Source organism: Zalophus californianus, chromosome 17 (assembly GCF_009762305.2).
Source record: "Zalophus californianus isolate mZalCal1 chromosome 17, mZalCal1.pri.v2, whole genome shotgun sequence".
NCBI classification, from domain to species: domain Eukaryota; kingdom Metazoa; phylum Chordata; class Mammalia; order Carnivora; family Otariidae; genus Zalophus; species Zalophus californianus.
In genome coordinates, this window is record NC_045611.1 from 28,363,377 (window position 1) to 28,423,828 (window position 60,452).

Below are 60,452 nucleotides of genomic sequence, written 5' to 3' on the forward strand. Positions count from 1 at the left end.
TCAGATGATATACAAATAAACTTTAAAGCATTATATAATGGTTATGTATTTATTTTGCTGTGTGTTAGAAAAAAATCCCTAGTATCAAATTGATGATTTAATGGATATTATTATCTCTGGCAGGAATTGCCATTAAAATCTGTCCAATCTCCTTTGGCACACAACCAGACCAGATCTCCTGGCCTTCCTTACAATTAGATTGGCCATGCAGCTATGTTCTTTCCAATGGAATGTGAGTGGAAGTGAGGAGGGCCACATCCAGGCCTGGCCCAACCCCCTTGTTCACTCCTCTGTGCTTCTTCTAATTCTAGCTGACTAGAATTGGCACCCAGGAAAACATGAGAAACTATGAGTTAAAGATGGTAAAGCTGCCATGTTCTAGATCAGGAGTCAGAAACTGGCCCATGGGCCAAATCTAGCCTGCCATCTGTTTTTCAGATAAAGTTTTACTGAAACACAGCCGTGTCCATTTGCCTAGGTGTTATCTATGGCTGCTTTTGCTAAAAGAGCAGATTGAGCAGTTGCCACAGAGACCGTATGACCCACAAAGCCTAAAGTATTTACTACCTGGCCCTTTACGGAAAAACTTTGCTGACCCCTTGTTTAGATCACTGGAGGAACAGCACCACATTTCTTTACATAAGCAGAAATAAACCACTGACATTCTGGGATTATTTGCTACCATAGTTTACCCTACTCTCACCATATATTCTTACTCAGCAGAAGCTAAACTAGGCAGTCCCATGTGATTGCCTGATGGAGATGGCATGGGTTTGCCAGTTGGAGGTGAAACATCTCCAGTTGTCTGTGCCTTGTGGAATGACCCCTTATGCCCATGGCGAGTGAAGCACTCCCCTCTCGAAGCCGCCCCCAGGTCAAACTTTCCCACGGGTGCTCTGCCTCAGTCAATCCTAGGACATGGGCTCATATTTCTCTGAGAGCTTGTTCTAGTAGGTGCTCCCCATGTGTCTGTTGAGGAATTTGTTGGAGAGGTTTAGGGGGATAACTTGGAGGCCTCAGAGGTGTCTTCTCCCCTAAGATCTGTCTAAACACTTGAGAGTTAAGGCCAGTTTCTAGGATTTTACTCTTCAGACCATCTAGCTCCATGCAAGAAACCTTAGGGAGTTTCCCAGGGGAAAAGCATTCAGCCCAGTCAACCGCCACTGAAGCACGAAGATCTGTATTATTTACAGAGCTAATGGGATGCTAGGAGGCCATACACATTAAGCAAAACTGAGGTGTGGCATGAGGTTTTGTAAGCTCCAGCCTCATGCATTACTCTGCAGAATCACCATAAGCCAGGAATGGGCTTCCAGGCTACAGCCAGACATGACAAGTTCTGGGAGTAGCTGCCTGTTTGTGGAATTGGCTAATGTCACAAGCAGGCATGTGATTAAATAGTGAGATTGAGGGAATAATCCCTCCCTCCCTTTTATATTTTGCTAAGACAGCATTCTAAAATTTTTTTAGGCTGAGGACCAGGGCTTTTTCCTAGGCTGCAAAGATGGCCTGGTCAGGGCAAAAGGTATAATGGTTATATGCCTTAACGTGTGTGTGTGTGTGCGTGTGTGTGTGTGTGTGTGTGTGTGTGTGTGTGTGGTGTGTGCTAAAGTGGTTAGAAACAGTCTTGTTGTCCTCTTAGGAAGACAAGCCAGATGGTCCCCTGTGGATAGAGATGGGGGTCTTCTTTCTTAGGGTGGTCTTTATAACTCCTGTTTCTTTCCTGGAGGAAAGGGAGGAGCCTCAGCCCAGGTCAATCATCATGGAAGCGATCACCTCTGGGGGCTGACTCCAGCGCTGTCACAAAGCCCTTGGCCCTACCCCAGTGCTCCCCTCACTGGCCCTCCACAGTGGCTAGAATGAGTGCAAATCACCATGCTTTTTTGAATTGGAGTCTCCAGATGCTTCATTTCAGCTCTAACCTATGGCCTTGGCCAAGAACCCATGAGCTTTTCTGAGTGTCATGTGCTTTGTGGCTGCTGGTTGCCCAGTTCTCTCAGATGTCAATATTGTCCTGACCTGGACAAGAGCAGGCTTGCCAAAGGACACCAGAAAAATAGTCCAAGCATAGAGAAGGCACAGCTGCCCCTTGACCGCGCCAGCCTGGAGACAACCCTGCTCCGCATCTGCTTCCTCTCCACTGACAAGAACACATCTCATGTCTCCAGTTAAAGGCAGGGGGCTTGGGGTGTGTGACTCCTGGCTGGACGGTGACTTCTCCACCGCAAGTCCGTCTCCACTGGGAGAGGAGCACCATGAAGACTGAGCAAGCAGCAAGCACCTCTGCCGCCCGGTCACTACCTGTTCCAAGACCCCAGCACTCCTGTTACCACCCATCCTCTCAGACAGCCTGAGAGTCTGGGAGGAGTCAGCAGAGGGGCGTGGGCGCTTTGAAGGGTGGAGATGGAGAAGCTCCCAGGAGAGAGAAACCATAGTAGCTCACCCAAAGGCAAGTCAAGCATGTGCTTAGGGAACTAACAAAGTCAGTTTGTCAACAAGGTTTGGATGGCATAACAGATTGGTTAAGACTATGGTCTGGAACATTATGCAACTCTTGTTCGATCCCTAGCTCTTCCTATACTTGATGTTCCTTGCCCATGCTGAGTCCCAGGAGATAGGAGTATCAATTCACAGGGTTCCTTTGAGAACCGAGTGAGGTACTGCATACAAAGCACTCAGCCCCTTGTTTGCCACACAGGGAGCCCTCAATAAATATTTGTCACACGAAAGCCTGAATGAATAGAAGTGGAAAATATAAATAAGTAAAAACACAATACGACAGCCAGAAAATGGCTGTTGTAATACAAATTAGATGTATAACCTTCCAGGATTTTTTTCTATGCAAAGATATGATGGGATATTATACATAACTGGATTTTTAAGTATTTATTTTATTGAAAGATAATTTGTGTGGCTCACTCAGTTAATCGTCCAACTCTCAGTTTTGGCTCAGGTCCTGAATTCAGGGTCTTGGGAGTGAGGCCCCCATCAGGCTCCACGCTCAGGGCAGAGTCGGCTTGTCCCTGTCCCTCCCCCTCTCCTCCTGCCCCCACTAAATAAATAAATAAATAAATAAATAAATAAATAAATAAAATCTTTAAAAAAGAAAGATAATGCACATACCATAAATTCACTTTTTTAAGTGTACAATTCAGTGTTTTTTTGGTAGGATATTCACATAGTTGTATAACCATCAGTGCAATCTAAACCCAGAACATCTCATCACTTCACAAAGAAGCCTCCTACCCATTATCTGTCATTCCTCATGCCCCTCTCCTCTGCCCCGAGCAACCTCTAATCTTTTTGTCTCCATGCATTTGCTTATTCTGGACTTTTCATATAAATAGAATCGTGTAACATGTGGCCTTCTGTGTCTGGTTTCTCTCATTAGTGTACGGTTTTCCAGGTTCATCCATGTTGTAGCAAGTATCCATACTTTGTTTCTTTTCATGGCTGAATAATATTCTATTGTATGGCTAGATCACACTTCATTTATCCATTCATCAATTGATGGTCATTTGGGTTGTTCCTACTTTGGGGTATTAGGAATAATGCTGTTATTTGTGTCTTGTTTTTGTATGGATATGTTCTCAGTTATCTTGGGTATATACCTAGGAGTGGAATTGCTGGGAATATAGTAACTCCATGTTTAACTTTTGAGGAACCACTAAACTGTATCCTATAAAGCAACCACATGTATTTTATAACCTCTTTTTCCCCCTTCACAGGAGATCATGACTGTCTGTCTTTGTCAGTTAATGGGGTGTGCATCACTAGTCTGAGTGAATGCAGAGTATTTCCTTAGCCAGCTGTGCCAGACTATGTTTAAGGAATTCCCTTCTGTTGGACATTCAGTGATTCCATGAAACAGGCTTTGAGCATCTTCATCTTCCTTGTGTCCCCAAGCAGACACATGAGACTCTCCCAGGTATACCCAGAGCACTTTGTATCCCTCTGTTTTGGGGCTTTCACATTGTGCAGTGGTCCACCAAACACACACACCAGGCATCTTATCCACCACATGGTGAGCTCCTTGAGAAGAAGGAATATCCCTTGAATTCGTCTCTGTACCAGCATCATGTCTGGCATTTGGTAAATGGAGAATGAATGAGTAAATGGAATATTGAATAAATGGAATGATGGTTGGATGATTAGAGCCAGGGACTGTGGAGACCTAGAGTTCATTCACTGTAAAAGTATTCTGCCCAAAGATCCCTGCCTGGAGAAGGAATGCATTCCCTGACCCTGGAGTTATGTGACAAGAGGCTGAGTGACTTGACAGGAATATTGTAAAGTTAATTTAGATGTCAAAAGGGAACCGGATCGGGGGGCAGAGCAAGATGGCGGAGGAATAGGAGACCTGAATTTCGTCTGGTCTCAGGTATTCAGCTGAATAGGGATCAAACCATTCTGAACACCTATGAACTCAATAGGAGATTGAAGAAAAGAATAGCAACAATTCCCTGAACAGAAAAGCGACCACTTTCTGGAAGGTAGGACGTGCAGAGAAGTGAATCTGAGGTGATATTTGGGAGGATAGATGGTGGGGGAGGGGGCCTCCATCAGCCACTTCTGGCAAGTGCTAGAGCCGCGGAGCACAAAATCGGAACTTTTAGGAGTCGGCTCCACTGAGGGACGTCGCTCCAGTGGCTAAGCGGGGGGTGGAACCCTCACGGGACAGTGTGGTCTCAGGACCCTCGGGGTCACAGAAAGACCGGGGGAGCCTGAGTGCGGCAGAGCTCCCGGGTATCGGAGCGGGGAAGCCGGCTGCAGAGACGGAGCCGAGGCGCAGGCTCTCAGCTCGGGGTTGCCATAAACTGTGATCCGCGGCCCAGTCGGGCCACTGCTCCTCCAGCAGGGACCCCAACAAGCGGCAGATCCGGGGGGACTCCCCTCCCTCCCCTGGGAGGAGCGACGCGGGACCGCACCGCAGGGATCTGCTGGGTTTGGAGATTCCACACCGAGTCAGGTGCCAGAGATAGAAACACTCGGTCACAGGCCAGGTGAGCACAGAGTCTGGCCGGAGACCGGGGACACGGGAGTGACTGCTTTTCTCTGGGGGCGCACTGAGGAGCGGGGCCCTGAGTTCTCGGCTCCTCCGGGGTGGAGATTGGGAGGCCACCATTTTCACTGTTGTCCTCCAGAGCTGTACCGAGAGCTTGCAGGAAACAAAAGCTCCCGAGAGCAAACCCGAACAGATTGCTTAGCCTGGACTGACAAGGGCGGGGCAATTCTGCCTCCGGCAAAGACATTTGGGAACCACGGCAACAGGCCCCTCCCCCAGAAGATCAGCACAAACAGCCAGCAAGCCAAGACCAAGTTTACCGATCTATGAGGACAGCAGAACTCCAGCGCTAGGGGAATAGTGCACATAGAATTCATGGCTTTTTTACCATGATTCTTTAGTCTTTCAAAGTTAATTTGTTTAAGTGTGGGTTTTTTTTTTTGAATTTTTCTTTTTCCCTTTTTCAACCAACATCTTATCAATACCTTTTTTAAAAAAACATTTTTAGGGCTCCTGGGTGGCTCAGTTGGTTAAGCAACCGCCTTCGGCTCAGGTCATGGTCCTGGAGTCCCGGGCTGGAGTCCCGCATTGGGCTTCCTGCTCAGTGAGGAGCCTGCTTCTCCCTCTGACCCTCCCCCCTCTTATGTACTCTCTCTCTCTCTCATTCTCACTCTCTCAAAATAAATAAATCTTTAAAAAAAATAAAAAATAAAATATTTTTATTTTTCATTTTTAGAGTCATAGTCTATCCCTTCATAGTAGTTACCCTCATTTTTGGCATATATATATAAGTTGTTCTCTCTTTAAAATTTTGAGTTACAGTTTCTTCTAACAGATCAAAATATACCCTAAATCTCTAGTGTGTGGCTTTGTTCTAGTCCCCTGCCTGATCACATTCTCTCCCCCTTTTTTTCTTTCTCTTTTTTTTAAATCCTCTTCTTTCTTTTTTCAAACAACTTCTTATCAACTCCTTTTATAAGATTTTTTATAATTTTCATCTTTACAGTCATATTCCATCCCTTCATCATATCAACCCTTATTTTGTACATATATAAGTCTTTCTTTCTTTAAAATTTTGGGAGGCACTTTCTTCTAAAAGCCAAAATCTAGTGTGTGGCTCTGATCTATACACCAACCTGATCATATTTGATCATATTCTGTTTTTATGTTTTGTTTTGTTCTGTTTTTGTTTGTTTTTATCTTTTTCTTTTTCTTTGTTTCCCTCTTTCTTTTTTCTTTCTTTCCCTTACTATTCCCCTGGTTTCAGGTCTTTTCTGACTTGTTTAGAGTATATTTTCTGGGGACGTTGTTACCCTGTTAGCATTTTGTTCTCTCATTCATCTATTCTCCTCTGGACAAAATGACAAGACGAAAAAAATCACCTCAAAAAAAAGAACAAGAGGTAGTACCGTCTGTCAGGGACCTACTCAATACGGACATTAGTACGATGTCAGACCTAGAGTTCAGAATCATGATTTTAAAGATACTAGATGGGCTTGGAAAAAAGCGTGGAAGTTATTAGAGAAACCCTTTCTGGAGAAATAAAAGAACTAAATCTAACCAAGTGGAAATCAAAAAGGCTATTAATGAGGTGCAATCAAAAATGGGGGCACTAACTGCTAGGATAACTGAGGCAGAAGAGAGAATCAGCGATATAGAAGACCAAATGATGGAAAATAAAGAAGCTGAGAAAAAGAGAGATAAACAACTACTGGATCACGAGGGCAGAATTCGAGAGATAAGCGATACGATAAGATGAAACAACATTAGAATAATTGGGATCCCAGAAGAAGAAGAAAGAGAGAGAGGGACAGAAGGCATATTGGAGCAAATAATAGCAGAGAACTTCCCTAATGTGGGGAAGGAAACAGGCATCAAAATCCAGGAGGCACAGAGAACCCCTCTCAAAATCCATAAAAGTAGGTCAACACCCCGACATCTAATAGTAAAACTTACGAGTCTCAGAGACAAAGAGAAAATCCTGAAAGCAGCTCGGGAGAAGAGATATGTAACCTACAATGGTAGAAACATTAGATTGGCAACACACCTATCCACAGAGACCTGGCAGGCCAGAAAGGACTGGCATGATATCTTCAGAGCACTAAACCAGAAAAATATGCAGCCAAGAATACTATATCCAGCTAGGCTGTCATTGAAAATAGAAGGAGAGATAAAAAGCTTCCAGGACAAACAAAAACTAAAGGAATTTGCAAACACGAAACCAGTCCTACAAGAAATATTGAAGGAGGTCCTCTAAGCAAAGAGAGAGCCTAAAAGGAGCATAGATCAGAAAGGAACACAGACAATATACAGTAACAGTCACCTTACAGGCAATACAATGGCACTAAATTCTTTCAATAGTTACCTGAATGCAAATGGGCTAAATGCCCCAATCAAAAGACACAGGCTATCAGATTGGATTAAAAAATAAGACCCATTGATATGCTGTCTGCAAGAGACTCATTTTAGACCCAAAGACACCCCCAGATTGAAAGTGAGGGGGTGGAAAACCATTTAACATGCTAATGAACACCAAAAGAAAGCTGGGGTGGCAATCGTTATATCAGACAAATTAGATTTTAAACCAAAGACTGTAATAAGAGATGAAGAAGGACACTATATCCTACTTAAAGGGTCTACCCAACAAGAAGATCTTAACAATTGTAAGTATCTATGCCCCAACGTGGGAGAAGCCAATTATATAAGGCAATTAATAACAAAACTAAAGAAACACATTGACAACAATACAATAATACTGGGGGTCTTTAACACCCCCCTGACTGAAATGGACAGATCATCTGAGCAAAAGATCAACAAGGAAATAAAGACTTTAAATGACACACTGGACCAAATGGACTTTACAGACATATTCAGAACATTCCATCCCAAAGCAACGGAATACACATTCTTCTCTAGTGCCCATGGAACATTCTCCAGAACTGATCACATCCTAGGTCACAAATCAGGTCTCAACTGGTACCAAAAGACTGGATTATTCCCTGCATATTTTCAGGCCACAATGCTTTGAAACTAGACTCAATCACAAGAGGAAAATCAGAAAGAACTCAAATACATGGAGGCTAAAGAGCATCCTACTAAAGAATGAATGGGTCAACCAGGACATTAAAGAAGAATTTAAAAAATTCATGGAAACAAATGAAAATGAAAACACAACTGTTCAAAATCTTTGGGATGCAGCAAAGGCAGTCCTGAGAGGAAAGTATATAGCAATACAAGCCTTTCTCAAGAAACAAGAAAGGTCTCTAATACACAACCTAACCCTACACCTAAAGGAGCTGGAGAAAGAACAGCAAATAAAGCCTAAACCCAGCAGGAGAAGAGAAATAATAAAGATCAGAGTAGAAATCAATGAAATAGAAACCAAAAGAACAGAACAGATCAACGAAACTAGGAGCTGGTTCTTTGAAAGAATTAACAAGACTGATAAACCCCTGGCCAGACTTATCAAAAAGAAAAGAGAAAGGACCCAAAACAACAAAATCATGAATGAAAGAGGAGAGATCACAACCAACACCAAAGAAATACAAGCAATTATAAGAACATATTATGAGCAACTCTATGCCAGCAAATTAGATAACCTGGAAGAAATGGGTGCATTCCTAGAGATGTATCAACTACCAAAACTGAACCAGGAAGAAATAGAAAGCCTCAACAGACCTATAACCACTATGGAAATTGAAGCAGTCATCAAAAATCTCCCAAAACCAAAAGCCCAGGGCCAGATGGTTTCCCAGGGGAATTCTACCAAACATTTAAAGAAGAATTAATACCTATTCTTGTGAAACTGTTCCCAAAAATAGAAATGGAAGGCAAACTTCCAAACTCGTTTTATAAGGGCACCATTACCTTGATCCCCAAACCAGACAGAGACCCCATCAAAAAGGAGAATTACAGACCAATATCCTTGATGAACATGGATGCAAAAATTCTCACCAAAATACTAGCCAATAGGATCCAACAGTACATTAAAAGGATTATTCACCACGACCAGTGGGATTTATCCCTGGGTGCGAGGTTGGTTCAACATCCGCAAATCAATCAACGTGATACAATACATTAACAAAAGAAAGAACAAGAACCATATGATCCTCTCAATAGATGTAGAAAGAGCATTTGACAAAGTACAGCATCCTTTCTTGATCAAAACTCTTCAGAGTATAGGGATAGAGGGCACATACCTCAATATCATAAAAGCCATCTAGGAAAAACCTACAGCGAATATCATTCTCAATGGGCAAAAACTGAGAGCTTTCCCCCTGAGGTCAGGAACGCGGCAGGGATGTCCACTATCACCACTGCTATTCAACATAGTATTAGAAGTCCTAGCCACAGCAATCAGACAACAAAAGAAAGCAAAGGCATCCAAATCGGCAAAGAGGAAGTCAAACTCTCACTCTTTGCAGATGATATGATACTGTATGTGGAAAACCCAAAAGACTCCACCCCAAAACTGCTGGAACTCATACAGGAATTCAGTAAAGTAGCAGGATATAAAATCAATGCACAGAAATCAGTGGCATTCCTATACACCAACAACAAGACAGAAGAGAGACAAATCAAGGAGTCGATCCCATTTACAATTGCACCCAAAACCATAAGATACCTAGGAATAAATTTAACTAAAGAGGCAAAGGATCTGTACTCAGAAAACTATAAAACACTCATGAAAGAAATTGAAGAAGACACAAAGAAATGGAAAAACGTTCCATGCTCATGGATTGGAAGAACAAACATTGTGAAGATGTCCATGCTACCTAGAGCAATCTACACATTCAATGCAATCCCCATCAAAATACCATCCACTTTTTTCAAAGAAATGGAACAAATAATCCTAAAATTTGTATGGAACTAGAAGAGACCCCGAATAGCCAGAGGAATGTTGAAAAAGAAAAGCAAAGCTGGCGGCATCACAATTCCGGACTTCCAGCTCTATTACAAAGCTGTCATCATTAAGACACCATAAGTATGGTGCTGGCACAAAAACAGACACATAGATCAATGGAATAGAATAGAGAGCCCAGAAATGGACCCTCAACTCTACGGTCAACTCATCTTGGACAAAGCAGGAAAGAATGTCCAATGGAAAAAAGACAGTCTCTTCAACAAATGGTGTTGGGAAAACTGGACAGCCACATGCAAAAGAATAAAACTGGACCATTTCCTTATACCACACACAAAAATAGAATCTAAATGGTTGAAAGACCTAAACGTGAGACAGGAATCCATCAAAATCCTAAAGGAGAACACAGGTAGCAACCTCTTTGACCTCAGCCGCAGCAACTTCTTTCTAGAAACATCGCCAAAGGCACGGGAAGCCAAAGGCAAAAATGAACTATTGGGATTTCATCAAGATAAAAAGCTTTTGCACAGCAAAAGAAACAGTCCACAAAACCAAAAGACAACCGACAGAATGGGAGAAAATATTTGCAAATGACATATCAGATAAAGGGCTAGTATCCAAAATCTATAAAGAACTTCTCAAACTCAACACCCAAAGAACAACTAATCCAATCAAGAAATGGGCAGAAGACATGAACAGACATTTTTCCAAAGAAGACATCCAAATGGCCAACAGACACATGAAAAAGTGCTCAACATCGCTCGGCATCAGGGAAATCCAAATCGAAACCTCAGTGAGATACCACCTCACACCCGTCAGAATGGCTAAAATTAACAAGTCAGGAAACGACAGATGTTGGCGGGGATGTGGAGGAAGGGGAACCGTCCTACACTGTTGGTGGGAATGCAAGCTGGTGCAACCACTCTGGAAAACAGTATGGAGGTTCTTCAAAAAGTTGAAAATAGAGCTACCATGCGATCCAGCAATTGCACTACTGGGTATTTACCCCAAAGATACAAATGTAGGGATCCGAAGGGGTACGTGCACCCCGATGTTTATAGCAGCAATGTCCACAATAGCCAAACTGTGGAAAGAGTTGAGATGTCCATCGATAGATGAATGGATAAAGAAGAGGTGGTATATATACATACACACACACACACACACACACACACACACACACACACACAATGGAATATTATGCAGCCATCAAAAGGAATGAGATCTTGCCATTTGCAACGACATGGATAGAACTGGAGGGTATTATGCTGAGCAAAATAAGTCAACCAGAGAAAGACATGTATCATATGACCTCACTGATATGAGGAATTCTTAATGTCAGGAAACAAACTGAGGGTGGCTGGAGTGGTGGGGGGTGGGAGGGAGCGGGTGGCTGGGTGATAGACATTGGGGAGGGTATGTGCTATGGTGAGCGCTGTGATTGTGCAGAACTGTTGAATCACAGATCTGTACTTCTGAAACAAATAATGCAACATATGTTAAGAAAAAAAAAGAAGAAGATAGCAGGAGGGGAAGAATGAAGGGGATTAAATCGGAGGGGGAGACGAACCATGAGAGACGATGGACTCTGAAAAACAAACTGAGGGTTCTAGAGGGGAGGATGGTGGGGGGATGGGTTAGCCTGGTGATGGGTATTAAGGAGGGCACATTCTGCATGGAGCACTGGGTGTTATGCACAAACAATGAATCATGGAACACTACATCAAAAGCTAATGATGTATGTTGATTAACATAACAAAAATATAAAATAAAAAAGCCATCTGTCTGTTCCTGCCTGCCTTGGGAAATTCACAGTGCTCCTAAGTTTCGAGTTCTGCAAGGGCGAAGGCCTTACGTAACAGGCTGCTGGTTGAGTCTGTGGCTGTCTGTAATCGGAGATTCAGTCCAGTTTGTTTGCATGAAAGAGGGTGAACTCTGGGTGGGCGTGGCCTAGAGGCCTGCAGAGGTCCAGAGCCATAGGGCTGTGGTGTGGGAGTGGAGCAATGGGGTGGGACCTGAACAGACTCTTTAAGTGGTGTAGACAGCTTGAGGCCCTGGAGCTGCAATCCCCCTACGATGTGGCTCTTTGCTCTGGTCCTGACCTCCCTCGCCACTTCCATGACTTGGGGTGAGTCCTTCTGAAATAAAATAGCGGGGTGCGTTTGGAAATCCTTGCCCGGGCGCGAGGTGGGGGAGAACGTGGTGGGGGAGATGCATGGAGGGGGAGGGTATGGCAGGTCCAGTTCTGCAGCAGCCAGCGCCCTCTGGACTTCACCTGCTTGGTGCCCAGACAGTACCTGCCAACCTGAGACACAGGGGAGCATGAACACTCCCACACTGCAGCTGTGTGTGCCCTGTGCAGGAGGGCAAAGAGCTAACCTCATGCTTCCCCGGTTGGGGATTCCAGAGAGCGTTTATTTTCTGCTTGATTATTCGTCTGTGTATGGCCAAATCATGGAGAGGGGCTTAGCAGAATATTAATAGGAGTATCCCAGGCTTTCTGCAATTTGCATCAGGCCTCTTCACCTTTAGGGAAATCCGACATTACTACAGTAATGGAAAAACGAAAATCCTCCTTGGATTTCTTTGGGCTACCATAACAGGGACTAATGGAGGTCTTTCCTAAAAGCAAAGTGGCTTAATGCAACCTGCAGAAAGTCCAGGATACTCTTTGCTTTGTGCCATTTCTGCTTAGGAAAAGTTTCATAGGAACACTCTACCTTCGGATGGCAGGCTAGGGACCTGTATGCACTGTGGATCCAGAGTGTGTAGGTTTGAATCCCAGCTCAGCACTTACCAGCTGGCTGTCCTTAGGCATCGTGCTTTAGTTTTCTTTGCCTTGGTTTCCCCCACTCTAGCATGAGAACGACGACAGTAGCTATGTCATTGGGCTGTTGTGAGGATAAAACAGGTTGTTTCTAAGGAGTGCCTGGTATGGAGAGTGCAAACAAAGGATTTATAAATAAAGGAGTTGTTTTAAGATGTAGTGTAGTAATAGAAAACTTGATGTATGGTGAGGCCAACAGATCAGGAGCCAATGGCCATAACTTGCCACTCCCAGTTCCCAGGAGGAGGAGGCATGCACCCCACCGTCTTGCACCCTGAGGTGATGCTCACGGTGGGTTAGAGGAAGAGGAAGGAGGGAGGAATTTCGGGCAAGAGCCCTTATCGTGGTTGTCAGGGGAAGAAAGAGGTGAGACAGGATAAGCAGGTTTTGGATTGGTATACTAACCAATTTCAGCAAGTTCTGTGGCACAAAGACTTCCCACAGTTGTTTTTTTTTTTTAAAGACAAGTCACTCTTTTTTTTTTTTTAAAGATTTTATTTATTTATTTGAGAGAGAGAATGAGAGACAGAGAGCATGAGAGGGAAGAGGGTCAGCGGGAGAAGCAGACCCCCTGCCGAGCAGGGAGCCTGATTTGGGCCTCGATCCCGGGACTCCAGGATCATGACCTGAGCCAAAGGCAATCGCCCAACCAGCTGAGCCACCCAGGTGCCCGACTTCCCACAGTTTTTAGGTACCTGGCCCTGGAGTGATTAGGGCAGCATGGTAATGGCTTGGCCTGGGATGGCCTGATAAAGAAGGTGATTGGGGTACAGGCTCTGCATGCTGGAAGGGAAGTTGATTTCTATCGCTAGAACTGGCTAACTCTGAGAGGGGCAGTCCCTCCAGGGTCAGCAAGGCCCCAGAGGTCAAGCATCAGCGTACACAAAATAAAGCACATGATTACTACAAGAGTTTAGCACGGGGCCCCAGAATGCATCTGTGCTAGTTTATAGGCAGGCAAACGGACTCAGAGAGTGCTGAAATGACAGGGAAATGGACTTGCCCAAGGTCCACTGGAAAATTATGCTCTGGAATCTGTCTAATGGCTCCTGAATGGAGAGCCAGGGCTGAGACCCTCAGAACCGTGAGGGCCCAGGCCCCATCTGCATTTCACCTTCGTTCTGATAGTGACACTGTCGGAAACCTGGGACTGAACGTGAGGGCAGAGTAAGAACTGAAGGAGGAGGGGATTATTCCCTTACTGCCGGTTACCCCATGGCAAGGCCATCCCATTTCCCACTTTAGAAAGTCCATGCTGGCTGCCTCCATTTCCTCAGCTTCCTCATCTGTAAAATGGGCATCTAGTGAAGATGAATTTAAGTGAACCAGAATGTGCATCTGGCACATACTAAGTACTCAGCATGTAAAACTTACATGTGTACTTATGTAATACAGAATAAACATTACGTGGGTACTTAGGTAATATGACATGTGCTGACTGCTCCTGTTACCATAACTGTTATGCTTCTCACCCCATCCACACCCTTGCTCACCCTTGGCCATTGGGCTTCTGTCCACTTCATCTCTGTTGCGGGTTAGCATTGGATATTCTCCTCTAAGACTAAATCTGGATTGCCCTTTCTTGTTCTGGCCACACACTTGGAGGGAGAAGTTGACCTTTTGTCTATGTCTACAAGGGAGCAAGTGGAAGGATGCCAGGCGAGAAAGCATTTCAGATAAGAAAACATAGACACAGAGGCCTCTGAGGCAGGACGAGGCAAGACTTTGAGGAGGGCCATGGTCGAGAGTTCTGAGTGCCCCCCTGCACGCGCAAGCTCAGGCAGGTCCACAGTAGGTGGAACCAGGACTGGGGTGGAAGGGGCAAGGAGACAGGGGCAGCTCGGTGGGGAGGAACTGCCTGCCCCACAAGGACAGAACAGGTAGGAATTGGACCCCCGCTCTCTCTCCCCCTCTGGACAGCCTTGCTCAGAGCCACCAGAAGAATCCCCTGCGAGATGATGCGTGTCGCTCTTGCATACTCCACGACTGTTCACTGCTGCTCATGTACCCACTAAATAAAGCCCCAAACCTTAGCCTGGCACTGAGGCCCCCCAGGCCTGAACCTCCCTCACAATACAGGCTGCTGTCTGCTCCCCATTGACTCCCTCCGGCTCACATGGACCCTTCCTTCTTCCTCAGGCCAGCCTTTGCATTTTGCTCTCAGAGCCTAGCCTCTGCTCTGCCTTACACCTGTATCCCCCCCCCTCATCTATCTCCTGCTGTTCACTCCCCCCTCCCTCCCTGCCTCTTCCAGCCCCTGTGGGGATTTCACTGGTATCTCTCTCAGGACACCGGCCCCTTTCTTCCCACCGAGTAGGGTCAAGTGTGTTGGTGGCTCATGCCCCCTCCACTGTTCAGGGATTCCCAGAGGAGGGATGGCCTCTCTTGTTCATGCTGCGTGCCAGGATGCAGCTCAGCGCCTAGGGCCTAATGGCTAATTGTTGCCGGAGGCTCCTAAGAGTGGCAACCAAATGGCTGTTCCCCTCAGCAACTCTCATTCTTGCATTTCTTTTTTACTTGATGCTATTATACCTCCAGTTCCAATTTGCTCCTCTAGATGGCCCCGTGTAAGAAATGACAGTTAACCTTCTCTCTTTACATAGAAGAAACCCAGGCCTTGAGGGTTTAGGTGACTCATTCAAGGTCACCTGCTCAAGGTGGAAGACCCACCATGAGTCCAGGTCAGACCTCTTGCCGCTGATGTGTCCTCTTTCCTCTGGATGTCCAGGAGGGCACCCGTCTTCACCACCTGTGGTGGACACCGTGCAAGGCAAAGTCCTGGGCAAGTACGTCAGCTTAGAAGGATCTGCACAGCCTGTGGCCATCTTTCTGGGAGTCCCTTTTGCCAGGCCTCCTCTTGGATCCCTGAGGTTTGCTCCGCCACAGCCTGCAGAGCCATGGAACTTCGTGAAGAATACCACCTCTTACCCTCCCATGTAAGTTGGCATCTCTCAGTGGGCATGTTGGCCTCAAAGTGATGCAGGAAGGAGCCAAGGCAACGTGCTGAGTGGCTTTGTACCGAAATCTCCAAGCCGTTGTAAATCTTTAAAACACCTTCCAGAGCTCACATCTCTTTATTCAACAAACATTTATTGAGCACGTTCTAGGGTTCCTAGGATCCGTGAATGTACAGAAAAGTATCCCTACCTTCATGGAGCTTACATTTGAGCAGGGAGAGATGGATGATGAACAAAAAATAGCAAATCAATGAATAAATTATGCAATACGTTAGACTATGGTAAATGCCTGGGGAGAAGATTAGAAGTTGAGCAAGTGAGGGAGATCAAAAGTAACGATAAGCAGGGTAGACCAGGAGATGTGTAGGTGGGGAGTGCTTTGGGGAGTTGACCTGGAAAGTTCTCAGCACCTAGGTGTGTCTAAGTACCTATTCATGAGCAGAACCATGACTGGTGTGTCCCTATCACCCTGACCAAGCTGGGCAAAGAAGCCAACAGCTGCCTCCCCCAGGCACCTCAGATGCTTACATGTATCCATTATGACATTATTCACCTCAGCAAGGCATTCTGGAAATTTCCAGGGTCCTGCCCCTTGCTGCTTTCCCTTCTTCTCTTCTTCCTCCTCCCTCCCTCCCTCCCTTTTGTTTTAAAAAATAATATTTGCTCTTTTTACTCCTGATTGCCAGTGTAATACATACTTATTACAGAAAAGGGAGGAAGTACAGGTAAGTAAAGGTAAGAAAATGAAAATCACATACAATTCTTCCACTGAGAGAGAGAACAGCTATTCATATTTTAGATTGTTTTTGTAATCTTTTATCTGTTGCATATTTTCTCCCTTAAAAATAGAATCCATAAGACTCTGCAGTTTCAATGTGTGGGTCCTCCCCCTCACACACACACCAAGAAACTAATCTCCGACAGCAGCTGCATGTCCTACAATTCAACTAATTCTTACACTGCTCTGCCTGGAGTTAATGTCAGATCCCACAGGTTAAGGACTTGGCCCCACAAGACTGCTCTCTGCTTCCAATGCCAATTACAAGTCCAAGTTGCTACCCATGCTTGTGACCTCGGCTATAAATCAAAAGTTCCTCCAACTCCCTCCTTGGGTTCCATTAATTTGATCGAGTGGTCATAGAACTCAGGAAACTGGTTTATTCACTACATTACCAGTTCATTGCGAAGGTTATTAGGGGATATGAATCAATAGCCAAATGAAGAGATCCATGGGGAGAGGTCCTGAATAAAGGAGCTTCTGTCCTTCTGGAGTTGGGGGTCCAGCACAGTGGCCATGAAAGCTTTCTGGTTCGCCAACTTGGAAACTCCCTGAATCCTGTCCTGTGGTTTTTTAAGGAGGATTTGTTATGTAGTCATGACTGATGAAACCAGTGGCAATGGCCACCATTCAAGCCCCAGCCCCATCCTGCTCCCCAGAGGTCAGGGAGGCAGAACTGCAAGTTCACTGGGTGGTTCATTTGGCAACCAGCCCCTAGCCTTAAGTAAGATTAAAAGTCATCTTATTTACATAATAATGATATCTTTATTGTTTCTTTCACAGAGGAGATTCAAAGGATTTTAGGGCGCCCGTGGCTGAAATGGGATGGAGGCCGATATATATTTATTATAAATCACAATATCACATCACACGATAAAGATAGTTTGGATGCCTGCTTTGCTCATTTATAAATATACCGGGGTGGGGGGGGGCGCCTGGGTGGCTCAGTCGTTGAGCGTCTGCCTTCGGCTCAGGTCATGATCCCAGGGTCCTGGGATCGAGCCCCACATCGGGCTCCCTGCTCCGCGGGAAGCCTGCTTCTCCCTCTCCCACTCCCCCTGCTTGCGTTCCCTCTCTCGCTGTCTCTCTCTATCAAATAAATAAATAAAATCTTTAAAAATATATATACCAGGAACATTTTTCTATGTCATTAAATATCACGACTGGACTTGTGATAGCTGTATTACATTGAGTCTTGGGTCATAATTTTTTTACCCCGTCTCTTGTTTGGGGTCATTAAGTTCTTGATGTTTTTGATAGTACAAATAGCATTCTGATGAATATCCTGCGGCTAAATCTTTATGCATACCCATGACTATTTTTGGGTAAGTTTGAAGAAATGTCATGAGTGTGCACCTTCTGTTTACATTTCCCTCCAGAAATATTCCAGCAACATTCCTTCCATTGATAATATGAAACCCTCCACTCACCAGATCTTTGGCAATGCTTGGGGTTATTAAAAAAAAAATGCTTTCTGGCTATTGGATAGGCAAAACAAAAATAATTATTATTATCATTGTAATTATATGTAATTTTGCTATTTATTCCACATTTATTTGAACACTAGTGACCTTGAACTCTTTTGCCCTTTTTTTAAAATTTTTATTGCTCTGTTAATCACCATACATTACATCATTAGTTTTTGATGTAGTGTTCCATGATTCATTGCCTGTGCACAACACCCAGTGCTCCACGCAGAATGTGCCCTCTTTAATACCCATCACCAGGCTAACCCATCCCCCCACCCTCCTCCCCTCTAGAACCCTCAGTTTGTTTTTCAGAGTCCATCATCTCTCTTAGTTCGTCTCCCCCTCCGACTTACTCCCCTTCATTCTTCCCCTCATGCTATCTTCTTCTTTTTCTTTTTTCTTAACATATGTTGCATTATTTGTTTCAGAAGTACAGATCTGTGATTCAACAGTTTTGCACAATTCACAGCGCTCACCATAGCACATACCCTCCCCAATGTCTATCACCCAGCCACCCGATCCCTCCCACCCCCCACCACTCCAGCAACCCTCAGTTTGTTTCCTGAGATTAAGAATTCCTCATATCAGTGAGGTCATAGGATACATGTCTTTCTCTGATTGACTTATTTTGCTCAGCATAACACCCTCCAGTTCCATCCACATTGTTGCAAATGGCAAGATCTCATTCCTTTTGATGGCTGCATAATATTACACTGTGTATATATACCACCTCTTCTTTATCCATTCATCTGTCGATGGACATCTCGACTCTTTCCACAGTTTGGCTATTGTGGACATTGCTGCTATAAACATCGGGGTGCACGTACCCCTTTGGATCCCTACATTTGTATCTTTGGGGTAAATACCCAGTAGTGCAATTGATGGATCGCATGGTAGCTCTATTTTCAACTTTTTGAGGAACCTCCATACTGTTTTCCAGAGTGGTTGCACCAGCTTGCATTCCCACCAACAGTGTAGGACGGTTCCCCTTTCTCCGCATCCCCGCCAACATCTGTCGTTTCCTGATTTGTTAATTTTAGCCATTCTGATGGGTGTGAGGTGTATCTCATTGAGGTTTTGATTTGGATTTCCCTGATGCCAAGCGATGTTGAGCACTTTTTCATGTGTCTGTTGGCCATTTGGATGTCTTCTTTGGAAAAATGTCTGTTCATGTCTTCTGCCCATTTCTTGATTGGATTATTTGCTCTTTGGGTGTTGAGTTTGAGAAGTTCTTTATAGATTTTGGATACGAGCCCTTTATCTGATATGTCATTTGCAAATATTTTCTCCCATTCTGTCGGTTGTCTTTTGGTTTTGTGGACTGTTTCTTTTGCTGTGCAAAAGCTTTTTATCTTGATGAAATCCCAATAGTTCATTTTTGCCCTTGGCTTCCCGTGCCTTTGGCGATGTTTCTAGGAAGAAGTTGCTGCGGCTGAGGTCGAAGAGGTTGCTGCCTGTGTTCTCCTTTAGGATTTTGATGGACTCCTGTCTCACATCTAGGTCTTTCAACCATTTGGAGTCTATTTTTGTGTGTGGTGTAAGGAAATGGTCCAGTTTCATTCTTTTGCATGTGGCTGTCCAATTTTCCCAACACCATTTGTTGAAGAGACTGTCTTTTTTCCATTGGACATTCTTTCCTGCTTTGTCAAAGATGAGTTGACCCTAGAGTTGAGGGTCCATTTCTGGGCTCTCTATTCTATTCCATTGATCTATGTGTCTGTTTTTGTGCCAGCACCATACTGTCTTGATGATGACAGCTTTGTAATAGAGCTGGAAGTCTGGAATTGTGATGTCGCCAGCTTTGCTTTTCTTTTTCAACATTCCTCTGGCTATTCGGGGTCTTTTCTGGTTCCGTACAAATTTTAGGATTGTTTGTTCCATTTCTTTGAAAAAAGTGGATGGTATTTTGATGGGGGTTGCATTGAATGTGTAGATTGCTCTAGGTAGCATGGACATCTTCACAATGTTTGTTCTTCCAATCCATGAGCATGGAACGTTTTTCCATTTCTTTGTGTCTTCCTCAATTTCTTTCATGAGTATTTTATAGTTTTCTGAGTACAGATCCTTTGCCTCTTTGGTTAGATTTATTCCTAGGTATCTTATGGTTTTGGTGCAATTGTAAATGGGATCGACTCCTTAATTTCTCTCTCTTCTGTCTTGTTGGTGTATAGGAATGCCACTGATTTCTGTGCATTGATCTTATATCCTGCCACTTTACTGATTTCCTGTATGAGTTCCAGCAGTTTTGGGGTGGAGTCTTTTGGATTTTCCACATAAAGTATCATATCATCTGCAAAGAGTGAGAGTTTGACTTCCTCCTTGCCAAATTGGATGGATTTGATTTCTTTTTGTTGTCTGATTGCTGTGGCTAGGACTTCTAATACTATGTTGAATAGCAGTGGTGATAGTGGACATCCCTGCCGCGTTCCTGACCTCAGGGGGAAAGCTCTCAGTTTTTGCCCATTGAGAATGATATTCGCTGTAGGTTTTTCATGGATGGCTTTTATGATATTGAGGTATGTACCCTCTATCCCTATACTCTGAAGAGTTTTGATCAAGAAAGGATGCTGTACTTTATCAAATGCTTTCTCTGCATCTCTTGAGAGGATCATATGATTCTTTTTCTTTCTTTTGTTAATGTATTCTATCACGTTGATTGATTTGGATGTTGAACCAGCCTTGCAGCCCAGGGATAAATCCCACTTCGTCATGGTGAATGATCCTTTTAATGTACTGTTGGATCCTATTGGCTAGTATTTTGGTGAGAATTTTTGCATCCATGTTCATCAAGGATATTGGTCTGTAATTCTCCTTTTCGATGGGGTCTTTGTCTGGTTTTGGGATCAAGGTAATGGTGGCCTCATAAAATGAGTTTGGAAGTTTTCCTTCCATTTCTATTTTTTGGAACAGTTTCAGAAGAATAGATATTAATTCTTCTTGAAATGTTTGGTAGAATTCCCCTGGGAAGCCATCTGGCCCTGGGCTTTTGGTTTTGGGAGATTTTTGATGACTACTTCAATTTCCTTAGTGGTTATAGGTCTGTTCAGGTTTTCTATTTCTTCCTGGTTCAATTTTGATAGTTGATACATCTCTAGGAATGCACCCATTTCTTCCAGGTTATCTAATTTGCTGGCATAGAGTTGCTCATAATATGTTCTTGTTGGTTGTGATCTCTCCTCTTTCATTCATGATTTTGTTGATTTGGGTCATTTCTCTTTCTTTTTGATAAGTCTAGCCAGGGGTTTATCAATCTTGTTAATTCTTTCAAAGAACCAGCTCCTAGTTTCGTTGATCTGTTCTACTGTTCTTTTGGTTTCTATTTCATTGATTTCTGCTCTGATCTTTATTATTTCTCTTCTCCTGCTGGGTTTAGGCTTTATTTGCTGTTTTTTCTCTAGCTCCTTTAGGTGTAGGGTTAGGTTGTGTATTTGAGACCTTTCTTGTTTCTTGAGAAAGGCTTGTATTGTTATATACTTTCCTCTCAGGACTGCCCTTGCTGCATCCCAAAGATTTTAAACAGTTGTGTTTTCATTTTCATTGGTTTCCATGAAGTTTTTAAATTCTTCTTTAATTTTCTGGTTGACCCATTCATTCTTTAGTAGGATGCTCTTTAGCCTCCATGTATTTGAGTTATTTCCGACTTTCCTCTTGTGATTGAGTTCTAGCTTCAAAGCATTGTGGTTTGAAAATATGCAGGGAATAATCCCCGTCTCTTAGTACCGGTTGAGACCTGATTTGTGACCCAGGATGTGATCAATTCTGGAGACTGTTCCATGGGCACTAGAGAAGAATGTGTATTCCATTGCTTTGGGATGGAATGTTCTGAATATGTCTGTGAAGCCCATTTGGTCCAGTGTGTCATTTAAAGTCTTTATTTCCAGGCGCCTGGGTGGCTCAGTTGGTTAAGTGACTGCCTTCGCCTCAGGTCATGATCCTGGAGTCTCAGGATCGAGTCCTGCATCGGGCTCCTTGCTCAGCAGTGAGTCTGCTTCTCCCTCAGACCCTTCCCCCTCTCATGCTCTCTCTCTTTCTCTCATTCTCTCTCTCAAATAAATAAAATCTTTAAAAAAAAATAAAGTCTTTATTTCCTTGTTGATCTTTTGCTTAGATGATCTGTCCATTTCAGTCAGGTTGTTGTTAAAGTCCCCCAGTATTATTGTATTGTTGTCAATGTGTTTCTTTGCTTTTGTTATTAATTGCCTTATATAATTGGCTGCTCCCATGTTAGGGGCATAGATATTTATAATTGTTAAATCTTCTTGTTGGATAGACCCTTTAAGTAGGATATGGTGTCCTTCCTCATCTCTTATTACAGTCTTTGGTTTAAAATCTAATATGTCTGATATAAGGATTGCCACCCCAGCTTTCTTTTGGTGTCCATTAGCATGGTAAATTGTTTTCCACCCCTTCACTTTCAATGTGGGGGTGTCTTTGGGTCTAAAATGAGTTTCTTGCAGACAGCATATCGATGGGTCTTGTTTTTTAATCCAGTCTGATAGCCTGTGTCTTTTGATTGGGGCATTTAGCCCATTTACATTCAGGGTAACTATTGAAAGATATGAATTTAGTGCCATTGTATTGCTTGTAAAGTGACTGTTACTGTATATTGTCTGTATTCCTTTCTGGTCCATGCTGCTTTTAGGCTCTCTCTTTGCTTAGAGGACCCCTTTCAATATTTTTTGTAGGACTGGTTTTGTGTTTGCAAATTCCTTTAGTTTTTGTTTGTCCTGGAAGCTTTTTATCTCTCCTTCTATTTTCAATGACAGCCTAGCTGGATATAGTATTCTTGGCTGCATATTTTTCTCATTTAGTGCACTGAAGATATCATGCCAGTCCTTTCTGGCCTGCCAGGTCTCTGTGGATAGGTGTGTTGCCAATCTAATGTTTCTACCCTTATAGGTTACATAGCTCTTCTCCCCAGCTGCTTTCAGGATTTTCTCTTTGTCTCTGAGACTTGTAAGTTTTACCATTAGATGTCGGGGTGTTGACCTACTTTTATGGATTTTGAGAGGGGTTCTCTGTGCCTCCTGGATTTTGATGCCTGTTTCCTTCCCCACATTAGGGAAGTTCTCTGCTGTTATTTGCTCCAATATACCTTCTGCCCCTCTCTCTCTTTCTTCCTCTTCTGGGATCCCAATTATTCTAATGTTGTTTCATCTTATCATGTCGCTTATCTCTCGAATTCTGCCCTCGTGATCCAGTAGTTGTTTATGTCTCTTTTTCTCAGCTTCTTTATCTTCCATCATTTGGTCTTCTATATTGCTGATTCTCTCTTCTGCCTCAGTTATTCTAGCAGTTAGTGCCCCCATTTTTGATTGCACCTCATTGATAGCCTTTTTGATTTCGACTTGGTTACATTTTAGTTCTTTTATTTCTCCAGAAAGGGTTTCTCTAATAACTTCCATGCTTTTTTCAAGGCCAGCTAGTATCTTTAAAGTCATGATTCTGAACTCTAGGTCTGACATCGCATTAATATCCGTATTGAGTAGGTCGCTGGCAGACCGTACTACTTCTTGTTCTTTTTGTTGAGGTGATTTTTTCCATCTTGTCATTTTGTCCAGAGGAGAATAGATGAATGAGAGAACAAAATGCTAACAGGGTAACAACGTCCCCAGAAAATATATTCTAATCAAATCAGAAAAGACCTGAAACCAGGGGAAAAGTAAGGGAAAGAAAGAAAAAAGAAAGAGAGAAAAAAAGAAAAAGATAAAAACAAACAAAAACAGAACGAAACAAAAAAAAACACAGTATGATCAAATATGATCAGGCTGGTGCATAGATCAGTGCCACACACTAGATTTTGGGTGTATTTTAGTCTGTTAGAAATGTGCCTCCTAAAATTTTAAAGAAAGACTTATATATGTACAAAATAAGGGTTGATATGATGAAGGGATGGAATATGAATGCAAAGATGAAAATTATAAAAAATTTTAAAAAAGGAATTGATAAGAAGATTTTTGAAAAAAGAAAGAAGAGGATTAAAAAGAAGGAAAGAAAGAAAGAGAAAAAAAGAGGGGGAGAGAATGTGATCAGGAGGAGACTAGAACAAAGCCATACACTAGAGATTTGGGGTATATTTTCATATGTTAAAAGAAACTGTATCTCAAAATTTTAAAGAGAACAACTTATATATATATCTGCCAAAAATAAGGGTAACTAATGAAGGGATAGAACATGACTCTAAAAATGAAAAATAAAAATGTTTTTTTTAAAAAGGGATTGATAAGATGTTGGTTGAAAAAGGGAAAAAGAAAAATTCAAAGAAAAAACACAGTTAAAAAAATTAACTTTGAAAGACTAATGAATCATGGTAAAAAAGCTATGAATTCTATGGGCAGTATTTCGCTAGCGGTGGAGTTCTGCCGTTCTCCTTGATCGGTAAACTTGGTCTTGGCTGGCTGTTCTTGCTGATCTTCTGGGGGAGGGGCCTGTTGCCATGGTTCCCAAATGTCTTTGCCGGAGGCGGAATTGCCCCGCCCTTGCCGGTCGGGGCTAAGCAATCTGCTTGGGTTTGCTCTCGGGAGTTTTTGCTCCCTGCAAGCTTTCTGTACAGCTTTGGAGGACGACAGTGAAAATGGCGGCCTCCCAATCTCCGCCCGGAGGAGCCGAGAACTCGGGGCCCCGCTCCTCAGTGCGCCCCCAGAGAAAAGCAGTCAGTCACTCCGGTCTCCCTGGTCTCTGGCTGCACTCCGTGCTCACCTGGCCTGTGACTGAGCGTTATCTCTGGCACCCGACCCCGTGTGGAGTCTCCAAACCCAGCAGATCCCTGCGGTGCGCACCCGCGCCGCTCCTCCTGGAGGAGGAAGGGGAGTCTCCCCCGCTCTGCTGCTTGTTGGGTCCCTGCTGGAGGAGCAGTGGCCCGACTGGGCCGCGGATCACAGTTTATGGCAACCCCGAGCTGAGAGCCCGCGCCTCGGTTCCGTCTCTGCAGCCGGCTTCCCCGCTCCGATACCTGGGGGCTCTGCTGCACTCAGGCACCCCCGGTCTTTCTGTGAGCCCGAGGGTCCTGAGACCACACTGTCCCGCGAGGGTTCCACCCCCAGCTTAGCCACTGGAGCGACGTCCCTCAGCGGAGCTGACTTCTAAAAGTTCCGATTTTGTGCTCCGCGGCTCTAGCACTTGCCAGAAGCGGCAGAGGCCCCTTCCCCCGCTGTCTATCCTCCCGAATATTGCCTCAGATTCACTTCTCCGTACCTCCTACCTTCCAGTAAGTGGTCGCTTTTCTGTTCAGAGAATTGTTGCTATTCTTTCCTTCGATCTCCTGTTGAGTTTGTAGGTGTTCAGAATGGTTTGATCCCTATTCAGCTGAATTCCTGAGACCAGATGAAATCCAGGTCTCCTACTCCTCCACCATCTTGCTCCGCCCCCTGCCACAGAATTTTTTTCCCTTTTTTGACATTTGATTTTCTTCTTTTATGATTGTTAGGCTCCTTGCTCTGGTGATCAGGGGAAAGTTCCCTTAGGATGGAAATGAAGAAGTCATTACTGCGGGTTCTGATTGTGCTAGTTGACAGCAGAGTGACTCGGTGACCTCATTTACAAACTGGGAGCAGTGATATCTGCATCCTGGTACCTTGAGATCCAGAAATGTTCCTTATAATGTCCTTACAAATATCATGCACTATATAGTATAGATCTTTCTGGCTGTGTGACCTTGGGTAGGTTCTCTAACCTCTCGGTGCCTCAGTGTTCTCAACTGTAAAATGGGGATAATTATAGACTCTATGTTAGGGGGCTTGCCATGGGAGGATTAAGTGAGCTAGTGTATAAGGAGTACTTAATGCCTGGCATGCTGGGAGGTCCATAAATCTTACCAGTTTTAGTCTGTGTTGGGTCTTTAAGATCTGCTATTAGGGAAACCAATAGTGCTTGCCTGGGATGGGTAAATTCTTAGCATGTCAGGGCTGCAAGACCCTTATAAAAATCACTTCCCTCACATAGACCTGGCAGATTTAAGCCAAAGCAGGCAAGGAATTCACCCCAGGTCACCCAGAAAATTAGCGAGTGTGGCGGGACTAGAACACAGTTCTCCTGATACTGCCCCACAAATATTTCATCCCTGACCTGTTGTAAGGCCTAAATGTCTGCCATTTGAGTGACTTCTCAGGGATTATGGAAGTCTGCCATGGACTAGAACATGCTTACCTAGTGGAGGACATGTTTACCTGGAACAGAGAGCTGGGATGCATCCAGGGCATGCAGGAAATGGTCCTCTCCTGGGCGGTCAGCATACGGGCAGCCTCCTCTCCTTGACCCAGGGCATCTCAAAGGCTCTGGGAAGGGGACAGGTACCAAGCCTTCTTACTATCTAGACACGGTCGTGGGAGACCTTAGCCTCAGGGTCCCCCCTCAAACCCCAGCCACACACCCAAAGAGCCTCCTAACCATCCCAATGTCTCCAGCCTGGTAAACAACTCTATTTACCAGCCTCAGCCTGCCAGTCCAAGGCCCGGCTGACCGCAGGAGACATCTTGCTCAGCTCTGAGCAAAGCTCAGAACTTCTTCTTCCTTGTCCCCCCGCCCCCACCCAGGTGCTCCCAGGACGTGATGGCGGGGCAGGTGCTCTCAGAGCTCTTTACCAACAGAAAGGAGAACATTGCTTTCAAGTTTTCTGAGGACTGCCTTTACCTAAATATTTACACTCCCGCTGACTTGACAAAGAAAAGCAGGCTGCCGGTAAGTAGAAGTTTCCCGCGCTGCAGGTCTTCTGGTGTAGACTAGAAGAGGGTGAAGGCAGCTTGGGTGGGGGTTGTTTCAGAGACCTCAGGGCTTCCTTTTCCTACCACAGCCAGACCTCATGACCACAAGGAACGCAAACTTTCCCTACCTCAGTTTCCCCTAGTGACAGACCTCTGGGGGAATTTGCTGTACTTCTGTCATGCACATTGTAATTTTTCCAGATTGTTTCTTGATAATAAAAGGACCAGAATGATTACTCTTAGAGATAAGCCAGTCCTTCCTTTACAGGTAGAAAGACTGGGGCCCAGAAAGGGGGCGGGGAGATCACACGCTGGGATTGGCAGGACCAGAGCAGAGGCCTTCAGAATTTCGGACCAAAGCTCTTTGACACAGACTAGGAAGCGAGCCTGTGGGAGGCCTTTCCTCAGCATAGTAAGATGCTCCTCTAAAAACTTCCAGGGTCTCCTGAGAGGTGTTAGGGGCAGAGCCTGGGGCAATCCAGGAAGTGCATTCTTTTGCCTTTGGCCTAATATCTGGGATTTTATTGTAGCTTATTTCCTTCCTTAATTGTCTTTGGCATGGCTGATGACCCGATGAGTCAGCATTTCTAGAATAAAGGAGGCCCCAGAGATGGAGCAATTTCCAGACTCAGGCTGGGGCTTGGAGGAGATCTCCTGGAAAAGAAGGTGATCCCCGGGGTGGAGAGGTATGGGGATGTTCGTACCCAGCCATCTCCTGGCAGGATGCCCAGGAGTGGGGGAGGGCGTCTGTGAACTTGTGAGCAGAAGCTAGCACTGCCCATGCTTGACTCAGCGAGAAGGGACCAAGTTTCACTCAGTCCTCCATTCACACATTCTTCTGTTATGTACTCAGTGCTCCCACATGCATAGCTGCAATTGGGGGTTACAACAAAGGAGGGACCAAAAAAAAAAAAAAACCCATCACCAGACAACCATTGCTTTGGAGGGTCTTACCTTCTGGGATGCTTCTTCAGCGAATCCCTGCTGACCAGCCCTTGGCTCAGCCTTCCCTCAGATGACTGCTAACTCAGTCCCTCCACCCAGACGTAGGCAAGGATCAGAGGTGGAGGAGGAACAAGGGGAGAACCTCTATTTATGGACACAGGCTCTGGAACTACAGTCAGGGCTTACATCCTGGTTCTGCCTTTTACTAGCAGAGAGACCTGGCTCTGTTTCCTTAGAACAGGGCTAATCACGCGTGAGTATCCAGTGGTGCATATCAGGCTTTGTCTAAGTGGCTGGCGAGTGCACAAGGCAAGTCCTCCTGAAGCATTAGAGTCCAAGGGAAGATCTTACTCCTCTCCTAACAGCAGGCCCACTGCACCCTGGCCAGTGGCTGCAGTGGGCTGGGTGGCTCAACAGGTGGTCTCCAGAGCTGGACCGTGTGGGTTCAAGTCCTGCTTCTGCAGCTTAATGGCTGTGCGAGCTCAGGCAGTTTTCTTGTCTGATAATGGGACAGTATTAGTCCCTATGGCATGGAATGGTACTTGGCACACAATTTGTGTTACAAATTCTTTTTTTTTATGAATAAAATGATTACAACATAATTATTTTAGCCACTCTTACTTCCTGGCTACGTGAGCTCTTACAATGCCAGAGCCAAGCGTGATGAATTCCTATATCCACCCTCATCCTCAATTCTTACCGCCGTCCCCGGCACAGAGTAGGTCCTCAGATCCCTATTAGTGAGATCATTGAAGACTTACTTGAGGAGGTGGCTTTTAGGCCAGGCTTTGGAGGATGTGGGACTTGGGGATGCGGCAGAGGCAGAAAGGACGGGATATTCAGAAGAGACCCCACCGGCGGCACGTGTGCTTCTCTGGACGGTAACTCGGGCATGGGCGCAATTTAAGTCACAGCACAAGATGTATCTAAGATGAAGCCGAAGCACAGGGCTGTAGGTGGGCAGAGTTTGCCAGGCTGCAGGAGGGGCCCTGGCACGAGGGCAATGGGAGGAGTGTTGGGGAGATGACACTCTTAGCCGTGACTGTTCCCGTGACGAAGTTGTGAAGTTCATCGGCACTGGGGCCGGGGACACAGGCAGGGCAGCCAGGGTGTACTGGCTGGGGTGGTGGCCTGGGCCCCAGTTGGGAGGAGCAGGGAGAAGAGCAGCTGCCTGCTCCAGCTTTGCTGGTGGACTTCTGGTAATGGCCTCCTCAAGTCATGGCCAAGGGGTTGGTGACGAAACCAGACAACCTCTTGAGGTCCTGCCCAGCGCAGCTTCCTCTAACCAGTACAGTTGCTTCCTTCCTGTCCAGGTGATGGTGTGGATCCACGGAGGAGGTCTGGTGGTGGGCGGGGCGTCAACCTATGATGGGCTGGCCCTCTCTGCCCATGAAAACGTGGTGGTGGTGGCCATTCAGTACCGCCTAGGCATCTGGGGATTCTTCAGGTAAGATTCTGCACAGTCCTCACTGCACATTGGCCCACCCCACCACTCCCAAAGTGAGGGTGCTAGGTATCCAGCTCTGGCCAGGTCAGCCCTCAAAGGGATCTTTGCCAGGTTCCCTAGGAAAGCACCCAAGTCCCTTCATCACAGAGCTCTACTTACCTTCTCCATCCCCAGCCACACTGGGCCACTTGCTTCTGAGCTTTTGTAGGTGCTCTTCCCTCTACCTGGAATGCCTGTTCTACCTGACGAACTTCTATTCATTCTGCAAGGCCCAACCCAAATGTCATCTCCTCTGAAATGCCCCTCTCTTTTTCACTTGTAAAAGCACTTTGTACACCTCTGTCAAGACAGCATACAGCACAGCACTTAGAGGCTTACGCATCTGACCTGGCAGGAAAGGAAGGAAGGAGCTTACTCATGGCAGGAGCTCAGTACATTCTTGTGGGTGAAGGAACGGGGTGTCTGGAGCTGAAGACTGTCAGAGCATCCGACCCCAGCCGACAGTCCTCCTGGGAGGCATGTCAGACCCACTCATCCCATTTCCTCTGGGGAATTTGGCACACACATGGAGTGAAGGCAAAGCATCTTCTGCAGTGCATGTCCACAGGGCAGGAACCAGTGCTCCCGCAGGACATAGTTACTGTGAGCCTTTTCGGAATTTGCCAGCCACAGCGCCTCCGATCCTGGGATGGCTGCAGGTGGACTGGGGGAGGGGTGGACTTCTCACAGGAAAGACCCCCGGGGCTGGAGGAGGAGGATTATCCCAGGCGTGTCCTACCCCGGGGTGTATCGCCTTCACGGAGACCCCTCTTCTCTCCCACCTGTGGCCAGTCTCTCTGCTCCCCATTATGGTCAAGCTGCTACATGAGGCTTCCCGAGGCTTCTCCTCCCACTCTGTTCTCTGCCCAGTGACCCAAAAGCTTTTGGGCCAACCTTGGGAGCAGCCACACACAATTCCTCCCACGTGATCCTCTGGCCTCTGTGTGCATCTCTCTCTCCATCTTCACTGGTTCCCGGGTGACCTCAGGAGCCACATTCAAAGCTCCCTATTTCAGCCCCTGCTTCTTTGAAGCCCAGATGTACCTCATTAACTACGACCTTGCACCTGTTGCCGCCTCCACTGGACGTCTGAAGGGGACTGCACCCTCCTTGGGGACAGACTCAACCCTCGACTCCCACTGGACTTTCCTACTTTGCCCACAGCGCCTCCTGTCGGCTGCTGGCAGCACCCCCCACCCCCCACTGCTCCGGATAGACTTGTGGTCAGCCTTGACCTCTTTTTCTCACCTCTTCACATCAGGGTCAGCAAATCCTCTTGGTTCCACCTTTAAAATATATTCAGAATCCAACCACTTCTCACCTCTTCCCTTATGCCCCCTAATCAAAGCCCTTCGTGTCTCTCTCCCAGATAACTGTAATAACCACCTACTTTTATAACCTGCTACTTTGATGCTGTGTCTGTCTCATCCACACAGTAACCACAGTGACCATTTAAGACATAAATGGAATTTTGTCATTGGCCCTGAAATGGCTTCCTATGTTACTAACAATGACATCAAAGTTCTTACCAAGGCCCACAGAGTCCTTTAACTGCATGTACTACACTCACACTTTTGTCCACTAGACCCCAGGACCTTTGCACTGGCTGTTTCTTCAGCCTGGAATTCCCTTCTTCGGATATTTGCAAGCTCATGTGCTCATTCATTCAGGTCTCTATTCAAATGCTACCGCCTCAAAGAGGCCTTTCTTGGTCATGTGATCTGAAATAGGACCCCACTGCTCCACCCCTGTCTTTTCCCTTACCCCATTTTACTTTTCCTAGAGGTACTTTCACTATCTGACATTATTTTCTGTATTTATCAGTTTGTTTGTGATCTGTAGTGTGAGCTCTGTATAGTCAGAGATTTGGACTGTTCTGTTCTCAGATGTGCTCCTAGCTCTTAGAACAGTGTTTTGCACAAAGTGCTCCTAGCTCTTAGTACAGTGTTCTGTGCAAAGTAGATGTTCAGTAAATAGATGCCAGTTGAGTAAATGTAGCGCCCTACAACAGAACAATGCTACAGGAATGGAAGACAGAAGACCCTTGTGTCAGGGCTGTGGAAGGCTGGTCTTTTTCTAGAAGGCTCACCTAGAGCCCCCAGCCCCATCTATGGTCCTGAGAACCCTGCCATGTAGTCTGTGCTCCCACCCCTGCCCCATTCTTACAGCACAGGGGATGAACACGGCCGCGGAAACTGGGGTCACTTGGACCAGTTGGCTGCACTTCGCTGGGTCCAGGAGAACATTGCCAACTTTGGAGGGAATCCAGGTTCTGTAACCATCTTTGGAGAGTCAGCGGGAGGTGAAAGCGTCTCTGTTCTTGTAAGTGTTCCTGGCCCTGATATGGCTGCTGATGGGACCCCTTGGTGCCTTCGGACCAACTGGCAGCTTTACTTACAAGACCTGGATTCAGGGCTGACCCTACTCTGCACGGCATCAGTTGGTGGAGAGTTAATGGCAGAACTCTCCTTGGCCCCCAGGAGGCTCAGAGCGCAGGCTAGCATCCTAGGGCCTTGAGAATCTCTGGCCACAGCTACAGCAATGATACTCCTCCTCCTCTAACGTGGTCGAGTTCTCTCTCTCTCTCCTTCCTGCTCGTTTTAACATTAGGACTTGCTTCACTTCTCCTGGCAAGTAGGGGTGGGTATAGACTATGCGTAAGAGTTGGACAAAGTGTCATTGTTGAGCTGGAAGTCAGGTCTGCAGGTCAAGAGACGCCAGCACCAAGAACAGGTCAGGGGCCTCCCGTGAGGACAGCCGCCTCCGGGACTGAGATGTGGAGCTGGACTGGGGGTGGGGGCAGGGAGGGACAGGGAGGCATGGGACAGTGGTGTGGGCACCTGGGGCTCCTGGGGGCCTGGTGTGGGGAGTGGGGCTGGGGGACCCACTGAAGGCAGCAGAGATGGAAACCAGATAAAATGCTGGGAGCCATAAACCACCTTCCAACCCCCCACTGTTGAGCAGAGGGTCGGTGCTATTACTGTATTTTTAGCAATATATGTATTGGTTTCCTTGTCCAATACTCAGAGGGAAATGTTTTTATATATTATCAAGTGGAGAAAAAGGAAAAGTACAAAGAAGCGCAAAGAAGAAAAGAGTCCTCCATAGTCCCATTACCCAGGGAAGCTCACCACAGACATTTTGAGACTTATTTTTCTAGTGTTTTCCCCATGACTCACTCCTGTCTCTCTATCTATCTATCTGTCATCTATCTGTCTTAAGATTTTTTAAGATTTTATTTATTTGAGAGAGAGAGTGAGAGAGAGCATGTCAGCCTGGGAACAGGGCCAGGCCAGGCGAGGACCTGCCACAGTCCCTGGGTGCCCGAGTCTCCAGGGGAACGGGCCAGGCCAGAGCTAAGGATGAGGTGGCCCTTGAAGACCCCTCCCCATGAGCGTAAACTCTCTTCCTGTCCACTCCCCTGCCAGGTGCTGTCTCCCCTGGCCAAGAACCTCTTCCACCGGGCCATCTCTGAGAGTGGTGTGGCCCTCACAGCTGTCCTGGTTAAGAAAGACATGAAGGACACAGCTCAGGTAGGTCTCACGCTGGACCACTGCCACACCCTTGGCTCTGCTTTCCTGGAATCTTCAGGGGCCTTTCTTGCCATGGGATCCAGCGGGCATCATCAAGGAATCACCAAAGTAAGAACAGTTGAGTGGAAGGGCAAGGAGACACCTCAGCCAGCCTCCCAGTTTGACTGCTGAGCAAACTGGGGCAGACAGTGGAAGCAGCTTGTCAAGGTCAAGGAGCAATTGGGGCAGAGCTGGGACTCAAACAGGTGACTCTGGACTGCCAAGACAGTGCGCTGTCCCCTGAGCACTCTTTCCAAAGTGTGCCAAGGTGGGGTGCCAGCCACATGGTGGGCAGTGGACTGTCACCGTGTCTGGTCTCTCTCAGGATCTGAGTTCTGGTCACCCACTTGCAGCATGTGGGCCTGGAGTGGCCCCCCCTTAAGCGCCTCATGGCTGGGGTGGGTTCCTGGGAATTCATTCATTCATTCATTCATTTATTCGTCACATAATTTTGATATAGCCAGACATCTAGTAGCCTCGTGAAGTTTGCATTCTATTAGAGGAGACAAATTAATGATTTTTATAATCACACAGATTCTAAAATCTCAACTGATAAGGCAATAAAGCAGAGGTATCTGATGTCATAACGGAATCCAAAAAGAACACTTAACCTAGTGCATAGGGTGAGGTTATCACGAAAGACTTCCTGAAAAGAAATTTGAAACCAGGCAGTGTGAGTCTGGATTCCGTGCTCTGAAGCCCCACTTCGTGCTCCCTCCCTTTTGACACTCAGCTCTCAGATCATTTTGCCCATTTGAACAGAGATAAGGTAACAGAGACAAAGCTTGTTTAATTGGCATGACTGGGACCCAGGACCCTCACCTGCTGGTCTAGAGTATGTTCTGCTCCCCTCTGCTGCCTTTAGAAATGAAGGTTGGGGTAGAACACCTCTTTATTGATCGAGGGAAGGGACATGGCTCTTGAGTTCTACAGTTGCTTGTGATCTCTGCAGCGAATTGGTGTCTTTGCTGGCTGTAAAACCACCTCCTCGGCTGTCCTTGTTCACTGCCTGCGCCAGAAGACGGAGGATGAGCTCTTGGAGACGTCGCTGAAGATGGTAGGCATATCCATTCTCGTGACCGCACAAGCCCCCAACCCTGTGCACTTGACCCAAGCTTCATTATTTCAGCTGTCTCCTTGCCCCTGCACCAGAAAACTGCCTGGGACAGTGTTCCTGGCCCCCAGGGAACAGTGTCAGCCTCTGGATCTGAATGGGAATTTTTTTTCTTTTTTATTATGAAGTATCTCAAACATTTGCAAAGTTGAAAAACAACATAATGAGCAAATTGTGTGATAATTTCTCACCTCAACCCCAACTCACTGTTTTCCCATTCTTGTTTCCAAATGTATTTTAAAAGAAATTAAGCATTACATATTCCCAGAGGTAACTACTGTTCTGAATTTTGAGGATGGGATATTAAGAACAAAGATTTTAAGGAAGGTTGTCACACTGTATCTTGCTTAATTTAGAGACTACCTCAATTATAATCCCGTGGTGGCCTGAAACTCTGCCTCAGTTGTGGTTCTAGAATAACCATACATCCACCCACCCATCCATCCAACTATCCATCAACCCATTCATCATCTTATTTTCCATCTATTCATCTGCCAATCTATCAGTATTCTTTCATCAGTTTAATATCCATCCATCCATCCATCCATAACTTTCATTATTTCCATCATCCGTGTATCATCCAACCACCATATATCTTCACCCCAACATTCAACAATCCGGAAACAGTGATCCATCCAAACCTAGTCAGCTAGTTATTATTCATCTATCTACCTATCCATGCAGTTCATCCACACTCCATGTAGTGACCAACTCCATCCATCATCTAGCCAGCCAGCCAGCCAGCCATCCATCCCTCCATCCATCCATCCATCCATCCATCCATCCATCCATCCAACCATCCATCCATCCAACCATCCATCCATCCATCCATCCATCCATCCAACCGTCCAACCGTCCATCCGTCCATCCGTCCATCCATCCAACCATCCAACCATCCATCCATCCATCCATCCATCCATCCAACCATCCAACCATCCATCCATCCATCCATCCATCCATCCAACCATCCAACCATCCATCCATCCATCCATCCATCCATCCATCCATCCATCCATCCATCCAACCATCCATCCATCCAACCATCCATCCATCCATCCATCCATCCATCCAACCATCCAACCATCCATCCATCCATCCATCCATCCCTCCATCCATCCAACCATCCATCCATCCATCCATCCCTCCATCCCTCCATCCATCCATCTACCAATCCATCCCTCCATCCATCCATCCATCCAGCCATCCATCCAGCCATCCATCCAGCCATCCATCCCTCCATCCATCCAGCCATCCCTCCATCCCTCCATCCATCCATCCATCTACCAATCCATCCCTCCATCCATCCATCCTAGGTGTATGGAAAGGATAACTGGGAGGGGGTGTGATGCAGACATTAATCATATATAGTGTGCTGACAAGGAACTATCCAAGGAGAAACATACTCATATACTTCGTAGGTTAAGGATGGTGGGAGTATATAGAGAGGAAATGCTCATAATAGCAGGGATGCTTCACAGAGGAGGTGACATTTGAGGACTGATGGGTGGCTATGACAGTGTGTCATCACAAGGACACCCAGAGAATACAGCAGGAAGGCCCAATGGGAACTCTTCCTTCTGTGGGGGAAGGATGTGAATGTGAGATCGGGCATAGCTTGAGCCCCTGGACTCTGTCCGGGCCCTCAGCTCCTGAGGAAACTCCTGGACCCCAGGGCCAGGGCTCTGACACTAGACTCTGCTCTGTTTCCTGGTTTGATTCCAACGTGATCTTGGTTTCTCGGGCTCAAATAAGGTGATCAGTGCATTCAAAGAATGAAAACATAACCATTTCTAATTCCTGAAAAGAGGCAGGTTTATTTCAGCAGTTCTTCATTGGCTTAAGAGGACCCAGCTTATAAGAGAAGAGTTGGTGATTTTGAGAAAACCCAGAGGACTTAAGGGCCTATGTTATCCTTGTGAGATTTTCTGAGATCATGTAGAGTCTTTCCATGATTATCAACTCTCCCCAAAACACACACACACACACACAGGCACACAGACACACACACCTCTGACTGGAAGGGCCACAACCCATAATAAGGAGTGCCTGACTGGTCACTCGCTGCATACTGGTCAGACTTATTAGCTACAGTGTAATATTACAATCAGTGCAATCTTAGCGAATATATAACAAAGAGAAGCACGGGGTGGGGTGAATTTCAGTGAGCTTGTATAAATCAGGACTTTCTGATGCAGGATGAGGAAACTTATCTCAAAGTGTCTTGAATGGAGAAAGAACTATCTTGTAACAAAATCTTTAGGTGACGGACTGGTTTCAGGCATGGCTGGATCCAGAGGCACATATGGTATTATTAAGAATATACCTGCTCTATCCCTCAGCCTTTTTTTTTTTCTTCTCTCAGTGCTGGCTTCGCTCTCAGGCAACTTTGTTCCCTGGGGAGGTAAAGTCAGCAAGAGCATCTAGACTTACATCCTATCTATTTAGACACGGTTCACAATAATTCCAACAAAAGTTTTGGGGTAAAGTCTATTGGATTGACATGGTTATGTGCCCATATCTGAACTAATCTCTGTGGTCAGGGAGATGGGGCACCCCAAGTCACATATAGATGCCTGGATTTGTGGAGTGAGAATGGGGAAAAAGGAGGTCCCCCAAAGGATGACTGGAATAGTATTGTCTAGGGGAACAAGAAGGGGAAATGGATGGAGGGCAAGGCAGGCAGGAACAGCAGAGAGCCGGCTTCTGCAGCACTCTCTGCCCCCATCCCACACCTACACCTGTGCCCCTGCCCAGGGGAGCCAGTGTCCTGCCCACTTCCTCTTGGCCCAGCCAGGGTGGCACCGGGAGGGAGATCCTGACACCCTTGGCACACCGCTCGCAAAGATTGGCTTTTGTCCCTGGAAGCCTTCTCATGCACACTCTCTGCCTTTATCTTCACAGAAATTTTTCACTCTTGATTTGTTTGGAGACCCCAGAGAGGTAAGAACTTTTGGTTTCTTGATTACAGGTTTTAAGTCCTGACATGTTTAAGCTCCAGTTAAATATGAATGAAAAAAATCCTCCCTTGGGACTCATGGTAACTCCTTATGTTTACATTGCTGAAGCCCAGAGAGGGCCAGCAACTTGCCTGGATAACACAGCCAAGTGGACCAGACATGGGACTGGAACGGATTCCCTTGAGTCCCAGCTCAGTGCTCCCAGTTATCACCTCTGTGTCCCTTGGGCCCAGCCTACTCCCCACTTCTTGTTTACATTTCCTGCTCCCAAAATTGTCCCTCAGGAGAGGACTGGACTAGAAACTTCCACTATAGGGTGGTGGAGATAGCTGGATGAGGAGTTTCTTCAGGAACCTTCACTGAGGAGCTAGGTCTTTCCCGGGAGGGAAAGCTGTGCAAGCTGTGCAAGCTACACGGTTAGCAGGGCCCTCCGAAAGAGGCCAAGAATCTCAGCCCTGAGGACACCACCCTCCCCCCGCCGCCCCGGAACTCCAGGAGCCTCCCATCTCCTTCCTCCTGCCTCGTGCCTTCCAGCACATTGACAGGTTCTGAGACATCTCTGCCACATCTTGCAGGGTCCTGTGCTCTCTGCTCTCTCCTGGGGATCCTGGCGCCTGCCTTAAAAGGTGTTGTGAGGATTCCCTGAGATTCACTCAGCAAAGATTTCATTAGCACTTACTATGTGCAGGGACCTGATTCAGCAGCTGGGGAAATAGCAATAAAACAGGCAAAACAAATCTAATGCCCTGCCCTCTTGGAGTGAAGGGAGAGAACAGTAACAAAAAAGATATGTCATGCGTTTGGTGATGGTCCTCGCTATGAAGAAAAAGAAAGTGAGGAATGGGGATAGGGTTTGCGGTGGTTTGGATTTGCATAGCAGGGTCAGGGAATGGCTCAACAAGAAGCCATTTGACACTTGACACTGGGGCCAAGTTCTGGAGGCGGGGAGGAAGGCAGCCGTCAGGAAAACTGGAGGAAGAGTGCTCCAGGCAGAGGGAACAGCAGCTGCAAAGGTCCCGAGGCAAGAGGCCAGTGTGGCTGGTGTGGAGGGAGTCGGAGGAGGGCACAGGCTTGGGGCCAAAAAGGAAAGAGAAAGAGAGGTTGGGGCAGTCCCTTTGGAGGACTTGGAGTTTGATTCCAAGTAAGATGGGAAGTTTTGGGAGGGTTTTGAACAGAGGAGGGAGTTGACCGTGGGTTTACAAAAGGGCTTTTTGATTGCTGCATGAAAACCCAAGGTAGGGAAGGGTAGGGCAGCCCCAGGGAGACCAGCTGGGAGGCCCCTGAGCTGCAGCAGGACGGGCCATGGCGGCCCCGGGCTGGGCCCATGGCAAGGGGGATGGTGAGACGGGGCCAGAATCTGGATAATTCTGAAGTCATGGCTGACAGGGTTTGCTAACGGACAGGATGTGGGGCGGAAGTCTCCCCTGGACTTGGACTGTCTTTCACCTCTACGTCTCCTCCCCACCCTTGCCCCACGATGCTGCCAGACTGACCCTTGTAAACGTAGGTCAGGGCATGTCACCTCCTTAAAAGGCTGGCCTTCCTTACAAGACCAGTACCCTCGCCCCCATGGAGTTATTCCTTCAGAGCATAGCCCTCTGGCTGCTCTCTGCCAGGCCTTATGCATAAAATGTTCTGCACCGGCTGAGCCTCCTAGGCCGTGCCCAGGCTGGCAGAGGCTTTGGGCCCATGTGAGGAATTTTCATCAAAGGTAACACCGAAAATGAAGACGTTTTCCAGTGCAATGAGAGCCCATCCCTGATGCTTTTATTTGTGCTTTTTTTTTTAAGTCTTTTTGTTAAATTGTTATGTTAATCACCATACATTACATCATTAGTTTTTGATGTGTTCCATGATTCATTCTTTGTGCATAACACCCAGTGCTCCACGCAGAATGTGCCCTCTTTAGTACCCATCACCAGGCTAACCCATCCCCCCACCCCCCTCCCCTCTAGAACCCTCAGTTTGTTTTTCAGAGTCCATCGTCTCTAATGGTTCATCTCCACCTCCAACTTACTCCCCTTCATTCTTCCCCTCCTGCTATCTTCTTCTTCTTTTTTTTTTCTTAACATATATTGCATTATTTGTTTCAGAAGTACAGATCCGTGATTCATCAGTCTTGCACAATTCACAGTGCTCACCATAGCACATACCCTCCCCAATGTCTATCACAGAGCCACCCCATCCCTCCCACCCCCCACCACTCCAGCAACCCTCAGTTTGTTTCCTGAGATTAAGAATTCCTCATATCAGTGAGGTCATATGATACATGTCTTTCTCTGATTGACGTATTTCACTCAGCATAACACCCTCCAGTTCCATCCACGTCGTTGCAAATGGCAAGATCTCATTCCTTTTGATGGCTGCATAATATTACACTGTGTATATATACCACCTCTTCTTTATCCATTCATCTATCGATGGACATCTCGACTCTTTCCACAGTTTGGCTATTGTGGACATTGCTGCTATAAACATTAGGGTGCACGTACCCCTTCGGATCCCTACATTTGTATCTTTGGGGTAAATACCCAATAGTGCAATTGCTGGATTGTAGGGTAGCTCTATTTTCAACTGTTTAAGGAACCTCCATACTGTTTTCCAGAGTGGTTGCACCAGCTTGCATTCCCACCAACAGTGTAGGACGGTTCCCCTTTCTCCGCATCCCCGCCAACATCTGTCGTTTCCTGACTTGTTAATTTTAGCCATTCTGATGGGTGTGAGGTGGTATCTCATTGAGGTTTCGATTTGGATTTCCCTGATGCCGAGCGATGTTGAGCACTTTTTCATGTGTCTGTTGGCCATTTGGATGTCTTCTTTGGAAAAATGTCTGTTCATGTCTTCTGCCCATTTCTTGATTGGATTAGTTGTTCTTTGGGTGTTGAGTTTGAGAAGTTCTTTATAGATTTTGGATACTAGCCCTTTATCTGATATGTCATTTGCAAATATTTTCTCCCATTCTGTCGGTTGTCTTTTGGTTTTGTGGACTGTTTCTTTTGCTGTGCAAAAGCTTTTTATCTTGATGAAATCCCAACAGTTCATTTTTGCCCTTGGCTTCCCTTGCCTTTGGCGATGTTTCTAGGAAGGAGTTGCTGCGGCTGAGGTCGAAGAGGTTGCTGCCTGTGTTCTCCTTTAGGATTTTGATGGACTCCTGTCTCACGTTTAGGTCTTTCAACCATTTGGAGTCTATTTTTGTGTGTGGTGTAAGGAAATGGTCCAGTTACATTTTTCTGCATGTGGCTGTCCAATTTTCCCAACACCATTTGTTGAAGAGACTGTCTTTTTTCCATTGGACATTCTTTCCTGCTTTGTCCAAGATGAGTTGACCATAGAGTTGAGGGTCCATTTCTGGGCTCTCTATTCTATTCCATTGATCTATGTGTCTGTTTTTGTGCCAGCACCATACTTATGGTGTCTTAATGATGACAGCTTTGTAATAGAGTTGGAAGTCTGGAATTGTGATGCTGCCAGCTTTGCTTTTCTTTTTCAACATTCCTCTGGCTATTCGGGGTCTTTTCTGGTTTCATACAAATTTTAGGATTATTTGTTCCATTTCTTTGAAAAAAGTGGATGGTATTTGGATGGGGATTGCATTGAATGTGTAGATTGCTCTAGGTAGCATGGACATCTTCACAATGTTTGTTCTTCCAATCCATGAGCATGGAACGTTTTTCCATTTCTTTGTGTCTTCTTCAATTTCTTTCATGAGTATTTTATAGTTTTCTGAGTACAGATCCTTTGCCTCTTTGGATAGATTTATTCCTAGGTATCTTATGGTTTTGGGTGCAATTGTAAATGGGATCAACTCCTTGATTTGTCTCCCTTCTGTCTTGTTGTTGGTGTATAGGAATGCCACTGATTTCTGTGCATTGATCTTATATCCTGCCACTTTACTGAATTCCTGTATGAGTTCCAGCAGTTTTGGGGTGGAGTCTTTTGGGTTTTCCACATACAGTATCATATCATCTGCAAAGAGTGAGAGTTTGACTTCCTCTTTGCCGATTTGGATGCCTTTGCTTTCTTTTTGTTGTCTGACTGCTGTGGCTAGGACTTCTAATACTATGTTGAATAGCAGTGGTGATAGTGGACATCCCTGCCGCGTTCCTGACCTTAGGGGAAAAGCTCTCAGCTTTTCCCCATTGAGAATGATATTCGCTGTAGGTTTTTCATAGATGGCTTTTATGATATTGAGGTATGTACCCTCTATCCCTAAACTCTGAAGAGTTTTGATCAAGAAAGGATGCTGTACTTTGTCAAATGCTTTTTCTGCATCTATTGGGAGGATCATATGATTCTTGTTCTTTCTTTTGTTAATGTATTGTATCACGTTGATTGATTTGCGGATGTTGAACCAGCCTTGCAGCCCAGGGATAAATCCCACTTCATCATGGTGAATGATCCTTTTAATGTACTGTTGGATCCTATTGGCTAGTATTTTGGTGAGAATTTTTGCATCCATGTTCATCAAGGATATTGGTGTGTAATTCTCCTTTTTGATGGGGTCTTTGTCTGGTTTTGGGATCAAGGTAATGGTGGCCTCATAAAATGAGTTTGGAAGTTTTCCTTCCATTTCTATTTTTTGGAACAGTTTCAGGAGAATAGGTATTAATTCTTCTTTAAATGTCTGATAGAATTCCCCTGGGAAGCCATCTGGCCCCGGGCTTTTGTTTGTTGGGAGATTTTTGATGACGGCTTCAATTTCCTTAGTGGTTATAGGTCTGTTCAGGTTTTCTATTTCTTCCTGGTTCAATTTTGGTAGTTGATCCATCTCTAGGAATGCACCCATTTCTTCCAGGTTATCTAATTTGCTGGCATAGAGTTGCTCATAATATGTTCTTATAATTGTTTGTATTTCTTTGGTGTTGGTTGTGATCTCTCCTCTTTCATTCATGATTTTGTTGATTTGGGTCATTTCTCTTTTCTTTTTGATGAGTCTGGCCAGGGGTTTATCAATCTTGTTAATTCTTTCAAAGAACCAGCTCCTAGTTTCATTGATCTGTTCTATTGTTCTTTTGGTTTCTATTTCATTGATTTCTGCTCTGATCTTTATTATTTCTCTTCTCCTGCTGGGTTTAGGCTTTATTTGCTGTTTTTTCTCTAGCTCCTTTAGGTGTAGATTTAGGTTGTGTATTTGAGACCTTTCTTGTTTCTTGAGAAAGACTTGTATTGCTATATACTTTCCTCTCAGGACTGCCTTTGCTGTATCCCAAAGATTTTAAACAGTTGTGTTTTCATTTTCATTGGTTTCCATGAAGTTTTTTAATTCTTCTTTAATTTCCTGGTTGACCCATTCATTCTTTAGTAGGATGCTCTTTAGCCTCCATGTATTTGAGTTCTTTCCGACTTTCCTCTTGTGATTGAGTCTAGTTTCAAAGCATTGTGGTCTGAAAATATGCAGGGAACGATCCCAATCTTTTGGTACCGGTTGAGACCTGATTTGTGACCTAGGATGTGATCAATTCTAGAGAATGTTCCATGGGCACTAGAGAAGAATGTGTGTTCCGTTGCTTTGGGATGGAATGTTCTGAATATGTCTATAAAGTCCATTTGGTCCGGTGTGTCATTTAAAGTCTTTATTTCCTTGTTGATCTTTTGCTTAGATGATCTGTCCATTTCAGTTAGGGGGTGTTAAAGTCCCCCACTATTATTGTATTGTTGTCAATGTGTTTCTTTGCTTTTGTTGTTAATTGCCTTATATAATTGGCTGCTCCCATGTTCGGGGCATAGATATTTACAATTGTTAGATCTTCTTATTGGATAGACCCTTTAAGTAGGATATAGTGTCCTTCCTCATCTCTTATTACAGTCTTTGTTTTAAAATCTAATTTGTCTGATATAAGGATTGCCACCCCAGTTTTCTTTTGGTGTTCATTAGCATGGTAAATGGTTTTCTACCCCCTCACTTTCAATCTGGGGGTGTCTTTGGGTCTAAAATGAGTCTCTTGCAGACAGCATATCGAAGGGTCTTGTTTTTTAATCCAATCTGATAGCCTGTGTCTTTTGATTGGGGCATTTAGCCCATTTATATTCAGGGTAACTATTGAAAGGTATGAATTTAGTACCATTGTATTGCCTGTAAGGTGACTGTTACTGTATATTGTCTGTGTCCCTTTCTGATCTATGCTGCTTTTAGGCTCTCTTTTTGCTTAGAGGACCTCTTTCAATATTTCTTGTAGGGCTGGTTTTGTGTTTGCAAATTCCTTTAGTTTTTGTTTGTCCTGGAAGCTTTTTATCTCTCCTTCTATTTTCAATGACAGCCTAGCTGGATATACTATTCTTGGCTGCATATTTTTCTCGTTTAGTGCTCTGAAGATATCATGCCAGTCCTTTCTGGCCTGCCAGGTCTCTGTGGATAGGTGTGTTGCCAATCTAATGTTTCTACCATTGTAGGTTACATAGCTCTTCTCCCGAGCTGCTTTCAGGATTTTCTCTTTGTCTGAGACTTCTAAGTTTTACTATTAGATGTCGGGGTGTTGACCTATTTTTATTGATTTTGAGAGGGGTTCTCTGTGCCTCCTGGATTTTGATGCCTGTTTCCTTCCCCACATTAGGGAAGTTCTCTATTATTTGCTCCAATATGCCTTCTGTCCCTCTCTCTCTTTCTTCCTCTTCTGGGATCCCAATTATTCTAATGTTTCATCTTATCGTGTCGCTTATCTCTCGAATTCTGCCCTCGTGATCCTGTAGTTGTTTATTTCTCTTTTTCTCAGCCTCTTTATTTTCCATCTTTTGGTCTTCTATATCGCTGATTCTTTCTTCTGCCTCATTTATCCTAGCAGTTAGTGCCCCCATTTTTGATTGCACCTCATTAATAGCCTTTTTGATTTCGACTTGGTTAGATTTAGTTCTTTTATTTCTCCAGAAAGGGTTTCTCTAATAACTTCCACGCTTTTTTCAAGCCCAGCTAGTATCTTTAAAGTCATGATTCTGAACTCTAGGTCCGACATCGTACTAATGTCAGTATTGAGTAGGTCCCTGGCAGACGGTACTACCTCTTGTTCTTTTTGCTGAGGTGATTTTTTTCATCTTGTCATTTTGTCCAGAGGAGAATAGATGAATGAGACAACAGAATGCTGAGAGGTTAACAATGTCTCCAGCAAATATACTCTATACAAATCAGAAAAGACCTAAAACCAGGGGACAAGAAAGGGAAAGAAAGAAGAGGAAAAAAAAGGGAAAAGAAAAAGATAAAAACAAACAAAAACAGAACAAAAAAAAAAAACAGAATATGATCAAATATGATCAGGCTAGTGCATAGACCAGTGCCACACACTAGCTTCTGGGCATATTTTGGTCTGTTAGAAGAAAGTGCCTGCTAAAATTTTAAAGGAAGAAAGATTTATATATGTACAAAATAAGGGTTGATACAATGAAGGGATTGAAGATGACTGTAAAGATGAAAATTATAAAAGATTTTATAAAAGGAATTGATAAGAAGTTGTTTTTTAAAAAGAAAGAAGAAGATTTAAAAAGAAAAAGAAAAAAGAAAAAAAAAGGGAGAGAATGTGATCAGGCAGGAGAATAGAACAAAGCCATACACTAGTGATTTAGTGTATATTTTGATCTGTTAGAAGAAATTGTATCTTAAAATCTTAAAGAGAGAACAACTTATATATATATGCCAAAAATAAGGGTAACTACTATGAAGGGATACAAATATGACTCTAAAAATGAAAAATAAAATTTTTTTTAATAAAAGGGATTGATAAGATGTTGTTTGAAAAAGGGAAAAAGAAAAATTAAAAAAAAACAGTTAAAAAAATTAACTTTGAAGAACTAATGAATTATGGTAAAAAAGCCATGAATTCTATGTGCAGTACTCCCCTAGCGCTGGAGTTCTCCCGTTCTCCTTGATTGGTAAACTTGGTCTTGGCTTGCTGGCTGTTCGTGCTGATCTTCTGGGGGAGGGGCCTGTTGCCGTGGTTCCCAAATGTCTTTGCCGGAGGCGGAATTGCCCCGCCCTTGTCGGTCCGGGCTAAGCAAGCTGCTCCGGTTTGCTCTCAGGAGCTTTTGTTCCCTGCAAGCTCTAGGTACATCTTTGGAGGACCAGGGTGAAAATGGTGGCCTCCCAATCTACAGCCGGAGCAGCTGAGAACTCGGGGCCCCGCTCCTCAGTGTGTCCCCAGAGAAAAGCAGTCACTCCCATCTCCCCGGTCTCCGGCCGCACTCCATGCTCACCCAGCCTGTGACCGAGCGTTTCTATCTCTGGCACCCGACTCGGTGTGGAGTCTCCAGACCCAGCAGATCCCTGCGGTGCGCTTCTGCGCCGCTCCTCCCAGGGGAGGAAGGGGAATGTCCCCGGATCTGCCGCTTGTTGGGTCCCTGCTGGAGGAGCAGTGGCCCGACTGTGTCACGGATCACAGTTTATGGCAACCCGGAGCTGAGAGCCCGCGCCTCGGCGCCGTCTCTGCAGCCGGCTTCCCCGCTCCGATACCTGGGAGCTCTGCCGCACTCAGGCACCCCTGGTCTTTCTGTGACCCCGAGGGTCCTGAGACCACACTGTCCCATGAGGGTTCCACCCCCAGCTTAGCCACTGGAGCGACGTTCCTCAGCGGAGCCGACTTCTAAAAGCCGATTTTGTGCTCCGCGGCTCTAGCACTTGCCAGAAGCGGCCGACGGAGGCCCCCTCCCCCGCCGTCTATCCTCCCGAATATCGCCTCGGATTCACTTCTCCGCACATCCTACCTTGCAGTAAGTGGTCGCTTCTCTCTTCAGAGAGTTGTTGCTACTCTCTTCTTCGATCTCCTATTGAGTTCGTAGTTGTTCAGAATGGTTTGATCCCTATTCAGCTGAATTCCTGAGACCAGACGAAATCCAGGTCTCCTACTCCTCCGCCATCTTGCTCCGCCCCCTATTTGTGCTTTTCCTCTCCAATAGGGAGTTGGGTCTTCATGTAAGCACCTTGAGTGATGGGGAGCTCACTACCTCCTCGAAGCGAACTGTTTTATCAGTAGCAGCTTATGTTTAAAGATTTTATTTATTTATTTTAGAGCTAGAGAGAGAGAGAGAGAGCACAGGGGGAGGAGCAGAGGGAGAGGGACAAGCAGACTTCATGCTAAGCACAGAGCCTGACGAGGGGCTCGATCCCAGGACCTTGAGGTCATGACCTGAGCCAAACTCGAGAGTCAGACGCTTATCCGGTTGAGCCACTCAGGCGCCCCCAGTTGCAAGTTCTGTTTAAATAGAGATAGCTGAATACAGTTAATCCTTATTAATGGTGAATTCTTTATTTGTGAATTCATCGACTCACTAAAATGTATGTGTGACCCCAAAATCAATGCTTGTGGCACTTTTGTTATCATTCACGGATGCGCACAGAGTGACAAAAAGCTTGAGTGACCATGCGTAGGCTCTCCCTCGAGATCAAACATGGCCACCCTCTGTCGTCTTGTCTCATGTCTCACACTATTAACATGTGTCCTTTGCACGGTCTATGTAGGCACATTTTCCGCATTTCTGTGCTTTCTCTTGCTGGTTTCACTTTTGAAAATGGCCGTGGGCACAGCGCTAAGGTGCTGTCCCGTGCTCCTAAGGGCAAGGAGACTCTGATGCGCCTTGTGGAGAAAGTCGAGTGTTAGATCAGCTTCACTCAAGGTGGCTCACCGGGCTGTGGGCCATGAGCTCAGTGGTAATGGATCAGTAAGGCTGCCATGCAGGAAAAGGAAGACGCAACTTGCCAATCTGTCTGAGGCTGCTCAGGCAAGCGCTAAAGTAACATCTAGTGTGTGATGAAGTTGTGGGAGATTTTGAGAGATGACAGTGGATCACGGATGACATGGTCATGAGGCTGAAGGTCAAGGAAGCTCCAGGCATGTTACCCAGGGCCCAGGAAATGGTGAGCCCTTCTCAGCTGGTGTCTTATTATAAATAAACACTACACATAATTCATTTTCTGTGAGCAATGCATGGTTACATCGGGTGTCTTTAAACACGCATAAAACAGGGCTGATGAAAATGTGACCAGATACTTGCAGGAACCTGACATTGTACCTCCGGCAGGAGCAGCAGCTCAGCACTTGCTAGTTCAGAGTTCACAGTGGCTTTTATAGAACTGAACTAGCATGGATACCAGAACTGACTGTAGCTAGAGATCATATAGGCAAACATGTACTTCAAATTGAGATATAGAAATATGTACATATATATATATTTTATGTGTTTATATTAAAATCATATAAAATGCATGTTTACAAATTTCAATATATACACATTTATATATTTATATATACAAATTTATAAATATATATAAACTTATATATTTATAAATTTAATACATTTATGTTTAATGTATACTTATACGCATATAAATATATGAAAATAGGGGCACCTGGGTGGCTCAGTCAGTTAAGCGTCTGCCTTCGGCTCAGGTCCTGATCTCGGGGTCCTGTGATCGAGCCCCGTGTCAGGCTCCCTGCTCAGCAAGGACTCTGCTTCTCTTTCTCTCTCTGCCCCTTCCCCCACTTGTGCTCTCTCTCTCTCTCTAAATAAATAAAATCTTTAAAATATGTATACATGAAAATATGTATATATTTATACATATATATATTTTAGAGAAAGAGAGAGCACACAAGGGGGGAGGTGGTGGGGAGGGGCAGAAGGAGAGGGAGAGAGAGAGAATCTTAAGAAGGCTTCATGCTCAGTGCAGAGCCCAATGCAGGGCTTGATCTCCCGAGCCTGAGATCATGACCTGTGCCAAAATCAAGAGTCCGTTGTTCAACAGACCCAGCCACCCAGATGCCCCTCTGTATTTCAATTTGAGTGAGTTTTGCCCCCATCACCTTACCACTGCTAGTTCCTGAATCGACGTTCTGCCTTCTGGGGTCACGTGCACTTGGCCCCCTTTGTTGGGGAGCTTGAATTCTGTGGCCACTGTCCGTGGCCATGCAGGTCTGGGGTGCTGGCTTCCTGCTCAGGCCGGCGGAGAGGGGGCCGTGGGTGTGGGCTCTAGAAGGGAAGCCCGGACACCATGACGCCCTCCTCCCCAGACCCACCCCTTCCTGACCACGGTGGTTGATGGTGTTCTGCTGCCAAAGATGCCTGAAGAGATTCTGGCTGAAAAGAAATTCAACTCTGTTCCCTACATCATCGGAATCAACAAGCAAGAATTTGGCTGGCTTCTTCCAATGGTGAGAATGTGGGGTCCCCCTCGGTTCTCCTCCCCCACGCATCGCATCACCCCCCCATCTCTGCTTGCAGGGCTCCCCCTTCTCCAGACGCCCCTCTGAATCCAGAGCAGCTGTCCCCTTCACACAGGTTGACATTTCCATGAGGAGCTTCTCTAGGGTGGCCCAAGTATCACCTGGGGACCCTTCTCCCCAAACATTCTCTGGCCTTCCAATCGAAGAATCCTGAAATGTGGGCGTTGGGAGGGCCTGGGGGGATGATCGCTGGGCAGACACATTTCTGTCTCTGACAGAAGACAGTGGGGCAGGTTGCCACAAGGTGCCCCCCAGAGCCAGGCCTTTCCACTCCCACAGAGCCTGGGAGAGGACAGGGCTTCCTGGCTGAATGTCTGCATTTCGAGAGGTGGCTCTCTGGGCCTGGAGGAAACAGTTTTGGGTGGTAGATTTGCATCTCAGAGGGCAGAGGAGGATTTGTGATTGCAAGCTCTCTAAAGTAAGCCACTCGAAGAGGGGGCTAGGGGACCTATCACCCTATCACCAGGTTTTGGCCAGAACAAATGGTAAATTCCCCTGGTGGCCAGGAGCTTTCTCAGGCAAGCATTTGAAGGGGCACTGGGACATTCTCCCCATCCATTCCTGGGACGAGATCTTAAGCTGTTGGCAGCCAAGGCTAGAGTTTGGTCAAGTCCCTTGACGCGGAGGTTCAGATGGAGCGTTAGGTGCAGAGTTCTGCTGTTCTCACTTCACAGACTTTCAGAGGTCACTGATGGACCAAAGCCATAATGGCGGGATTTGGGGCTTCCCAGGTCATCTGAGACAAGTGTGGGTATTTGTAAGGTCTGTGTTCCTTGCCCCAGAGCCCTCTGCTTCAACGCTAGCCGGGCCTAAACCTCTCCTGTGTGTCACCATGTCCAGGGTGGGAATTCTTGCCTGATGCACACACACACATCCTGCAAAGGCCTGGGACAGCTTCTCTTCACATTGACTTTATCCTTTGGCACGGCTTGAGTTTCTGGATAATATAAGCCCATTTGTTTCACTGATTTTGCCCAACACATCAAGGACCCGTGCTTGTCTAAGTCATGACAAAGTGACCTTTAGCCCGTATTGGTGTGGTTTGTTGATAAGTTTGATTCTTTCTGCTAGTTCTTGATGATTCACAATTGTGTCACTGTTGTCCTAACAGATGATGGGTTACCCACTCTCTGAGGGCAAGCTGGACCAGAAGACGGCCACATCACTCTTGTGGAAGTCCTACCCCGTTGTTGTAAGAGACTAGGGAACCGCAGGAACTGTCTGAGACCCAAAGAGGGACAGAGACTTGCCCCAAATCGCTGAGCAATTAAATGGCAGGGTAAAGCCCTGGGATGGAGGGTTCTGTCCCCATTTTTCTGCCGTTCCCCCCTCACCACGCAGGGTGGGGGGTGGTTGCATAGGGCTGGAGAGAGTCACCATTCGCGCAAGCCATCCTGGGCTCTAGAAGCCACATCATTCACTGGGCCGGGGGCAGGGGTCACTTCTACTTCTGCTCCATTTCAGGGAATCCCTGAGGAACTGACTCCACTGGCCACTGAGAAGTATTTAGGAGGGACAGATGACCCTGTCAAAAAGAAGGACCTGTTCTTGGACATGTTAGGAGATTTGATATTTGGTGTCCCATCTGTGACTGTGGCCCGTCACCACAGAAGTGAGTCCCAGAGGTTGGACAGGAGAGGAACACCGACCACACCGGCTTCTCTGTCTGTCCTGCCCACTTCTCAGCATAGACACATAGGTGGAAACTACCAAGGGTCAGGCCCCCAGGGCCAATCCCATATGGCCAGGGATGGGGCACCGTCTCACTTTGGGTCCACCAGAAGGCAACTCCGAAGAGAGAATTTGCATGCAAGTAGCTTATTTGGGAGGGGGTCCCAGAACACACCAGTAGAAGAGAGGAGGAGTGGCACAGAAAGGAGAAGGAAGCCAACCGGAGCTGCACAGTAAGCAGGTAGCCACTGTGAGGTGTCATGTCTCCAGTCATGTCTCTGGGCTATTCCGTGCGAGCGGCAAGGGAGCTGGGGTATTTAGCCTCCCACTCCCGGGAGTCATGGGTTAAAGCCGGTTCCCAAGGGGCTATTAATTCCCTGGAGCTCTGACTTGCGGCACACCTGGGCAGAATGGTCACTTGGTGGCCAAAGACCTCAGGCAAAGAGCTACGGATGCCAGAGGTAGAAGTCCAGCCAGTGTGCCCAGAAGCTGGGGATGTGATGAGGGACCAGCAGCATCTACCACAGGGGCTCCTCCCCTGACGTCCCTGTGGTCTCTGGGGCCAGAGGGCCAGTCTTAGAAGATACGTCTTGGAAGGTTTCCAAGATCAGAGCTAGGGGCAAACTAGTTTGTTGTCTAGTGGAGCTGGGGGTAGACTGAAGCCAAGCAGAGAATCAGGCTGGTCCAAGACCAAAAACAAAAAACAAACAAACAAACAAACAAACAAAAAAGCGAGCAATGGGAGGTGTGGAGACAGGTGTTCTAGAGAGTGTCCATGTCTGCTGCTGGCTTCTGTCGATCCTGGTGTGTGGTGGGCCTATCACAGGACCATCCAACATTGATCCGAGGCTGTGTGGGTGGAGTATGAGATCAGGGATGGATAAGCGCATCTAGAGAGGATGCATCCCTTCTGAGTGTCTTTTTGAGGTCCTCACAGGACCCCTCCTTCACCTGGTCTGCAAGCCAGGAAATGGTTCTTGGTACAGACCTCTCTCTAACCATGCTGGGAGCGTTTTAAAGTTCAGGATTTTTTAGGCATGAGAAAAAGCAGCTGAGCTGACCTGCTCTGTTCTCAAGCCCTCAGTATAGTGAGTACAGGTGCTCCTTCCTCCTCTCGAGGGTCCTGATGAAACTCGTCAGCCAGGGGCCACCTGGCGTCAAATTTGCTGTTTCATAAACTTGGTCTTGCCTCTGGATACAAGTCTGATTTGTGGTATCTTATTCTGCTTTGTCTGCTGGTCCCAGCCTTACTGGACTTGTGTTTTTTTAATCTGGTATCCTGTGACTTTGAATTCAGAGTCTTACCACGACTACACAGATTTTATCGATGGTACTCTTTCATTTTGTATTTGTCTCACTCTCTTTCTGATAAGAAAGAACTTCTCTGAATATAAATTTAATATCCTACACTGGGATATTATGTGGGAACACGTGAAGAAGAAATTCGATACTACTCTGAATTCCTCCACCGAGAAACAGCTGCTATAAATTTTTGATATATTTCTTCGAATAATCTTTCCACGTCTTACATATAACTTAGAAATTAATGTTATATTATGTTTTGTTCATAAAACACTATTTTGTAAGCCTTTGTTCAATATCAATGAAAAGTCTTCAAAAACATCCACTATTTCACAGAATGATGCATCAAAATTTACTCTAGCATTCCTCTACTATTGGATAGTCTAGCCAGATCCGTATTTTAATGCAAGAAAAAAGATTATGCTCAGCCTTATGTGCATAAATCTTTAACCAAGTCTCTAAAAGTTTTCTTAGGATTGGTTATTAGAAGTGAAATTCCCAGGCGGGCCCCTAAGAGCATTTTAAAATTCCTGATACATGTTGTGAAATTCCTTTCCAGGGTATGAGAGGGATTTCTTAATTCTCTCACTTGGGAAACTCAGATTTAAAAATAAAGATAATGCTGCTGATTTCATAAGCTTTTCTTTGCCAAAAAAAAAAGAAAGAAAGAAAGAAAGAAAGACCATCCCCATGTTTTCAATGGCATACTTAGATTACTAACTCTGTCCTCCCTGCTTCTCCTGTTTTCCTGTTATCCTAATCTGTGCCCTACTTTCCTTTGGAAACTTGTGCTTGTAGGAATTTTATACATCTCCGTGGTTTTAGGCAGAAAGCTAAAAAAAAGGGGGGGGGGAAGAAAAGGAAAATTATCTTTTGTGCAGCACGCTGCCCAAAGAAGTTCTCTCCTTCACGAAAAGTCAAGGAGCTCCTTCCTAAAACTTCTGAGTGGTGGAGGCGAAGTTACAGCCCCTTCTCTCAGCGAGTTCTGCTTGACCTTGAAGCAGCTGCTAACAGGTGGATTTCAGACCCACAGAGGGTTGCTTCTTTCAGACAACACCTCTTGCTAAATCAAGGGCGCATTGACGGGGCTGAGGGAGGCAATTCGATAAATTATTGCACATCTTCATGCGGGGATGGCATATATAGTTAAGTCATTTTTGGACAAATATTTAATGATATGGAGAAATGATTATCATTTATTTCAAAATGACATATCCAACATCATCCCATTTTATATGCGTAGGTAGGGTATATGCTAAAATACGAACACAGGTGTTTTCGAGCGGTGGGATTATAAGTGATCTTTTTGTTCATCCATTGTTTCTGCTCCTTCCAAGTTTCTTATTGTACACACGGGGGAAAAGCTGTTCAATGTCTCCTCCAGCCCCACTGGGGGCCCGGCCATCCCCCCATCAGAGTCACTCCTCTGTGGGGTGCTAGGGTCCATGCAAAGCGCTGAGCTCCCCAGGATGCTGGCCCCCAACTGAGCCCTGAAGGAGTGAGTGAACAGCTCTGGATGAAGCCATTTGCAGGAAAGCTGACCCCTTCTGGGGGCTCAGAAAGGGGGTTCCAAGAGCAGGGACTGGGAGAAGACGAGAGAGCCACCTTTGTCCTCCCTCAGAGATCCCCCTTCTCTCTGCTGCCACCACCCTGGGCCTGGCAGGAGGCAAGATACGAGGTGATGGAGAAATAGAAAATGTTGGGTTTTTGGTTTCCCGAGATGCAAGAGACAGATTGTGCCCTTTCCCCATGTTTGTATTTAAATAGCTGTCAGACCAGCAACTCAGATTTGCGTCACTCCTCCCTAGAAATTAGATGAGAAAAACACTGGAAACTATTCAGACTGGGCAGAATAGAGGGCACCTGCCGGGCTGCAGACAGCCTGCGAAGGAGTCGGACCCAGCCTGTTTCTAGTGAAAGGTGGGAGTGTCAGCTGTCTGTACGTAGATGTGTGTGGGAACGCATTGGTAGGCAATGGCATCTGTGGGGGTTGACCCAAGGCCCCATAACGATAGTCAGTTTGAATGGATGTACGCCCCCAGTTTCAACATTTTATTCATTCAACCTGCATTCATTGAGCCACTCAATACCTGGCACAAAGCCTGATTTGTGGTATCTTATTCTGCTTTGTCTGCTGGTCCCAGCCTTACTGGACTTGTGTCACCTCCTTTGGTGGAGGAGTCACCTCCACCAAAGGTGCATCTTTAAGCAAATCATGGACCTTTCCCAAAGCTCTACTTCTCTGTTGTGCTGGTAGCCGGGGGTTTTCTGCAGGTCCACACAGTGTCTAGCACACAGGTGGCTCTGACACTGGGCAGTGGCTATTAATGTTGCTGTTGTTGTGTACCCAGGACCCGGGTGGACCTCCCTGTCCCTGAGCACCCAGGGCCCCGGAGACCTCGGCGCCATCCAGGTGTGCGTCTGATAAAATGAACTGTGTGTGAATCCATCTCTTCCCAGATGCCGGAGCCCCCACCTACATGTATGAGTTCCAGTATCGTCCAAGCTTCTCGTCAGACCTGAAACCCAAGATGGTGGTAGGGGACCACGGGGATGAGCTCTTCTCCGTCTTCGGGGCCCCACTTTTGAAAGGTGATGGCCCTTTGGTGACTACAGACTTGGAGTTAGAAGATCTGGGTTTGAGTCTCAGTTTGGTGGCGGCCTTGGGCAGGTCCCCCTTTCTCTCTGGTTCTTACCAAATACACCAGAGCAGGATTGAGCTACAAAGATTTCCAGCCTTTCTCTTTCTTCGACCCACATGATGGAGAAGGTGTAAACATGTGTCCCTGTTTGTAGTGTCTGAGAATTTGGGCCCGGGTATCCCTAAGACACCTGGCGGGTCACCTACAGGGCCCTGCTCAAGGGCCAGAATGCCACCGCTCCCCGCCCACTCACAAGAGTGCGCCAGAATGTGAGTGAGAGTAAGGTCAGAATGGGTGTTGACCTTGAATCGGGACTAATGTGCATCTGTGTGTCTGTTCAACCATCTATCTACCTAAAACACATGCTTCTAAACTTAATATATTTAATAATATAATACTTTAAAGAAGACCTCTCACAAATATCTCCAACGTCCTAACTAGCAGCAGTTAGAGATGCCATGCGTGTGACTCGCCTCAGGACTGTTTATGACATACCAGCGCCTCTGGGCGTTAAGCGCTCGGGTTATTTTTCAGATTCTTTGAAAAATGTGGGTGGGTGAAGGAGATTGAGGAAAGGCCCCAAGGAGCACAAACCCGAGGTGGGGTTGCGGTGGTGGACCCCCTGGGTGTGGCGCTGGGACCTCGACGGGTGAGGGGAGGGCAGGATGTATAGGCACAGATGGCAAAGGTGGCCGGCTTACGGACTGACTGCAGCCCTCCCCTGCGTCCTCCATCAGGAACTCCCGAGCTTAAAGTGCACACAGATTACCCAGATCTTCCTGAAATGCGGATTTTGATGCAGCAGATCCGGAGTAGGGCTCAGATTCTGAATTTCCCACAAGCTGTCCAGGGCTGCTGACCATAAACCACGCTTGGAGTAGCAAAGGCTCCTTTTCTTCTTCCCCACAGGAGGTGCCTCAGAAGAGGAGGGCAGACTCAGCAAGATGGTGATGAAACTATGGGCCAACTTCGCCCGGAATGGGTGAGCCCAGTGGCAAAGATGGAGCAAGGCTGGGGGAGGGCCTGGCGTGTTGATTCCCAGCCCTGGGACCCTGACACTGAGAGTTCTCTGAGAGTGGACAGGCTCCCTAGGATTTGGTGAACTCCCTGCCTCTGGAGGTGAATGAGCTTCCTGGCGGAAATGAAACCAAGAGGTCTCGTGAATCTCAAAGTGTTGTTGGGGGACCCACAGTAGCTTTGGGTAATTCTCACTTGATTCTGTTCCCAGGAACCCCAATGGGGAAGGGCTGCCCTCTTGGCCCGCATACGACCAGGAGGAAGGGTACCTGCAGATTGGAGTTACCACTCAGCCAGCCCAGAAGCTAAAAGACCAGGAAGTGGCTTTCTGGACTGAGCTTCTGGCCAAGGGGGAAGCGGAAAAGCCACCTCACTCAAAACACGTCGAGCTGTGAATGGGAGGCCTGGCTGGCCTTGGGGCCCGGGGAGCCCAGACAGGGGTGTTCTAGAGAAGGTGTTTATGAGGCAAAGAGGATCTTGTTGTGAAGGCTGGGGATTGTCTGGTGGAGGAAGGCAGAGGTCAGGGAGGGGGAATTGTGGCTTCAATTTGGGGAATAAATTCTTTTGGAGACCAAGTCAGTGTCTGTGTCTTGGGCTCAGAAAAGGATGAATAGGGTGTGCACCGTTGTCTGGAAGGTGCCTCTGGTGGGGACGGCTTGGCCCTGGGAGCTGCCAAGGGGGACTCTGCCTCTGCTCTGTGTGTCCGGGCCCTCAACAGCTTCCAACAACGGGATGTGGGGTGGCCAGAGTGCAGTGTCCCTCCTTCCATGCAACACTTTGAGGTGAATACGTGCTATCAACCTCATGAACGTTAACACGAGGCCTGAGAAAACTCAACGAGGAAGTGGCAGACAGGACCAAGTACATAATTTTCTGTGCAAAATAAAAATAAGCCTTTACTTTAACAAATTATTAAGAATTTCAAGATGACAATAGCAGAGCATGAAACCAACCATGAGCCTAGGGCTCTGGGTCTCACACCTATGAAGCCCACCCTGGCGACAGAGCTGGGATATAAACCTTAGCATATAAATATATGATAACATATAAACATATAAACCTGGCTCTAGAACTTGAGCCTGCAGAGCAATCCTTCCTTCCTAAACAGGACACTTCATAAAAATCCTATTCTGGGCTTGTCCTGATCCCCTGAGTTCAGGGGCTTCCTGCCAAAGGCACCCGTTTGACTGACGGTTCTCTGCTGCCCTCTAGTGGGCGATGTCCATATAGCCACATCTGCTTCAGGGATGGATCCAGGACCGTAACTCCAGGCAGAGAGACCCCAGCAATGTCCCCGGGGGTTCTGGATTGTGCCTGAGCTGACACTTCCAGGGGCAGCATTCAGACTGGTCTCTTGCAGACTCCAGACTCCTAACCATGCAGGGGCGGCTTAGGTAGGTGCTTCCCAAGTCTCACTCCTACTTCCCCTGAGATGAAGTGTCTCTTGGCCCTGGTGGTCTTCCCAGCCTCCAACAGGACTAAGCCAGTTCCAGGCACCTCCGAAGCGCTCAGGAAACTCCACTCACGTAGCACTTCTCTGCAAAGGATCTGTCCTTGGCCTCCCAGCTGGGCTGGTGAAAGGTTCCTAACTGGTCTCCCTTCCCCTTATCCTCCATGCTTCCGAGCCAGAGCGATCCATCTGACTGGCGACCCTTGTGTTCACCTTGCTAGAGATGCACCCTTTGCCACCTGAGTTTTCAGCTCCACTCATTTAAGAGTCTGGGCTGGCCTCTTCACTTGCTTTGGTAGTAAAATATGCAGAAGTGATGCCGTGCCTCAAGAGGACTTGCCCATGTGCACGCATGCTCTTGAACCCCCGTGGCTGCCGTGTGAACAAGCCTAGGCTGGCCTGCTGGGAATGACACATCCCACGGAGGGGGGCCATGCCAGCAGAGGCTGTCGAGGACCAGCCAGCCTCCCACTGACCCACAGCTGCAGACACTTGAGTGAGCCCAGTCAAGATCAGCTGAGGCCAGCCAGGTCGGTGGAACTTGCCGGGTGGTCTGCAGGCCCATCAGCCAAATACGTGGCTACTGTTTTACATTTCAGGGGTGGTTTGTTACACAGCAACTACCTCCAGATGGACTATGTGACACCCAAGTATGATTGTATCCAACCACCGACCTAAAACTTTTTAATGGCTCCTCGTTGCCCTCTGGAAAAAGTTCCATCTCCCTGTCCCAGCTTGGGAGGGCCCTCATCATCTGGATTTTACTTCTTCTTCTTTTTAAGATTTTATTTATTTGACAGAGAGAGAGAGAGAGAGAGAGAGAGAGAGACCACAACAGGGGAGAGCAGCAGGCAGAGGGAGAGGAAGAAGCAGGCTCCCTGCAGAGCAGAGGAGCCCGATGAGGGACTCGATCCCAGGACCCCAGGATCATGACCTGAGCCGAAGGCAATCGCTTAACCAACTGAGCCACCCAGGCGTCCTGGATTTTACTTTTCTCTGCTGCCCTTCCACTTGGAAATTTCCGCTGCATATTTCTTCAGATCCTTCGTCTCATGACCTGGAGTTTTCCCCCTGACTCAGCTCAAGTATCACCTGTTGTGGGCACCCCTCTCTGGTCTCCCCAGGTGGGGTTCTGTGCATGATTTCTCTGCCAGGTTTGGAGATGGCCTTCTCTCATCTCTGTAAACCCAACCATCTACTGAGGGCCGACCATGTGCCAGGAACTCATCTAGACACAGGAGAGATAAATAGAAGTGTTTGCTGCCTTCTGTCCCCAAGGCTGCTGGTCCCCTGAAAGATCCTTTCAACAAATTGTGGCAGGTTTGGTGGGAGGGGTAGGTTAGGAGAGGCTTTTTTTTTTTTTAAGGGTGACAACATGAGGGACAGATAAGAGTCAACCAGTTTCAGAGAGATGGGGAAAGGCTCAGGGATGAGGCTCAGGGGCATGGGGTGTCCTTGGGGACACATCTGCAGCTAGTATGGGGTGACCAGAGCAGAGAGCAGGAATGAAATGAGGAAGGAGTCTGGATTTACTTTGAAGGCACAGGGGAGACACCTGTGGGCTACAAATAAGCATGCAGTAGGTGCTCAATATATGTTTCCTTATCAGCATACCATCTGCGCCCTCCATCAGACTAAGAGTTTCCCAGTGACAAGGGTTATTCCTTCTTTGTCCACCCCAGTTCCTCTCTGGTACATACTAGGACTAGGTATGGTTCTCATCAGTGAATGAGTGAATCAATGAGTAAATAAATCCACCCAAGATATAACAAAACAAACCAAATGGATCTTTTCATCCAGACAAGAATTACTTTTCACTCCTCTGGTTCGGGGAAGTGAGGGTCCCCACAGGCGCTGAGGAGGGTCTGGAGAACAAAGACCCCTAGTCCTCCCTGCTTTCCTCGGCCTCTGCGCGGCGGCAGAAGCGTGCGTTAGTGCCATCTGGAGGCCATGGCCATATTCTGTGTTGATCCGCTTCTTCCGTTGCTAAGGGGCAGTCAGGCCCCAGAAGGTGAGAGGGAAGCTGGAGCGGGCAGAAACGCTCTGCTCAGCAGACATGCATCCCCACCCGCTCAGCCAGCTTTGAGGGGCCTCTGTGGATGCCAACCCAGGTCTGCCTGTCCTCACCCTGCAAGACCTGAGCCCTGAGTACCCCCCAAGAGAGAAACTGATCACAGCCCACAGGACAGAGAAGCCCTTATCAGTGGCTGCTCAGCCCCTCCCAGGCCTGAGGCCGACACAGCCAGGAGCTGATGAGCAGTCCACCAGAAGGCACTTAGTTGCCAGATCCTCCAGAAGTCTCTGGCCACCACACTTCGGTCTGCTCCTCCTCTGGGTTGGAGCTGAGGTCAAGCAGCTGAGGTCTGCCTGAGTCGATGCCCAGCTGGGGGAGCCTCTCTCGTGCCAACAACCTAATGGGGGCTGACAGCGGAGGGCTTGGGGGGCAGGCGGGTCCTGCAGAATCCTGGCTATTGCCTGGCAAGGCCTCTGGGCCCTGGTATTTCCCAAAGCTTGAACTTCCTGCCAGGGGGTCACGTGCACTGGGGCGCAGGGAGACTCGGATTTGGCTACCCAGACCCCAGTTCAAACCTCGGCGGCACCAGCCGAAGGAGGAGACAAAGGAACAGAGACACTGTTTGGGCTGCAGGAAAACGCAGCAATGGCCACACCGCCTTTGAAATGGGCAGACGTGGGGGAGGGGCGGGAGATGGACATTTGTCACTGAGCTGATCTGCACGAAACATGTAACAATGAACTGCGGAGCAGGCACTGTTCTGAACACAATGTTAACATTTAGTCCTCCCCATGGCCCCAGCTCTTGTCCTTCAGTGGCTGGGAGTCCTTGAGTGAATGGGTCACCTGTCAACTCCAGCCCCCAACTTCCTGGTCTGTCCGGTGGGCACACTGTGGTTGTTGCCACCAACCTCACAGGGTCGCTGTCGGGAAAACCAAGGACGTGGTGGATGTGGGATGGGTCCAGTGAAAACCCAACATGAATAGGGTGACAGACATTTAGACATAAGCTCTGTTGTCATCCTCGTTTGGTTGGGGTTGGAGAAGAGAGACCAACACCACGTATCACCAGAAGAGAGAGGCCCCCAAAGGTTATATATATATATATATATATATATACCCATGAGTCTCAAACATCTGAGAGTCTGATGCACGTATGCATTCTCTCTCCCCCAGAAGTAGACACAAACTCATCAAAGACAAAATTCAAAAATTTCCAAAAGTCTGGAAGTCCATCCATAAACAGTTTTCATAACCCCTGACCCATTACACAGATGAACAAATTGAGGCCCAGAGAGAGTGCCTCACACCTATCAGTGCCTTCAGAAGGAGACAGAAATGAAGCTATAGCTCTCCCCAAGCAGGTCAGGGGTGCGATTCAATGGGGGGACGTGGAAAAGCCTGCTGGTTGCCTCAAGCGAGGCTCACCTGTGCGGGCTTCTCCGGCCACATCTGTCAGCCGAGGGCACAGGGCGGCAGTCAGGGTTGCCAGGCGCCCCGTGGTCCCCAGAAGAGCTGCCCTTTCTGCTTCTGGCCCAGCCTCCCTCCTCTACACCCGCAGGGCGGCTTACTCATTAAATGTCAGCACGCACAAAGGGAAGGCTGGAAACGGGGCTGCCTTTCGTTTGATTCATTATAAAAAACCCTAAGTCCGATTTTAGAGTTCAAACAGAACAATCAGAATTCTAATACCCTCTCTGGGATGTCTGCCCAATGGCAACTTGACAGGCCAAATCACTCCCCACCCCAAGATCCTTGGCACGAGGGTATTGCTTGTGTCAACGCTGCCGCACGAGGTTGGGCTCATGACTCTCCACAAAGAAGCTCCCTGGAAAGGCCTTTAGAGGTTGTGCAACCTCTCTCCCCCACCCCTGCAGGACACCGAGTCCCCTCTATAACCTACCCGAGAGACATTGTCTGCTAGCTGCTTACAAATCTCTAGTGATGGGAAGCTCACCACTTCCAGCCTATTTTCTGTTCTGGTCTAATCTTGCAAGCTCTCTTCTTGGACTTCCTATTGCTGCTTTCAGTTCAGCCCTTGGGTTCACCACCCACTCCCTGATAGCCTTTACATATTTGGAGACATACACTGGATTGCTCTTTGTCAATACCTCGTTTATATCGATGTCACTTTAAAAATAATAATTAAAAATTAAAAATAATAACAAAAATAGTAACAATAGTTATTTAAAATAATAATAATAGTACGTAGCAACAAGGACCTACGTGTTAATATACCTTCTCTCCGCAAAAAAATGCACACATGCAATAATGGATTGTGCACCGAATGTAATCCAACTGAAGGTTCTGATCCCCTTGAAATTCAGCCCCAGAAATGAAAAAGCAAAGCTAGATACCTAACTTGGTGTTACTTGGTATCCATTTCCTATTTAAATAAAAATATGTCTTAAATAAAACAAATGTATCTATTTTAGTAAGTACTTTGAATTTTAAAAAATAAATAAAAAATTTAAAAAAATATGTGTCAT

At 46.5% G+C, this 60,452-nt stretch overlaps 1 protein-coding gene across 1 annotated transcript; it reads left to right on the forward strand.

Moving 5' to 3' along the window:
* The first annotated feature begins 11,874 nt into the window (after positions 1-11,874).
* Positions 11,875-55,075, forward strand: CES1 (carboxylesterase 1). The gene is made up of 14 exons (XM_027618592.2): positions 11,875-11,994; positions 15,422-15,629; positions 26,429-26,573; positions 28,855-28,988; positions 31,196-31,349; positions 32,456-32,560; positions 33,552-33,656; positions 36,615-36,653; positions 47,656-47,796; positions 48,980-49,060; positions 49,333-49,480; positions 53,302-53,433; positions 54,393-54,465; positions 54,712-55,075. The coding sequence occupies exons 1-14, from the start codon at positions 11,943-11,945 to the stop codon at positions 54,893-54,895; spliced, it is 1,701 nt and encodes a 566-aa protein (XP_027474393.2). The 5' UTR covers positions 11,875-11,942; the 3' UTR covers positions 54,896-55,075.
* The last annotated feature ends 5,377 nt before the right edge of the window (positions 55,076-60,452 follow it).

Coding starts and splice junctions, on each gene's coding strand:
- CES1 (XM_027618592.2), top strand. CDS start 11,943: ATGTGGCTCTTTGCTCTGGTCCTGACCTCCCTCGCCACTTCCATGACT. Junction 15,630..26,428: donor ACCACCTCTTACCCTCCCAT/GTAAGTTGGCAT, acceptor GCCCCCACCCAG/GTGCTCCCAGGACGTGATGG. Junction 36,654..47,655: donor TGTTTGGAGACCCCAGAGAG/GTAAGAACTTTT, acceptor CCTCCTCCCCAG/ACCCACCCCTTCCTGACCAC.